General features: G+C 44.2%; 2 protein-coding genes across 4 annotated transcripts in view; both read left to right on the top strand.

Annotated features, from left to right (window-relative positions):
* The first annotated feature begins 7539 nt into the window (after positions 1-7539).
* On the top strand, positions 7540-36776 carry LOC133366167 (mucin-3A-like). 2 transcript variants are annotated; one of them, XM_061588957.1, is made up of 12 exons: positions 7540-7658; positions 12889-12993; positions 16860-16955; positions 20156-20286; positions 20425-20483; positions 21241-21398; positions 22713-22775; positions 23418-23580; positions 25700-25861; positions 26171-26298; positions 28436-28497; positions 35942-36776. In XM_061588957.1, exons 1-12 carry the CDS (start codon positions 7559-7561, stop codon positions 36005-36007), a joined length of 1293 nt encoding a protein of 430 aa, XP_061444941.1. In that variant the 5' UTR covers positions 7540-7558; the 3' UTR covers positions 36008-36776. The 2 variants fall into 2 exon arrangements, with proteins under 2 accessions (XP_061444941.1, XP_061444939.1); XM_061588955.1 differs by lacking the exons at positions 28436-28497; positions 35942-36776 and having other exon boundaries at positions 26171-26779.
* Positions 36777-52497: 15721 nt separating this feature from the next.
* The window catches only part of VPS25 (vacuolar protein sorting 25 homolog), an 11538-nt gene continuing 8437 nt past the window's right edge, over positions 52498-55598 (top strand). The window contains exon 1 of one of the 2 annotated variants that reach the window (XM_061589588.1): positions 52498-52759. In XM_061589588.1, coding sequence (XP_061445572.1) covers positions 52713-52759 — 47 coding nt within the window. In that variant the 5' untranslated portion in view covers positions 52498-52712. The remainder of the gene's footprint in view (positions 52760-55598) is intronic. The other variant, XM_061589590.1, reaches the window with a different exon arrangement.

The raw sequence follows: 55598 nt of genomic DNA, 5'->3' as shown, positions 1-55598 counted from the left end.
CTCCCCAACTCCAGGAGCCCCCACTAGCGCTTCCAGCACACCCGAAGCCACAACTACCACATCTACATTAGTTCCACCTACTCCTAGCATTCCTATAACACCACCAGACACGACGACACAATCCATTCCTGAAGTGTCTAGAACCACGAGCACCGCCAGGGCAACAACGGGAACCCAGATCACTACTATCATAACACCAGCATCAACCATCACTATACCCACATCAAGAGCCACCACCACAACTGCAGCCACCACCACCAGCCCCAGTACACCAGCTCTTATGACTACCAGTTCCACCACGTTAATTTCTACAACAACAAGCAGTCCCACAACAGCAGACACACCTCTAGTGACTACCATTGCAACAATCCCAGTGACTACTACACCACATTCTACTACAACAGCAGCCACGAGTAGCCTCTCAAGTACGCCAAGAACTACAAGCAGCGGTTCAGTCACCTCAGCAGCCACTAGTGGCACCTCCACCACAGCAACTGTCATAACTAGCAGCTCAACAACACATCTACCAACTTCTACCCCATATTCTACAGCTGCACCTACTCACAGAAGTTCACCCCAAACAGCAAGCACTGCCAACAGTTCCACCACCTCAGCAACGGCTACTATCAGCTCTACTATACCAACTATTTCTATTAGCAGCTCCTCAACTCCAGGAGCCCCCACTAGCACCTCCAGCACACCAGAAGCCACGACTACCACATCTACATTAGTGCAACCTACGACTAGCATTCCTATAACATCACCAGGCTTGACGACACAATCCACTCCTGTAGTATCTACAACCAGGAGCACTTCCACCACAACAGCAGGAACCCTGACCAGTTCCATCACAACACCAGCTTCCACAATCACTACACCCACATCAAGAGCCACCATCACACCTGCAGCCACCAGCAGCAGCCTCAGTACACCAGCTTCTATGATGGTGAGCTCCACCACATTAATTGCTACAACGTCAACAAGCACTACCGCAAGAACAGACACAACACCTCTAGTGACTACCATTGCAACAATCCCAGTGACTACTACATCACTTTCTACTACAACAGCAGCCACGAGTAGCCTCTCAAGTATGCCAAGAACTACAAGCAGCGGCTCAGTCACCTCAGCAGCCACTAGTGGCACCTCCATCACACCAATGGTCATTACTGGAAACTCCACAACACATCTGCCAACTTCTACCCCATATTCCACAGCCGTACCCACTCACAACAGTTCACCCACAACAGCAACTGCTGCCCACAGTTCTACCACCTCAGCAGCTGCTACTATCAGTTCTACTATACCAACTGTTTCAACTAGCAGCTCCCCAACTCCAGGAGCCCCCACTAGCACATCCAGCACACCAGAAGCCACGACTACCACATCTACATTAGTGCCAGCTACTACTAGCATTCCTATAACATCACCAGGCGTGACGACACAATCTACTCCTGTAGTATCTACAACCAGGAGCACTTCCACCACAACAGCAGGAACCCTGACCAGTTCCATCACAACACCAGCTTCCACAATCACTACACCCACATCAAGAGCCACCATCACACCTGCAGCCACCAGCAGCAGCCTCAGTACACCAGCTTCTATGATGGTGAGCTCCACCACATTAATTGCTACAACGTCAACAAGCACTACCGCAAGAACAGACACAACACCCCTAGTGACTACCATCACAACAATACCGCCAGCTACTACTCTGGGTTCCACCACAACAGAAGCCATGAGTAGACTCTCAAGTACACCGAGAACTACAAGCAGCGGCTCAATCACCTCAGCAGCCACTAGTGGCACCTCCATCACACCAATGGTCATTACTGGAAGCTCCACAACACATCTGCCAGCTTCTACCCCATATTCCACAGGTGTACCCACTCTCAACAGTTCACCCACAACAGCAACTGCTGCCCACAGTTCTACCACCTCAGCAGCTGCTACTATCAGTTCTACTATACCAACTGTTTCAACTAGCATCTCCCCAACTCCAGGAGCCCCCACTAGCGCTTCCAGCACACCAGAAGCCACAACTACCACATCTACATTAGTTCCACCTACTCCTAGCATTCCTATAACACCACCAGACACGACGACACAATCCATTCCTGAAGTGTCTAGAACCACGAGCACCGCCAGGGCAACAACGGGAACCCAGATCACTACTATCATAACACCAGCATCAACCATCACTATACCCACATCAAGAGCCACCACCACAACTGCAGCCACCACCACCAGCCCCAGTACACCAGCTCTTATGACTACCAGTTCCACCACGTTAATTTCTACAACAACAAGCACTCCCACAACAGCAGACACACCTCTAGTGACTACCATTGCAACAATCCCAGTGACTACTACACCACATTCTACTACAACAGTAGCCACGAGTAGCCTCTCAAGTACGCCAAGAACTACAAGCAGCGGTTCAGTCACCTCAGCAGCCACTAGTGGCACCTCCACCACAGCAACTGTCATAACTAGCAGCTCAACAACACATCTACCAACTTCTACCCCATATTCTACAGCTGCACCTACTCACAGAAGTTCACCCCAAACAGCAAGCACTGCCAACAGTTCCACCACCTCAGCAGCGGCTACTATCAGCTCTACTATACCAACTATTTCTATTAGCAGCTCCTCAACTCCAGGAGCCCCCACTAGCACCTCCAGCACACCAGAAGCCACGACTACCACATCTACATTAGTGCAACCTACGACTAGCATTCCTATAACATCACCAGGCTTGACGACACAATCCACTCCTGTAGTATCTACAACCAGGAGCACTTCCACTACAACAGCAGGAACCCTGACCAGTTCCATCACAACACCAGCTTCCACAATCACTACAGCCACATCAAGAGCCACCATCACACCTGCAGCCACCAGCAGCAGCCTCAGTACACCAGCTTCTATGATGGTGAGCTCCACCACATTAATTGCTACAACGTCAACAAGCACTACCGCAAGAACAGACACAACACCCCTAGTGACTACCATCACAACAATACCGCCAGCTACTACTCTGAGTTCCACCACAACAGAAGCCATGAGTAGACTCTCAAGTACACCGAGAACTACAAGCAGCGGCTCAATCACCTCAGCAGCCACTAGTGGCACCTCCATCACACCAATGGTCATTACTGGAAGCTCCACAACACATCTGCCAGCTTCTACCCCATATTCCACAGGTGTACCCACTCTCAACAGTTCACCCACAACAGCAACTGCTGCCCACAGTTCTACCACCTCAGCAGCTGCTACTATCAGTTCTACTATACCAACTGTTTCAACTAGCAGCTCCCCAACTCCAGGAGCCCCCACTAGCGCTTCCAGCACACCAGAAGCCACAACTACCACATCTACATTAGTTCCACCTACTCCTAGCATTCCTATAACACCACCAGACACGACGACACAATCCATTCCTGAAGTGTCTAGAACCACGAGCACCGCCAGGGCAACAACGGGAACCCAGATCACTACTATCATAACACCAGCATCAACCATCACTATACGCACATCAAGAGCCACCACCACAACTGCAGCCACCACCACCAGCCCCAGTACACCAGCTCTTATGACTACCAGTTCCACCACGTTAATTTCTACAACAACAAGCAGTCCCACAACAGCAGACACACCTCTAGTGACTACCATTGCAACAATCCCAGTGACTACTACACCACATTCTACTACAACAGCAGCCACGAGTAGCCTCTCAAGTACGCCAAGAACTACAAGCAGCGGTTCAGTCACCTCAGCAGCCACTAGTGGCACCTCCACCACAGCAACTGTCATAACTAGCAGCTCAACAACACATCTACCAACTCCTACCCCATATTCTACAGCTGCACCTACTCACAGAAGTTCACCCCAAACAGCAAGCACTGCCAACAGTTCCACCACCTCAGCAGCGGCTACTATCAGCTCTACTATACCAACTATTTCTATTAGCAGCTCCTCAACTCCAGGAGCCCCCACTAGCACCTCCAGCACACCAGAAGCCACGACTACCATATCTACATTAGTGCCACCTACTACTAGCATTCCTATAACATCACCAGGCTCGACGACACAATCCACTCCTGTAGTATCTACAACCAGGAGCATTTCCACCACAACAGCAGGAACCCTGACCAGTTCCATCACAACACCAGCTTCCACAATCACTACACCCACATCAAGAGCCACCATCACACCTGCAGCCACCAGCAGCAGCCTCAGTACACCAGCTTCTATGATGGTGAGCTCCACCACATTAATTGCTACAACGTCAACAAGCACTACCGCAAGAACAGACACAACACCTCTAGTGACTACCATTGCAACAATCCCAGTGACTACTACATCACATTCTACTACAACAGCAGCCACGAGTAGCCTCTCAAGTATGCCAAGAACTACAAGCAGCGGCTCAGTCACCTCAGCAGCCACTAGTGGCACCTCCATCACACCAATGGTCATTACTGGAAGCTCCACAACACATCTGCCAACTTCTACCCCATATTCCACAGCCGTACCCACTCACAACAGTTCACCCACAACAGCAACTGCTGCCCACAGTTCTACCACCTCAGCAGATGCTACTATCAGTTCTACTATACCAACTGTTTCAACTAGCAGCTCCCCAACTCCAGGAGCCCCCACTAGCACATCCAGCACACCAGAAGCCATGACTACCACATCTACATTAGTGCCAGCTACTACTAGCATTCCTATAACATCACCAGGCTTGACGACACAATCCACTCCTGTAGTATCTACAACCAGGAGCACTTCCACCACAACAGCAGGAACCCTGACCAGTTCCATCACAACACCAGCTTCCACAATCACTACACCCACATCAAGAGCCACCATCACACCTGCAGCCACCACCAGCAGCCTCAGTACACCAGCTTCTATGATGGCGAGCTCCACCACATTAATTGCTACGTCAACAAGCACTACCGCAAGAACAGGCACAACACCTCTAGTGACTACCATCACAACAATACCGCCAGCTACTACTCTGAGTTCCACCACAACAGAAGCCATGAGTAGACTCTCAAGTACACCGAGAACTACAAGCAGCGGCTCAGTCACCTCAGCAGCCACTAGTGGCACCTCCATCACACCAATGGTCATTACTGGAAGCTCCACAACACATCTGCCAACTTCTACCCCATATTCCACAGCTGTACCCACTCACAACAGTTCACCCATAACAGCAACTGCTGCCCACAGTTCTACCACCTCAGCAGCTGCTACTATCAGCTCTACTATACCAACTGTTTCAACTCGCAGCTCCCCAACTCCAGGAGCCCCCACTAGCACATCCAGCACACCAGAAGCCACGACTACCACATCTACATTAGTGCCAGCCACTACTAGGATTTCCATAACACCACCAGACGTGACAACACAATCCACTCCTGCAGTATCTACAACCAGGAGCACTTCCACCACAACAGCAGGAACCCTGATCAGTTCCATCACAACACCAGCTTCCACAATCACTACACCCACATCAAGAGCCACCATCACACCTGCAGCCACCAGCAGCAGCCTCAGTACACCAGCTTCTATGATGGCGAGCTCCACCACATTAATTGCTACGTCAACAAGCACTACCGCAAGAACAGGCACAACACCTCTAGTGACTACCATCACAACAATACCGCCAGCTACTACTCTGAGTTCCACCACAACAGAAGCCATGAGTAGACTCTCAAGTACACCGAGAACTACAAGCAGCGGCTCAGTCACCTCAGCAGCCACTAGTGGCACCTCCATCACACCAATGGTCATTACTGGAAGCTCCACAACACATCTGCCAACTTCTACCCCATATTCCACAGCTGTACCCACTCACAACAGTTCACCCATAACAGCAACTGCTGCCCACAGTTCTACCACCTCAGCAGCTGCTACTATCAGCTCTACTATACCAACTGTTTCAACTCGCAGCTCCCCAACTCCAGGAGCCCCCACTAGCACATCCAGCACACCAGAAGCCACGACTACCACATCTACATTAGTGCCAGCCACTACTAGCATTTCCATAACACCACCAGACGTGACAACACAATCCACTCCTGCAGTATCTACAACCAGGAGCACTTACACCACAACAGCAGGAACCCTGATCAGTTCCATCACAACACCAGCTTCCACAATCACTACACCCACTTCAAGAGCCACCATCACACCTGCAGCCACCACCACCAGCCTCAGTACACCAGCTCTTATGACGACGAGCTCCACCACATTAATTGCTACACCAATAAGCACTACCACAAGAACAGACACAACACCTCTAGTGACTACCATCACAACAATACCACCAGCTACTACTCTGAGTTCTGCTACAACAGCAGCCACGAGTAGCCTCTCAAGTACGCCAAGAACTACAAGCAGCGGCTCAGTCACCTCAGCAGCCACTAGTGGCACCTCCACCACAGCAACTGTCATAACTAGCAGCTCAACACATCTACCAACTTCTACCCCAGATTCTACAGCTGTACCCACTCACAACAGGTCACCCACAACAGCTACCACTGTCCATAGTTCCACTACCTCAGTAGCCATTACTATCAGCTCTACTATACCAACTGTTTCAACTCGCAGCTCCCCAACTCCAGGAGTCCCCACTAGCACTTCCAGCACACCTGAAGCCACGACTACCACATCTACATTAGTGCCAGCCACTACTAGCATTTCCATAACACCACCAGACGTTACAACACAATCCACTCCTGTAGTATCTACAACCAGGAGCACTTCCACCACAACAGCAGGAACCCTGATCAGTTCCATCACAACACCAGGTCCCACAATCACTACACCCACATCAAGAGCCACCATCCCACCTGCAGCCACCACCAGCAGCCTCAGTACACCAGCTCTTATGACTACCAGTTCCACCACGTTAATTTCTACAACAACAAGCACTCCCACAACAGCAGACACACCTCTAGTGACTACCATTGCAACAATCCCAGTGAGTACTACTCCAAGTTATATTACCACAGGAGCCATGAGCAGCCTCTCAGGTACACCAAGAACTACAAGCAGCAATTCAGTCACCTCAGCAGCTGCTACTATCAGCTCTACTATACCAACTGATTCAACTCGCAGCTCCCCAACTCCAGGAGCCCCCACTAGCACCTCCAGCACACCAGAAGTTTCCACAATCACTACACCCGCATCAAGTGCCACTACCAGAAAGACTGCCATTACCACACCTGCAGCCACCACCAGTAGCCCCAGGACACCAGCTCCTATGACTATCAGCTCTACCACATTAATTACAGCAGTACCAACCCCAACCACAACAGTAAACACCAGGACACCTTTGATTACTCGTACGTCAACAGTGCCAGCAACTATTTCTCATACATCTACCCCAACAACAGTTATGAGCAGCATCCTGACCACCCCAGCAGCCACAAGTAGCACAACCTCCATTGCCACTAGTCACACCTCCACCCAGTCAACTATGAAGACCAGCAGGTCTACAACACATGCAGCTATTACTGTTACTACCCCAACAACAATGGCACCAGCCACCAGTACTCATTTTCCTACAACATCAGCCACCTCCCACTGGACCACAGCATCAACAACAGCCACCACCATAAAAGCAACCACTCAAGGTAAGCATCTGGTTTCTTTTTTGCTGAATCCCTTTGTAAGGACTGTTGTGATTTAGTGCACTGAACTGGAAACGAGTCTTAGACTGAGCCCCTGAATTTCTGTGAACGGGTTCAGTCATGTAATGCCCAACCCAGTTTCCAGGAATCAGAATGGAGTAGCCTTTTAGTCTCAGATACTTTTGGAACCTCTGCCTTTAATGAGATGTTTTCTGGAGAATGAGAGTCCCTTGAGTTTTTTTTCACTTTCAGATTTGGGGCTCTTCTTGGCTCAGGGAACACTTTCTTCCTTCTCTCTTTGAAGTTTCTGTGAAGTTTCTGGTGGTTTGTATTTGCACCACCCAGGTATTCTCTTCCTGTCATGGCTTACAGGCTTGAAGAGAGTGTTTTGTATGGAGTGGTCGATACCAACGTAACATGAATATGGTATAACGGCCAACTTCCTAAGCAGTTACCTCTGTTCCCTTTTTCATGGTGGTCTATTTTCATTCACTCCCATTTCCTTCTCTCCCTTGCCTTGCTGCCATGGTGAGATGGCTCAATGGAAGGCAAGCGGAGCCTGGCACTTCAGTGGATAATGAAATTAAAAGGGAGCTTGCCTATATTGGTCTGAACATTCTAGACAGTGATCCTTGGCAATTTTCTGAAAAGGCATTGTCAACAATCACTAGCGAAAGTCAATTCTTGCCAAGTTCCAAAATTTACAGAAACAGGTCGCTGGTAATTTATGTACATCATGGCAGTATTGAGCAAGGTCTCACAGAGCTCTTTTCAAACCTATGGGTGACTGGGACAGAAGTACTGCATCATCAGCATATAGTAGGACTGATAGGCATCTGTTCGCTAGCCTAGGAGAATGGATGTCAGGATGGTCAAGGGCTATACCTAAAGAATTTATATAAAAATTAAACAACAGTGGAGCAACTATAAGTAAGTGTACTGCCTTCAAGTCCATTCCGACTTATGGCGACCCTATGAATAGGGTTTTCATGAGGCTGAGAGGCAGTGACTGGCCCAAGGTCACCCACTGAGCTTCATGGCTTTGTGGGGATTCAAACCCTGGTCTCCCAGGTTGTAGTCCAACACCTTAACCACTACACCACACTGGCTCTCGGAGCAACTATACAGCCTTGTTTTACTCTTGTAGATGTTGAAATGGTGCTAGAAAAGAAAGCCTTCAGATTGTATCTCATTTTTAAACTGGTACTTTCATGTAGCTTGTACATAAGGAGTAACACGCAGTGATCAGTCATAGAGTCCTATAATTTATGCCAAAGTTTATCACTAGAGAAGGAATCAAAGGCTGATTTGAGATCAATAAAGGCTGCAAATATAGACATTTTGGGTCTGCTGGTATATTTTTCTACCAGTTTGTCCATCAGCCAGAATATTTTCTTGTTCCATCCAAGCCTGAAGTTTCCAGAAGTGATGGCTAGAGTAAAGCTTGCTGATTATGGTGAACAGACTGATTGGGCATTAATTTGTTGGATTGTCCTTCCATTTTTGAAGATGGGAATGATAACAGCTGTGCCTCAATCAGGTAGAATATGAGCATTTTGATCTACATAAGTCGAGGTTTGCCACATTTGGTGCCCACCAGTTGATGTTTCTCTTTATTGACTCTGGAGGAATGTAATCACAACCTAGGGCCTTGCCAGCTTTTAGTTGATTTACCAGGTCTTCTACCTCAGAAGCTGAAACAAGGAGCCATTAAAGTAAGGATCCAGAAATACACTCCAGCCAAAAAGCAGGTATCTCCTCTTCAGAGCTTGGGAAAGTTACCTTTTTGAACTACAACTCCCATCAGCCCAATCCAGTGGCCATGCTGGCTGGGGCTGATGGGAGTTGTAGTTTTAAAAAAGTAACTTTTCTAAGTTCTGCCAGGAGGTATATGGCAATCCAGATGTGACGAGCCACAGCTAGAGGAGACTGCAGTGAGGACATGGCCTCTTTTTGGATCTAACTGTGTAGATTGAGCTGTTGCCATACTGCTCTTTGGACACTCTTCTTTTTCACTTTAAGCAGGGTTTTGTACCTTTTAAAAATATATATAAAGGAATTAGATTGCCCAATGGAACCGTTCAAGGGTTTTCCTTATATGATCTAAATTTGGCAGATAGATCTTTTTTTAGCAGCAGCAACATACTCACTGTCGAACCAGCCCTTAGATCTGAATTTGTTGGCCTGTAGTTTCCAAGGTTTGGGGGGGAATCCTTTAACTCTTTGATCAGTGTATTGTAGAGATCTAAAATTCCATGTTTTGGACCCACTGTAAGAATAGAAGAGCAAATCATGTAAAGGTGGTCAATATCTAGCAGCTCTGTGACGGACCTGTATCTAACCTCTCGGACCATCTGATCCTGGTGTTTCTAATAACCAGTAGCGTAGTGACAAATTCAGAAGTGCAGGGCCCCTTCGTAAAAGTCACAGCCACTCACTCTCATAGCCACACCCCCTTCTAAGATTATACAACCTTTTAATATTATAGAGTAATCTGGCCAAGCTTGGATACTGCTTTCTGCTTCTCTGTCACTGCCACCATTTGACTTTCCTTTCTCACTGTCAGTGATATTGCTTGAATTACTGTATTGAGTATCTACACATTTATCAACTGCTCCTATCAAACTGCTTGACAACATAGATGGGATGTTATTATCAGGATTCACTGCCTATTCTGCTGCAGTTGCAGAATTCCCACTTTCTACAGTTTGACTTGGTTTTTTGAAGAAGGAATAAAAGCTTGCTTGCAATTGATTCCACTGGGGCCTGCATAACTAACTCAGAAGGTCCTACAGCAATGAAGAAAAAAACTTTTAAAGAACCTGCTGTATACATCGGCTTCCCCCCTCTCACTCTCTTCTCAGGGTGGTTTTTTTTGCTGCTGGATTAAGACAAAGCCTGTTTTTCCTCAATGAAGGAATTCACACTCTCTAAGCAGGGCATGCACTAATTTTGCATAGGGATTTGTCACTGTTTGAATTTTGCCATCTTCTAGAAGGTAAGAAGGGATTTTTCCAACCCCTTCTCCTATCTCCCTGTGTCACCCTCTCCTCCTTCCACATAAACATAGAATGTAAGAAAAGGAAAGAGGTTTTAGCCCATTCAGACAGTTTTTCATCATCATTATTTTTATGCTGTAAGGTAAGGAATTTCCATTGCTGAGTTTCCCTTCTTGGATGCCATACTAAGACTCAGAGTAACTGCATTTGGGCAGAGCTTATGAGTTTCAGGAGGAAATTTAAGCATGGAAATTCCTCATCCTAATTTCTGGTGTTGGCTGCAGCACACACACACACACTTTCTCCCCCTCCCCCTTGAATGTGTTTTTTCTTTCTTTTCCTACTCCTCCCCTACTCCTGGATTTGGGCTGGAACAAAACCATACATCTTCCTTCCCTCCCCCACCCCTTTTCTTTTTGCTGCTGGGGTGAGAATGAAATCCTGGTTAATGCCTTCTCCTACAACACACTCTCCTGTCATGCTGATTGGCTAGTAGGATACTGAAGACATAGGGACCCTGCTAGGACCTGGCTCCCAAAAAACTAAGAGGTCTAAGACCTCCCAAGACCCTGAACAGCTACACACTTGCTAACAACAGCCTTGAGATTTGGCTAAAAAGCGTCATATGCATAGATATGCAGTTCTAGAGGTTTAAAGTCAGGACTAGAGGCTTAAAGTCTACCTCCAGTTCCATCACAGAATGTAGCAAATTGCAACTGGAGATGACAATCTATGACAGTCATCCTAACACCTAAATTCTCCTCAAGTGTCACCAGTTCGGTTGTCATTTATAATACATAAGTCCAATCGATGCTGCATTTAAGCCAGGCAGAACCCTACATAATTACATGTGTTGTCTTTAGAGTAGCAGGCATTTAACAAGGGGAAAGTAGGGCTTTCCGGAGGGCAGGTATTATGGTAAGCATAAAGGACAATGTCATTTGGCCCCAGTATGGTGTTGAAATTGCCTCCCATGATTATTTGTTTAACAGAGATGATTAATTGTAGGGCTACAATCTAAATTTCTAGACTTTGCCATATTTTATCTGGGAATGAAGAAGTTGGGGGAGGGTAAATAACACATTAGAGCGATAAAATTTAATAAGCACTACTATCACAAGATGATCAAGAGGAGATTAGTCAGTGACATGTGAAGCCTAGTGGAAACAAATATACTACCCCTAAACTACCACTTGGCCTGCCCTTCCTGTTGCTGCTGGGAGGCATATAGTTGATGAGCAGTAAAAGTATTTAATTCTATCTGATATAAGGCCCAGGTCTCTTGTAGCATCAAAATATCAAATTTAGGAAATCATCTCTGTTCTTTGAATTCCATCCAGCAATATTCCATGAAAGGATGGACAGTTTTGTTTTCAGAGTGTTAATCAAGGTTCTCTAAAGAGAGCTCTTTTGTGGACTCAATGCTCCAAGGGGTTGCTATAATATCATATTTGGCCAGAAGTAGTTCATTTGGCTCAGAGCTCCTCTGAGCGTGAATGCAAGTTTTTGCCTTCTGCAGATGTGAAGTTTGAGGGCAATACAAGACCAGATTTTCATCACTCTCCATCATCTGAACATGCAGGGGGTTCACTGGCAGGGTATCGCCAACATGTCATCTGCTGCTGAAAGAATTGCATTGAGTACCTGTTAGCTACCGGGCTAAGTTCAAGGTTCTAGTTTTGGTGTACAAAGCCCTAAACAGCTTAGGTCCGGGATACCTGAAAGACTGTCTTATCCCTTATATACCCAGCCAATCACTGTGGTCTGCAAGAGAGGGCCTCCTGCAGTTACCATCTTATCAGGAGGTCCATTCAGCACAACATAGGAAATGGATCTTTATTGTAATGGCACCTACCCTTTGGAATTCCCTCCCCTTAAATATTAGGCAGGCACCATCTCTGTTATCTTTTCAGCACCTACTGAAGACCTTCCTCTTTCAACAAGCCCTCTAAGTTGAGACCTTATCCCAGTCTTTCTTTGTGTTGGAATTACTTTTTAATATGTTTTTAAACCTTTTTAAAAAAAAATTTAAAGATGTTTTGTTTTAATATATTTTAAAAACCTGCTTTTATGGTGTTTTAAAGTATTTTTAGTATTTTTGTTTGCCGCCCTGGGCTCCTACTGGGAGGAGGGGCGGGATATAAATCTAATAAATAAATAAATAATTGTTGCTCTGCACAAAGACTGCTGCTAACCACATTTCATGGGGTGTTGTGGGGACTTCTGTCTTCTAGAAAAATGTGAAAATGGAGGAACACATGATGGCATTAAATGTTTGTGTCTGAGTTTATTCTATGGACCAAAGTGTGAATTCCCTGTAGAGATCCCTTCGGAATTGGGTAAGTGGAATTGTGAATATTTTAAAAAAGGACCATGGCCACAATATAACACATAATCAAAGCCATAACTTCACAAATGTAATATACAATCTTGATAAGGATGCTATTTTTTCCTCTTATTATTTCTTCTTGGAGTAGAGCCATTTACAATAGCTATACGAAATTATACGGAAATCTTTGAACTTTGGACCAAACTACACGTTGTGCGAAACAAGCTTTTAAAAAATGCTTAAGGTGGCCATTTTTATTTTGAAGGAAAAGCAGCATTCCCACCACTAATTCCCAATTTGCACTGCAAAATCTGGATTGGAGCCCAGCACCAATTTTCCACTCTAGCTGATCTTTGTCCCTGAAGGGAGTGTTTACTGCATCTTTGGGGGTAAATATCAGCCACGGAGTGGAGGCAATCCCTCCCTCTGAATCAGTGCTTATAGAATGGGGCAAGGCTTCTTCATTTGCAGGAAACTTTTCCTAGCAGGGGCAGCCAGGCACAGTTAGCCACCTAGACTGAGGGCACTTCCAGACAACCTGTTTGTTGAGCATTCATCCTGATTTGTTTGCAGGGAGGTTGGAGGACATTGGCTATTTAATGAGCATTCATTCTGATTTGTTTGCGGGACGTTAAATTAGCACCAAACCAAGATTTATCCCACACTTTCCAGTGCACTTCCCTATCATTTTCCGTATCCCAAAAAATCCAATATTTGTGAGAAGCCAGTTTGTTGTGCAACTATAGAATCATAGAATCATAGAGTTGGAAGGGGCCTTGTAGGCCATCGAGTCCAACCCCCTGCTCACAGCAGGAAATCCACAGCTAGAGCATCTCCCGCAGATAGCTGTCCAGCCTCTGCTTGAAGACATCCAGCGAAGGGGATCCCACCACCTTCCTAGGCAGTTGGTTCCATTGCCAAACTGCCCTTACTGTCAAGAAGTTCCTTCTAATGTCCAATCTGAATCTATGCTCTTGCAACTTAAAACCATTAGACCTAGTCCTACCCTCTGGGGCAGCAAAGAACAAATCTGTACCCTCCTCTATTGTGACAGCCCTTCAGGTACTTAAAGAGTGCAATCATGTCACCCCTCAGCCTTCTCATCACCAAACTGAACATGCCAGGTTCCTTCAACCTTTCCTCATAAGACTTGTTCTCCATACCAGCTATCATCCTCGTCGCCCTCTTCTGAACTTGCTCCAACTTGTCTATATCTTTCTTAAAATGAGGTGCCCAGAACTGAACGCAGTATTCCAGATGAGGCCTGACTAATGCAGAATATAGTGGGACTATTACTTCCCTCGACCTGGAAACTATAGCTCTGTTTATGCAGCCCAAAACCGCGTTTGCCTTTTTTGCTGCAGCATCACACTGCTGGGTCATGTTCAACTTGCGATCCACTACAATTCCAAGGTCCTTCTCACACGCACTACTGCTAAGCCGGGTATTTCCCATCCTGTACCTGTGCATTTTGTTTTTGTGGCCTAAATGCAGAATCTTGCATTTGTCTTTACTGAATTTCATTTTATTAATTTCAGCCCAATCTTCTAGTGTATCCAGATCCCTTTGGATTTTATTCCTGTCTTCCATTGTGTTAGCTATCCCTCCCAGTTTCATATCATCCGCAAACTTCATAAGGCTTCCCTCCACCCCGTCATCTAAGTCACTGATAAAAATGTTGAAGAGTATTGGCCCCAGGACAGAACCCTGTGGCACTCCACTCGAAACCTCCTTCCAGTCCGAAGCAGAGCCACAGACGACCACTCTTTGAGTACGGTTTTCCAACCAGTTGTGAATCCACCTGACAGTATTTCCATGTAGTCCGCATTTGACCAGTTTGCTAATCAAAAGGTTGTGTGTCTATGGCTGCAGACACACTAGTTGCTTCAAAAGCAGCCAGACTGTTTTCTCTGGCTGCGTTGTAAAACGGCTCTGCCCACGGCTGGACACATCTCCTTTCCCCACTGCTTACTAGGACCACCCACAGCAAAGCAGTGGGCCAATCACTTTGCTGCCTGAGTCCACAGCAAAGTGTTTTCATTGGACACCGCTTGGAGCAGCAATAGAGTTGATGACCAATCATTTCTGAAGTCTGTGTGAAGCTGACTTCTGAGGTTTCAGAGTAAAAGGGGGCAGAGATTGCCTGGCGTTTTATGACTTCGTGTTCAGAAAACAGAGGTGGAGACACAATGAAGCCAGCACAACCACAAGTGTGTCTCTACCCTTCTGCTTGGGCCCAGTTTTGATAGTATATATCTGTGTAACAAACATATATACATATAATTTGCAAAATGATTTCTATTGGACATGCTACACTTCAAATACTGGTATTTTTCATACTTTGGACACATGATTCACTAGAAAAGACAGTAATGCTAGGAAAAACAGAAGAGAGTAGAAAAAGAGGGCCAAACAAGAGATGGATTGATTCCATCAAGGAAGCCACAGACCTGAACTTACAAGATCTGAACAGGGTGGTTCATGACAGGCATTTAACAAGGGGAAAGTAGGGCTTTCCGGAGGGCAGGTATTATGGTAAGCATAAAGGACAATGTCATTTGGCCCCAGTATGGTGTTGAAATTGCCTCCCATGATTATTTGTTTAACAGAGATGATTAATTGTAGGGCTACAATCTAAATTTCTAGACTTTGCCATATTTTATCTGGGAATGAAGAAGTTGGGGGAGGGTAAATAACACATTAGAGCGATAAAATTTAATAAGCACTACTATCACAAGATGATCAAGAGGAGATTAGTCAGTGACATGTGAAGCCTAGTGGAAACAAATATACTACCCCTAAACTACCACTTGGCCTGCCCTTCTTGTTGCTAGGGGAGGCATATAGTTGATGAGCAGTAAAACTATTTAATTCTATTTGATATAAGGCCCAGGTCTCTTGTAGCATCAAAATATCAAGTTTAGGAAATCATCTCTGTTCTTTGAATTCCATCCAGCAATATTCCATGAAAGGATGGACAGTTTTCTTTTGAGAGTGTTAATCAGGGTTCTCTAAAGAGAGCTCTTTTGTGGACTCAATGCTCCAAGGGGTTGCTATAATATCATATTTTGCCAGAAGTAGTTCATTTGGCTCAGAGCTCCTCTGAGCATGAATGCAAGTTGTTGCCTTCTGCAGATGTGAAGTTTGAGGGCAATACAAGACCAGATTTTCATCACTCTCCATCATCTGAACATGCAGGGGGTTCACTGGCAGGGTATCGCCAACATATCATCTGCTGCTGAAAGAATTGCATTGACTACCTGTTAGCTACAGGGCTAAGTTCAAGGTTCTAGTTTTGGTGTACAAAGCCCTAAACAGCTTAGGTCCGGGATACCTGAAAGACTGCCTTATCCCTTACATACTCAGTCAATCACTGTGGTCTGCAAGAGAGGGCCTCCTGCAGTTACCATCTTATCAGGAGGTCCGTTTTGCACAACATAGGAAATGGATCTTTAGTGTGGCAGCATGTAACCTGTGGAATTCCCTCCCCCTAAATATTAGGCAGGCACCATCTCTGTTATCTTTTCAGCACCTACTGAAGACCTTCCTCTTTCAACAAGCCCTTTAAGTTGAGACCTTATCCCAGTCTTTCTTTGTGTTGGAATTACTTTTTAATATGTTTTTAAACCTTTTTTAAAAAAAGATTTTTAAAGCTTTTTAAAAAATTTTTTTTAATGATGTTTCTTTTTAATATATTTTAAAAACCCGCTTTTATGATGTTTTAAAGTATTTTTGTTTGCCGCCCTGGGCTCCTACTGGGAGGAGGGGCGGGATATAAATCTTATAAATAAATAAATAAATAAATAATTGTTGCTCTGTATGAAGACTGCTGCTAACCACATTTCATGGGGCGGGGTGGGGACTTCTTTCTTCTAGAAAAATGTGAAAATGGAGGAACACATGATGGCATTAAATGTTTGTGTCTGAGTTTATTCTATGGACCAAAGTGTGAATTCCCTGTAGAGGAATTGGGTAAGTGGAATTGTGAATATTTTAAAAAAGAACCATGGCCACAATATAATACATAATCAAAGCCATAACTTCACAAAAGTAATATACAATCTTGATAAGGATGCTATTTTTTCCTCTTATTATTTCTTCTTGGAGTAGAGCCATTAACAATAGCTATACGAAATTATACGGAAATCTTTCAACTTTGGGCCAAACTACACGTTGTGCGAAACAAGCTTTTAAAAAATGCTTAAGGTGGCCATTTTTATTTTGAAGGAAATGCAGCGTTTCCACCACTAATTCCCAAATTGCACTGAAGAATCTGGACTGGAACCCAGCACCAATTTTCCACTCTAGCTGATCTTTGTCCCTGAAGGGAGTATTTACTGCATCTTTGGGGGTAAATATCAGCCACGGAGTGGAGGCAATCCCTCCCTCTGAATCAGTGCTTATAGAATGGGGCAAGGCTTCTTCATTTGCAGGAAACTTTTCCTAGCAGGGGCAGCCAGGCACAGTTACCCACCTAGACTGAGGGCACTTCCAGATGACCTGTTTATTGAGCATTCATCCTGATTTGTTTGCAGGGAGGTTGGAGGACATTGGTTATTTAATGAGCATTCATTCTGATTTGTTTGCGGGACGATTAGGTTAGCACCTAACCAAGATTTTTCCCACACTTTCCAGTGCACTTCCCTATCATTTTCCGTATCCCAAAAAATCCAATATTTGTGAGAAGCCGGTTTGTTGCGCAACTATGGCTGCAGACACACTAGTTGCTTCAAAAGCAGCCAGACTGTTTTCTCTGGCTGCGTTGTAAAACGGCTCTGCCCACGGCTGGACACATCTCCTTTCCCCACTGCTTACTAGGACCACCCACAGCAAAGCAGTGGGCCAATCACTTTGCTGCCTGAGTCCACAGCAAAGTGTTTTCATTGGACACCGCTTGGAGCAGCAACAGAGTTGATGACCAATCATTTCTGAAGTCTGTGTGAAGCTGACTTCTGAGGTTTCAGAGTAAAAGGGGGCAGAGATTGCCTGGCGTTTTATGACTTCGTGTTCAGAAAACAGAGGTGGAGACACAATGAAGCCAGCACAACCACAAGTGTGTCTCTACCCTTCTGCTTGGGCCCAGTTTTGATAGTATATATCTGTGTAACAAACATATATACATATAATTTGCAAAATGATTTCTATTGGACATGCTACACTTCAAATACTGGTATTTTTCATACTTTGGACACATGATTCACTAGAAAAGACAGTAATGCTAGGAAAAACAGAAGAGAGTAGAAAAAGAGGAAGGCCAAACAAGAGATGGATTGATTCCATCAAGGAAGCCACAGACCTGAACTTACAAGATCTGAACAGGGTGGTTCATGACAGATGCTCTTGGAGGTTGCTGATTCATAGGGTCGCCATAAGTCGTAATCGACTTGAAGGCACATAACAACAACAGACTTGTCCAATCATAAACAGACTTTGGTAAGGAACTGTGGAAAGAATTAAAAATAGGTTATGAAATACTTAATACTGTACTGCTGTCATGGCCCCGTCAGAGGACTCCTCAGATGAGGATGACTCAGGAGTAACAGCAGCAGACCCAGGAGCAGCAGGAGACACGGAGGAGCCTCCTGAGAATCCAGATCCTTCTGTCCCTCAGCTGCAGAGCACCCCAGGGACAGCAGAGGCCCTGCAGCCAGACACAGTCAGTGAACAGGATACTCCCCCCTCACCTGCAGAACGTAGACAGCAGAAGGTCAGGCAGAAGAGAGGCAGGCCTGTCTCCTTAAGGCCCAAACGCTGAGGGCTCACACCTGCTGTCCATCCTGCTCTTTATAAGGCACACCTTGGCTGCAGCTTGTTGCTGACTGCAACGTCAGGCGTGGCTTTGTGTAGACCTAGTTTCCCTGCAGCATCTCTTTGACTGACCTCCTTGGCAATTGATCCCAGACCTCCACTGACCTTGCTTCTGGACTTCTGACTCGGCAAGTACGCTTCGGATAGGCCTGGCAGATTTACAACCCGACTGCTGGCTAAGGACTTTCCTTCCCTGCCAAAGACCCAGGAATTTCCAGCCCCCCCTGACACTGCTGATGCAGTGTAGAGCTGACAACTGCTAAGATATCTTTAAGGGGATATTTTGAAAGAAGATTTCAGAAGATCTTTGGAAGAAGATTTGCTTATTGATCTCTGCCAGGATCAGCACTGAAGCCTTCCCTAACCTGATGGTGCCTTCCAGAGTTTTACACTACAGTCAGTTCCCATCAGCCCCATCCTGGATGGCTGAGCTGGATGAAGCTGATAAGAGCTACAGTCTGGAGGGCACCCGGTTGGGGAAGACTGTTTTATTGCTTCATCGTGGAAATAATCATAATCACCACCTATGTGCGACTGCTATAACATAATTTGGACTAATGCAATTATGACAAGCTTACCTATTATAAATGTGCTAAAGAAAGAACATCGGTTGCTATGTTTGTACAAAGATGGATTTTATTTATATCACACTGGCACACAGTTCAGTGATAATGTTCACCTATATATTTCATTTTTCATTTACATGATATTTTTAGATGTAGATGTACTGCCCTCAAGTTGATTCTGACTTATGGCAACCCTATGAATAGGGTTTTCATGAGGCTGAGAGGCAGTGACTGGCCCAAGGTCACCCAGTGGCTTCATGGCTATGTGGGGATTCGAACCTTGGTCTCCCAGGTCATAGTCTAACACCTTAACCACTACACCACACTGGCTACATTTGCATTAAAACAACAAACAAAAGCCATGCTGAATCAGACCAATCATCCATTTAGACCAGCATTGTTTTACCAACAGGATCAGCCAGATATGAAGGACATCTCCTCTGAACCATGAGGTTCAATTTAAGTATCGTAACTAATAGGCATTACTAGATTGGCATTTTATACATTTGCCCAGTCCTATTTAAAAGCCATCAAAACCTGGAGCTATTAGCACATTTTGTGGTATTGGACTTCATTAGTTCATTATGTGTATGTGAAGAAGTGCTTTCTTTCATTGGCTGATGCTGAGTTCTAACAGCATGAGAGGATGAAAAATTTCTGTTTCGCCGCATTATACATTAAGCTTCTATCATGTCCTTCGTGGGCCTTTTTTTTTCTTAACTAAAATGCCACAAACGCTTTAGACTTCCCTCAGAGGGGGCATGGTGCAATCCCTTGATCATTGGTCTCTCTCTTTAGAACCTGTTTTAGAAACTGTGCCTGTGACAGTTGAAGTCCAGGTGAGGATCACCAGCAAGAAGTACAAGGAAGAGCTCCAAAACAAAAGCTCAGAAGAATATAAGACCTTGGAGAAGACCTTTACGGATGAGGTAACAATGAGTGATTGGATCACCAGCCAGCATTCCCCTCTTTGGTTATACAGAGTTTTCTGTCTGTCTACCCTCTCTCTCTAAATGGCTACAGCCTGGTTTATGAAGACATTCTGTGTGTTTTTTCCCACTATGTAGATGAACAGTGTTTATGAAAATGTCGCTGGATATCGTGGTGTGGTGATCCTGAACCTTCGGTGGGTATCTGAGACAGAGAACAGCTTGTAATGCCACATAATTCCCCAATGGCCTATTCATGTCTCAAAGATGGGGATAGTGATCCAGGCAGTGAATGAATCCTGGGGTAGAAACACACTTACTGTTTTGCCAGTTCTAGTGCATCTCTACCACTCTCTTCTGAAAACTGGGGCACATGACGCTACTCAAACCCCACCCCTTATCCTGTAAAACCTGGTGGGAGCCACTTGAGTGATTTCCCCCCCTGCTTCTAAGAGATTTTGTAACTGATTGGAAGATAAACCTGTTCCCCCTCCGTGTGTAGCTAATGAAAATGCTTTGATCTGGCAGCTAGTGTGTTTACAGCCCTGGTTCCCTATTGTAAGCTTACCAAAGCAAGCCCCAAAAGTCTGCGTCAGAGTGGTTGTGATTCTCATATTCTCCCTTGTTCTGGAGTCTAAAGTTCATCTATGGACTAAGGAATAGCCCATTTTCTGAAAGCATTTTTTGAAATAGATCAGTCCAGATTCCAGCTCAAGAATATTTCCATAAGTAGACAGAGCTTGTGCATTTTATACATTCATACTGACAAACCAGAACGGGCTTTCCAAGAGAACACAATTTAGCCTGCACTGATCTTGGTCATCTATAAGAAACACCTGTGTTCCCAGTTTCTGCTTTCTCCTTATCAACAACCTCCTCCCCGCCATGTGATTTTTAACAACAAAATGGTGGCTCAGCAACTGAGTTATTGTGCTGCCTTCATTGTTGTGTTAGGAATGGCAGCATCATTGTGGACCACGAAGTCATCATTGAAGCTATGATAAACAATAACGTGAACAACATTGAAGCAGTTGTCCAGAACTTGACAGAGACAGTGCGGGAGCAACTGGTTATCATGAATTCCACCATGAACAACTGTACAAACAGCTCAAGTAAGTTCTGGACAAAAGTGTGCCAGTTCACTGTTATAATTCAATGTTATCATGTCTTGTTTAGAGTAGGGTACACAAAAAGCCTTTTAAGTTGAGACCTATCCCAGTCTGCGTCTGTGTTAGAATTGCTTTTGATATGTCTTTTAATATCGTTAACCCTTTTTTTAAAAGATGTTTTTAAAGTTTTTTTAAAATGTTTTTAACGTTTTGTTTTAATGTATTCTAAGGTCTTCTAATTATGTTTTAAAGTGTTTTTAGTGTTTCTGTTTGCTTGCCCTGGGCTCCTGCTGGAAGGAAGGGCGGAGTATAAATAAAATAGTAAATAAAAATAAATAAATAAAAAAGTTCCACTGCTAAGAGTCTCTGCAGAAAACAGGAGCCAGTATCCAAAGGGGGGAGTCAAGTTGGTCTGTTGCAGCAAAAACATAAAAAGGCTTGTGGTTCTTTTAATAAATTTTATTATGGCATAAGCTTTCATGGACTAGCTTCTACTTCATCTAAAGCTTCAGGGAGCCGGTAGGATTTGTGTGCCTGATTACCTCTAACTCCATCTACAGATTTCTAACAAAAACTTCTTTCAGTGTGATCCACAATCTCTGCACTATCCTTAGAGAGATACTAGATGGAGAGTCAGAGGTCTTCCAGATGGGTGTTTTATAATTATTATGAGATGGAGATCATCACACATTCACATTTTTCACAGCATGCACACATCTTTGCCATCAAAATTCCCTTGCCCCCATTTAATCCAGATTTATCCCTTCCAGGAAAAAACTAATAAGTTAAAAAAAACTGTTACCAATGACCTGTTTGCAATATCTGAACATCTTGTGTGCATTATTGACTGTCCATCTGGAAGCACCCTCAATGAATTTCAGAGCTGTTTTAATCTATTGCAGCTGTTGCAACCATACATTTAAAGCAATACACATTTAAAGCACATGACGTCCCCCAAAGAATTCTGGGGACTGTGGGAACTGTGATTTTCCCTTCACAAAACTCCAAATTCCCAGCACCCTTAACAAACTACAGGTCCCATGACATACAACACAAAACAAATTTGTACTGAAATAAGACAATCATTAGTCTGTTCTAAAGTTCAGGATGACATTAAGCAATATGCTTTTTCACATTGAACTAATGTGAATGTTTGCAGTTCAAAATAGTACAGTATAATTAATATATCTTTTTAAAAAAACTTTTGGGGGGCCATCAGGACCGGTTAAATGCTGGCATTTTGAAGGGTGCAGAAAAATATATAAAAAGGGAAATATCAGTAAAATCATTCAATGCAACAACTCTTTCTTTTTCCAGCAATTTGCTTTTCAGCTCCAACTAACCCTATTCTGAACACAACCACACATTTTTCAGCTGAAGGTGAGTCCCAGACTTGGGTGGGAAGGGAGGGAGGGAGGGAGGGACTGTTCAGGGTGTAGCTGTTCAGGGGTTCAGGGGCTCTTAGACCCTTTATTTTTTTGGGAAACAGGTCCCAGCAGGGCCCCTATGTCTCCAGTGTCCTATGAGCCAATCAACATGAAAGGGGAGTGTGTTAGCCACTGAGAAGAGTCTTCTAAATCACTATTCAAACCTTGCCAAATTATAATGAGAGCAAAAACAGCCAGCCATTTACTGTCTGGAAATGTCCTGAATGGTGACTCAAGGGGAGTTGGTGGTCTGCCTGCCTCGGCTACGTCACGGTGTGCTCAACATAGCCAGCCCTCCTTGCTTCCCTTTCATGGTGGGATGGTTTGCCACACCATGTTTCTGGACCATGCAGAGTCCAAGCAGCCTGGGCACTGAGAGAGCTGTCACATGGAGCCCTTTTACATGGTGGCTGTATGATTAGTAGCCACCATCTGTGTTTAACTAAAATGTCTGGGCAGCTCTCAATTGGGGGACCAGATTACATTTTGGTGCTTCCAGTGAGGTGGTTGTTGAAGCCCATGGCTGGCTTCAGTTGGTTGTCCTGCATCTACTCGTCCACATTACACTGGATGGTCATTTCTTTTTCTTTCCCAGAATTTTGCAGAAAAATAATTCATCCTAAATATGTAGCCTACTATTACCCCGATACGACAACAGGCACCCTGCGCTGTATCTCCAACTGCACCAAGGACACCTTAAGCTCCATAAACTGCAACCATGGAGTGTGTCGCATCTCTGAAAGAGGTCCCCAGTGCAAGTAAGTGAACAAAGGGGGGAGGGTAGCAGCAGAAGAGTACCTAGGCTCCTTAATGCATCCCTCACTTAAAGCTTGAAACTACCATTTCAATTGTATTATTTGTTTGTTTAAAACATTTGGATGATGCCTTTCTGTGCCAAATGCAGTACCCAACATAGCTTGTGTCTGAGCAATCAATAACACAATAAAACAACCACTTAAGGCATTAAATAGGAAAGCAAACAAGAGACACCAGATAATATGCAAAGAAGCAGCAGGGAGTCAGGCAAAGAACAGATCTAAATCTTTTGACAAAGTGCCCCATGATATTCTGATTAGCAAGCTAGCTGAATGTGGGCTGGATGGAACAACTATCAAGTGGATCCACAGTTGACTACAAAATTGTACTCAAAGAGTACTTATCAATGGTTCCTTCTCAAGCTTGGGGGAGGTAATGAATGGGGTACCACAGGGCTCAGTCCTGGCCCAGTGCTCTTCAACATTTTTATTAATGACTTGGATAAGGAGGTGCAGGGAATGCTTATCAAATTTGCAGATGATACAAAATTGGGAGGAGAAGCTAATATCTTGGAAGACAGAAAAAAAATTCAAAGGGATCTTGATAGGCCGGAGCATTGGACTGAAAACAACAGAATGAAATTTAACAGGGATAAGTGCAATGTTCTACACCTAGAAAAAAGAAACCAAATGCACAGTTATAAGATGGGGAATAATTGGCTCAGCAATACTACATGCACGAAGGATCTTGGGATTGTTGTTGAACACAAGCTGAATATGAGCCAACAGTGTGATGTGGCTGTAAAAAAGGCAAATGTTATTTTAGGCTGCATTAATAGAAGTATTGTTTCCAAATAGTGTGAAGAATTGGTTCCCCTCTATTTGGCACTGGTTAGGCCTCATCTAGAGTATTTCTGAAAACGGGGACACACAATTCTAGTTAAACTCCACCCCTTTTTACTGTAAAACCTGGTGGGAACAGCTTAAGTGTGTTTGGGTTTTTTTAAAGTCACTTCAAAGAAATTTTGCAACTGATTGGCAGATCAACCCATTTCCCCTCCAGGTGTGGCCAATGGAAATGTTTTGCTGTAGGCAACTGGTGTGCTCACAGCCTAAAGCTGTGTACATATTATCATTTACTCTGGTTCCAATGTGGTCCCACAGCTGGTTTCTTAATCCTTGTACATGTTACCAAGGAGTCAAAGCTATCCTGTAGTTTTCTTGTGAAATACTATGGTTTAATGCATTTTCCTCTAAGTTAGCTTTGATCAGATTTGAAAACTAGCATTATTTAATTTCAAGTGAAACCCAGGTATGTACCTTTCGGCTGTGTGTGGCTTAAAACTCGGAGGTGGTCTTTTTTCCTCCTGTATTTCAATTTGAATTTGCACAGAGTTGCCTCATTGGGGGAGGGGGGAGGGGGGAACCAACCAGGCAATAATTTGCATTGGGTGAAGACATCCCAGACCCCTCTCAGCCCCTGGTGTGGACAGACAGTGGGCAGAGTGAAGGTACAGCAAAGTGTAGTGATGTGTACAATGCCGTCCAAGTTTGAATTGAAACGAGGGCTGTGGGCGTACTATTTGCCTACAGCAAAGCTTTTCCATTGGCCACACCTGGGGGGCAATGGGTTGGTCTGCCAATCATTTGCAAAATCTGACTGAAGCTGAATTTTTATTTTAAAAAAATGCACTCAACCGGATCCTGCCATGTTTGATAGTAAAAAGGGGCGGAGTCTGACTAGTGTTGTGTGGTCCCATTTTCAGAAAAGAGAGGTAGAGATGCACTGGAACTGGCACAACAGTAAGTGCATCTCTACCCTAGAAATGTGAAAGTACGGGGGGGAAATTGGAAGAATTAGGAAAAATGTTTTCCCCACACACACACATTTTTCAGGAGAAAAAGAGAGATTTCCCCAAAAAGATTTTCTGGGTTTTTTCCCCAGGCCTTCACATCTCTAATTGAAATGCAGCTAAAAAAAACCCTTACCTCGCTGCGTCCTAAGCCAGTAATGTGTACAAAGCCTAAAGTGCAAAGAAGTTCGTGGCTGCATGAGGGGTGTATGGCATGGTGTTGGAAGGGGGAGTGCTCTCCTAAACGACTACTACATTATTTCCCGTAGCTGCGATGATATAGAGACATTTTGGTACGTGGACAATCACTGCCAGACACGCTTCCAGAAGGGCTATGTTGGCTTTGGTCTTGCGCTGGCTGTCCTCTTGGTGGCCAGTGCCATCCTGGCCATCTTCCTCATCAGGGCCAAACGGAGGAAGTCTGGAGCTAGGTAAGAAGCACTGTAAGTCCAAGGGTAAGATGGAAGCTGGAGGATAACCTAAATTTCTTAACCTTTGGGACTAACCTAATGAGATAGTGATTTCCTGGGTTCTTTTAGAGGGACATGTGTGTATAGGGTGATAAGAGGGCTGTTTTCAACATTCCTTAAGAGATGAGGAGAGGCTTGTGGTTCTCACAGAATCAAAGAATTGGTCTCCTGAGACGTGGCAAAGAGGGGCAGCCCATACTGGGGAACGGAGGAATCCCTCTGTTGGACTTTTTGGGTCCTGGTAATGACCCTTGTGTGTTGTTCTTGCAGCTGGTCTGATGATGCTGAGCTCTGGTATGGGGAGGATGAGGAAGAGTGGCATCCCTCAAAGGGTCTGAGCTTCAAGAATGAAGGAACAGCCTCCAGGGACAGTAAGGACACATTACATCATAAACAAGGTAGGATGCGTGCATGGGGCACATGGCATGGCAGCAGGAAACCTTGCCGACCATGGACCAGGGCTCGCAGCTCTTCAGATCTTAGGTACCTCTTTATAGTGCCCGGCTTCAGCACTGGGATATCATTATAAAAGGGCAGTGAATCTAGAACCTGTGCAGAATGCCTCTGCTTCTCACAGAGTAACCGCAACAAGCCTCAGCCCCGGCAGACCAGAACCATGCAACAAACGGTGTGTGTTACTTTCTATGGAATACCTCAGTGGTAGGGTCAAGGACCAAGCTGGAAAGTTTTGCATAGTGATCAGCCTGAACATTCTTGCTCCATCATCCTCTCCTATTGGAACATTTAAGTGGTCTCTGCTGCCCATTGCCCTGTTCAGCTCCTAATTCTGCTCTTTCTTCAGGATTTGTAAATTGATGTGCCCTCAGCCAATGAAAAACAAGGCTGCTCTCTACAGTACTTATTCTCTCTCTTTCTCTGTGTGTGTGTTTGTAGTTTCTCCCATCCATCCCATCCTTGCTCTTAGCAACGGTCCTGCGTTTTCTTTGTTGACAAGCTGCTCTTGAAGTACAAGGGAGTCTCAGTACTCTGCTGCAATGAAAGGAGCTGCTTTTCAGAAGGAGGAAGCCCCCGTGCCTGTGTGTGCCCCTAAGCGAGGCTTTGCACTGGACAAAATGGGCTCTCTGTTTAGGGATGGTGTTCGCTGCATGGTGCTAATCCTCATGCATTTTGGTAGTCCGTTGTTTCTTTACCGGTCCGTCCTTATTTTGTTTCCGCTTTCTCTGGTGCTTGCCGATTTGATCTCCTGTGCATGTTTTTGGGTGATTCGATCCACAGGTTTGTTTTCTTTCCAGGTTGCAAAAATTACGTAATTGTTTTCGTAGATACTTACGTAAATAACAGCATTCCATGTAGGTTCTTGGAGGTGGAGAAAAACATTGAGTAATTTTTAGGTCACTTAGGTGAATGATCTCAGCGTTCCACGTGGTTTTTTGGCGGTGGGAAAACATTGTGTAATTTTTAGGTAGCTGCCATGAATGAATGATCAGATCATAGTGTTCCACGTGGTTTTTTGCATTTTTTCAGTCACATAGTGACACACACACACACATTAAGCACAGAGGGAGTGAGAGACAGCCATTGGTTAGCTCAGGACAGCAGGAACGAAACAGGGGTGGGGCAGGGCGAGGTGGGTAGCATGGGTCAGTCTCATGATCATAATGTTTCCCACTAAAGAGATTCAGAATGCTCTGTTAGAGTAAACAAATATTGCATGGTCACTTTAAGGGATATTTGGGGAATATCCCATGTACCTGTTTACCATAATGTAACTTCCTAATGGGTGGGGTTTAGTTACCTGACTTCCTTCTCCTTTGTCCTGGGGGATTTTTGAATATCCTCCATTCACTGGTTTTCTTCCTACCTTTGAGAGAGGCCGCATGGCATGATGCTGTCTCTAAGAGCATCCATTACCAACACCAAGATGAACTGAGACCTATATTTTCTTTCTTCCAAGCTAAAGCCTATGTTCTTCTAAACATATGAAAGGTTGTAAGTAAACATTCTTTTTCTTTTACCTAAAGGATTGTGTCTGTTATCATTTATATAGAGAAAGGTGGGCTGGTTTACATTCTCATTCCGCTGCTTGTATTTTTACAACTCTGCTAAGAAATAGGAAAAACCAAATTAGTTCCTATTTCTGTGTGTGTATTTTTATAATACCGAACATGCTCTGACATATCTTGTTTGAAAAACATGACATTGCAGGTTGATTTCACAATTAACATTGAAGACATATATAGCCAAATTTTTTGCATTGTAATAATAATGAATGTAATGGACAAATGGAAATCCTGTGGTTGACACAACATCTTAATTACAAAAAAAATATGTAAAATAGGATGAGGATTTCAAAAAAAACAATTCTTGCCGATTGCAGTCACGGCCGCAAAATCCGTGCCAATTACAGCCGCAGCTTGCTGCAAGAGATCAGTGCCGCTCTGAAGGGATAGCGAACTAGCTAATTCAGTCAGGATCCAGTACCAGGTTCAATTTTGTCGGATATTCTCCCCCATCCCTATCTCTGTTGTGGCCAAAAATTCATTCTGACTCTTTTGGGGTCTCTTTCTTTCTCAGGAAGCCAAGACAGAAGCAAGACTTTCCAGCTTTCCCTTGACTCAGTTGACACCTCATTACAGGTATGTACGGCCAGCTCCAATGCAGAGCTTCTTGCTTATCCTCTGGGATCAGCAGCTGATGCTGATCTGGTAAACTAGGGAAGAGGGTGTACAGAGATCTGTGAGGAAACACATGGGAGGAGCTTATCTGGTGCTGGAGCTATCAGCATGAGCTTCCCAGCTTCATGAGATGTTCAGAGGTTTTTGTTGCTGTTGTTGTTATGTGCCTCCAAGTCAACTATGATCTCCAACAGCATCTATCGTGAACCACCCTGTTCATATCTTGTAAGTTCAGGCCTGTGGCTTCCTTTATGGAATCAATCCATCTCTTGTTTGGCCTTCCTCTTTTTCTACTCTCGTTGTCTTTTTATTTGCCTTTTTCGCAGTCCATGGTATGCGCAAAACTCTCCTCCAACACTACATTTCAAATGAGTTGATTTTTCTCTTATCCGCTTTTTTCACTGTCCAACTTTCACATCCATACATAGAGATCGGGAATACCATGGTCTGAATGATCCTGACTTTAGTGTTCAGTGATACATCTTTGCATTTGAGTACCTTTTTTAGTTCTCTCACAGCTGCCCTACCCAGTCCTAGCCTTCTTCTGATTTCTTGACTATTGTCTCCATTTTGGTTAATGACTGTGCCAAGGTATTAATAATCCTTGACAAGTTCAATGTCCTCACTGTCAACTTTAAAGTTACATAAATCTTCAGTTGTCACCACTTTAGTCTTCTTGACATTCAACTGTAGTCCTGCTTTTGTGCTTTCCTCTTTAACTTTCATCAGCATTCATTTCAAATTATTACTGGTTTCTGCTAGTAGTATGGTATCATCTGCATATCTTAAATTATTGATATTTCTCCCTCCAATTTTCACACCTCCTTTATCTTCGTCCAATCCCACTTTCCATATGATATGTTCTGCATATAGATTAAATAAATAGGGTGATAAAATACACCCGTCTCACACCCTTTCCAATGGGAAACCAGTCGGTTTCTCCATATTCTGTCCTTACATTAGCCTCTTGTTCAGAGTATAGGTTGCGCATCAGGACAATCAGATGCTGTGGCACCCCCATTTCTTTTAAAGCATTCCATAGTTTTTCATGATCTACACAGTCAAAGGCTTTGCTGTAATCTATAAAGCACAGGGTGATTTCCTTCTGAAATTCCTTGGTCTGTTCCATTATCCAACGTATGTTTGCGATTTGATCTCTGGTGCCTCTTCCCTTTCTAAATCCAGCTTGGACATCTGGCATTTCTCGCTCCATATATGGTAAGAGCCTTTGTTGTAGAATCTTGAGCATTACTTTACTGGCATTGGATATTAAGGCAATAGTTTGATAATTAGTGCATTCCCTGGGATCCCCTTTCTTTGGAATTGGGATGTATATTGAACACTTCCAGTCTGTGGGCCATTGTTTAGTTTTCCACATTTGTTGACAAATTTTTGTCAAACTTTGGACAGATTCAGTCTCAGTAGCTTGTAGCAACTCTATTGGTATGCCATTTGTTCCTGGTGATTTGTTTCTTCCAAGTATTTTAAGAGCAGCTTTCACCTCACATTCTAAAATTTCTGGTTCTTCATCATACAGTTCCTCCATGAACGAATCTGTCATCCTGGCATCTCTTTTATAGAGTTCTTCAGTGTGTTGCTTCCATCTTCCTTTTATTTCATCTTGGTTAGTCAGTGTGTTCCTCTGTTAATTATTCAATATCCCTACTCTTAGTTTAAATTTCCCTTTCATTTCTCTCATCTGTTGGAATAGGGCTCTTGTACTACCCTTTTTGTTGTCCTCTTCTATTTCTGTACAATAACTATTGTAATAGTTCTTTCTCCCTACGTACTAGTTGCTGTATTGTTGTATTTAGGGTTCTAAGCATGTTTCTGTCTCCTCTTGCTTTTGGTTTCCTTCTCTCTTTAACCCTTTTAAGAGTTTCTTCAGTTATCCATTGAGGTCTTTCTCTCTCTTTAACTAGAGTCTCTGACTTCACTCCATAGTTCTTCTGGTTCTCTGTCAACTAAGTTTAAAGCCTCAAGCCTGTTCCTTATTTGATCTTTATATTCTTCTGGGATGTCATTTAAATTGTATTTTGGCATTATGATTGCTTTGTTGTTGTTCTTTAGCTTTACTCTGATTTTTGATACGACCAGTTCATGATCTGTACCGCAGTCTGCTCCTGGTTTTGTTTTCGCAGAAAGTATGGAACTTCTCCATTTTCTGCTACCAATTATATAATCAATTTGATTCCTATATTGACCATTTGGTGATGTCCACATGTACAGTCATCTTTTCGTTTGCTCGAAAAATGTGTTTGCAAGAAACAAATTATTGGCTTCACAAAATTCAATAAGTCTTTCTCCTGCTTCATTTCTGTCTCCTAAGCCCCATTTCCCCACAATTCCTAGTTCTTCTCAGTTCCCTGCTTTTGCATTCCAGTCTCCCATGATTATCAGCACACCTTGTTTTGCTGTATGATCAATTTCTTCCTGTACTTCTGCTTATAATATCTCCCCAATTCCTCTTCTTCTGTGTTTGCAGTTGGAGCATAGACTTGATTATGGTTATGTTAATAGGTTTCCCGTTTTATCTCATTGATATCACTCGCTCAGACCTTGCATTGTAGCTCCTAATTGGTTTTGCTACATCACTTCTCACTATCAAAGCAACCCCATGTCTTCTTAACTTCTCATTTCCTACATAAAATATTTTGTAGTTGCTCGATTGAAAATGTCCCATTCCTGTCCATTTTAATTCGCTCACGGCAAGTATTATAATGTTGATACATTCCGTTTCTTGCTTGACAATTTCTAACTTTTTATTTATTTATTTATTATTTCAATTTATATACCGCCCTTAGCAGAATAGCTCTCAGGGCAGTGAACAAACAAGATAAAATACAATATATCATAGTAAAAAATCACAAAAACATGTACAAACAAACAACAGAAAGCACAACAAAAACGAAATACAACACAAATTAAGAAGGATACATATTAAAAGTAGAAAGATTAAGAAAATTAAATGATTAAAATGCCTGGGAGCATAAAAAGGTCTTTACCTGGCGCCGGAAAGATAGAAGTGCAGGCGCCAGGCGTACCTCTTCGGGGAGGCTATTCCACAACTCAGGGGCCAACTTTCCCTGGTTAATGCTTCTCACATTCCATGTTCCTATTGTGCGCTTCGTACAACTCCGGACTCTCCTTTCACATCTGTGCACATCAGCCTCTGGGCTTCCTTTCGGCTTTGGCCCAGCTGCAACATTAGTCACAGCGCTACTCGTACTTGTCCTTTGTTCTTCCCCAGTAGCTCAATGAGTGCCTTCTGACCTGGGGGTCTCGTCTTCCAGCACTATCTCATGTTGCATTTTGGATACTCTGTTCATAGGGTTTTCGTGGTAAGAGATATTCAGAGGTGGTTTACTATTGCCTTCCCCTGAGTTTGGATGCATCTTAGTCTGGTGTCTCAGCTTTGACCATTCTGCCTTGGGTGCCCCTGCTAGGAGTCTAGCCTCTTGGTCTAGACTCCTGCTCTCACCTTCTTACATCTATTCCTTTGTCATGGACAGATCATCGCCTCTTGAGATTTAGACTCACATCGTCTTCTCCCCTCTGCAAGGGTGGAGGACCAATTAAGATGGTCCGTCCCCGGAGACTAATGAATCCTGAAGGATTTCAGAGGGCTCTGGGGGATTTTCCGGCTGATAAAACTGACGATCCTGTCGAAACCCTGGTCACTCTGTGGAATACGGAAATGACCCGGGCAGTTGACACAATCGCCCCAGTGCGCCCTCTCCATTGCAGAGCTCAATTGGCCCCTTGGTTTACCGAGGAGCTAAGAGTGATGAAGCAAGAAAGGAGACGGTTGGAGGGTAAATGGAGACGAACTCCCGACGGCTGTAATTATGCACTTGTGAAGGCGGTGAGGATGGCAAAGAAGCAATACTTCGCTACCTCCATTCAGTCATCTTGTAACCGCCCAGCGGAACTTTATAAGGTTGTCCGGAGACTTTTACACTCTGGTTCTCCGGACGCAATATTACCATCAATGGCCCGCTGTAATGAGTTTGCGAGGCACTTCCAAGACAAGATCATAAACATCCGTCGGGACCTTGACTCCAATATTGTAACAGTTGAATCTAATGAGGTGTCCAGAACACAGTCTTGTCCTGTTTTATTGGATGAGTTTCAGTTGGTACAGCTCGAGGATGTGGACAAGGTGCTTGGACAGATATGGGCGACTACTTCCGCTCTGGACCCTTGCCTCTCGTGGCTAATAAAAGCTAGCAGAAATGGAACAGCCGGCTGGGCCAAGGAGGTGATTAATGCCTCGTTACGAGAGGGAGTGGTCCCACCTTGCCTGAAACAGACGGTAGTGCGACCGCTCCTAAAAAAGCCCACCTTGGACCCTGATAACTTTAACAACTATAGGCTGGTAGCAAATGTTCCATTTCTGGGCAAGGTTCTAGAGCGCGTGGTCGCTCACCAACTCCAGGCCCTCTTGGATGAAACTGATTATCTGGATCCATTTCAATCCGGCTTTCGGCCGGGGTTTGGTACAGAAACAGCCTTGGTCGCCCTGTATGATGACCTCTGTCGGGAGAAAGACAGAGGGAGTGTAACTCTGTTGGTTCTCCTTGATCTCTCGGCGGCTTTTGATACCATCGACCATGGTATCCTTCTGGGGCGACTCGCGGATTTAGGAGTTGGAGGCACTGCTTGGCGGTGGCTGTGCTCCTATCTTGGGAATCGTCTCCAGAAGGTGATGCTTGGGGAACACTACTCGAGTCCCTGGGTGCTCCAGTATGGGGTCCCGCAGGGCTCAGTTCTGTCCTCCATGCTTTTTAATATCTATATGAAGCCGCTGGGTGAGGTCATCAGGAGTTATGGAGTGCGTTTCCAGCAATTTGCTGATGATACGCAGCTCTATTTCTCCTTTTCATCTTCTTCAGGTGAGGCTGTTGCTGTACTGAACCGCTGCCTGGCCGCGATAATGGACTGGATGAGAGCAAACAAACTGAAACTCAATCCTGACAAGACTGAGATGCTGCTAGTTGGGGGGCCCTCTGCTCAGATGGTTGATGTCAGACCTGCCCTAGATGGGGTTACACTCCCCCTAAAGGAACAGGTCCGTAGTTTGGGGATCTTATTAGATCCGCTTCTGTCACTTGAGGCCCAGGTAGCCTCGATGGCACGAAATGCGTTCTACCAGCTTCGGCTGGTAGCCCAACTACGACCCTATCTGGACAGGGAGAACCTAGCCTCAGTTATTCACGCTCTGGTAACCTCTAGATTGGATTACTGTAATGCTCTCTACATAGGGTTACCTTTGAAAACGATTCGGAAACTTCAGCTAGTGCAGAATGCTGCGGCCAGAGTTCTTACTGGGACGAAGAAATTCGACCACATAACACCTATTCTGGCCCAACTGCACTGGCTTCCAGTATGTTTCTGGGCCAGATTCAAAGTATTGGTCCTTACCTATAAAGCCCTTAACGGCACTGGACCGCAATATCTGATGGAACGCCTCTCCCGCTATGTTCCTACCCGTTCACTCCGCTCGACATCTAAGGCCCTTCTCCGGGTCCCAACCCATACAGAGGCCCGGAGAACAGTAACAAGATCTAGGGCCTTTTCGGTGGTGGCCCCTGAATTATGGAATGCCCTCCCAGATGAGATACGCCTGGCGCCTTCTCTGTCATCTTTCCGGCGCCAGGTAAAAACCCACCTCTTCACCCAGGCATTTTAAAGTATTTTAAGCTTTTAATCTTATTTTTTTAGTTTTCTTTTACTTTGTTTATATAATGTTTATATTGTCTGCGCAATACACACTTGCTGTATTTTAAATATTGTGGTTTTATCATGTTGCACACAGCCCTGGGAGCTGCTAGCTATAGGGCGGTTTAGAAATGCAACTAAATAAATAAATTCTTCAGCACTCTCAGACGCCCTCACTACGTTAAGGTGTGCATCCTAGTGGTGTTCAGAGGTAAAATCAGCAAAGGTTTTGGCAGCCTCAGGCTGCTGGGAACCAGCTCTGAGCATTCTGTCTCTGCACACATTTCCCTGTCCTCCTTTTTTTTGAAGAGCACAACGCACACCAGGTTTTTTTAGCCTAAGCATGAGCATTATTATTTTTATTTTTTAATGCTTGATCTTAGAAAATTTCCTGAGAATCAGCCTTGGGCACTAGTCTTCCAAAGCCCCTGAAGGGTGTTCCTTCCTCTTGATTAAGATACTGCATTCAGAAAGATTTCCCCAAACAAAACAGAAGAAGCTAAGCAGAGGAAAATATAACTGAAACAGCTCCAGCAATATAAACTGGATAGAGACAAGTGGGAGTTGCAGCAAAATGTTGCCGTGTGTTATCACTCCCTAACAGGAGTGTGCCTATGTAGGATTCCAGCCATGCCTTCCTCCAGATAGCATAGTTGGCCAGTGGGGTGCCCTCCACGTGTTGTGGGACTTCAGCTCCCATCATCCCTGACCATTGACCATGCAAACTCGGGCTGATGGGAGTCTACCAACATCTGGAGAGCCCCACATTGGCTACATATAAGCGGAAAGGGGATCAAGCAGACCAGTTACCTCCCACCTTCCGTTTTCTTGTCCAACTGACATTCAACATTTTGAGGCTCCTAGAGGCCACTGAGCATGTTCTGTCCTCTTTGGGTTGTTGTTTTATTGGGGGGGTTCCCCCTTTTGGTGTTTGATTTAAATTATCTTTCTGCAAAAATTAGGGTTCATCCAAGCCTGCTGATTTCTTTCTCTTGTTCTCAGTTGCTCCATTTTGGATCCAGTCATGTTGGCACTCATCCAGCTGAGTTTGCTATTGGAGGGGGAAAGTGGGATCTGCAACAAAATGTTGTAGTGCAGCCTCACCTCATAGAAGAAGTGTACCTATTCAGGGTTCCAACCAGTCAGCCATGCCCTCCCCCAGGATATTATAAGCTGTGAGGGTGGGGTGGGGTGTTCAACAGGTCGTTCCACTCTTCCTTCTCTTGCTTTCTGTTTTTCTTTTCCAAATGACATCCAGCATTCTGTGTCTGCTAAGCCTGCTCAATCCTCAACAGGTTTGGTTGTTTGGGGGAGGGGAGTTGCCTTTTTGTTTCTCACTGGCCTTATTTGGACTGCAATGCTGTCACTCACTCCACCTGAGTTTTCTATCAGACAGAGTGATGCCACTGTAGAACTTAGGTCCAAACAGTTCACCACTTCCTTATTTAACCAGCTGCATAAAAGATGATTAATCAACTATTTATTTATAAAAGTAGTTATATACCACCCTTTCACAAAACATTTAAAACTATAAAAAGAACCCGTTGATACATTACTTTAATAAGGCTCTATAACATTCCACCCAGATCCAAAGTGTAAAATTGGAATTGCTGGTTTCTTCTGGTTTCAAATGTACCCTGATTTTTTGTGGACCTCAGAGAGTATCTCACCCTTCTCTTTGCAGTTGCAATTCCAGAAACCAACTACAGTTGATCCCAGTCCGGAAACCATCCTGAAAACGTCCTCCTGATGGCAGAAGGACATAAGGACCCTGATGTCAGGCTGAAAATCCACCAACAGGCAGGCTGGGCCATTGGATGATGGTGGTAGCGTTCATCTCAGCAATCTTATTAGATTCTTCAGGATCTGTTTCTTGGAGGAAGCTTACTATTGGTCTCTTCACAAGAAAAATGGATTGTCAGCATGGGAACCAAATCAATAGCATTCAGGATTACCTACATGTAACTAGAGATAGGTGAATCTGTCCATTTCAATTTCTCACAATCTCCCATTTTTTCAATCTTAAATTCAGTCCTCCACATTTCCACATCAGTTTGCAATTTTAAAAAAAGTTTTCATGAAAATTCATCAGCGAATTTCTCCTACTATACACGTTTGTATGCAATTTTGCCTAATATTCACACTTTTCCAAAGCAGCTTTCCGTAATATAATGTCTTTTATGTGAACACACACACTTATATATACACACTTTAGTGTATGCATTTTTGTACACATCACTTGGCTGGAGAACTGCATTGCAAAATTCAGAAAAGTGCAAATTTTGAAGGATGGCTGTGTTATGGTCCATGTTATGTTTTGGAAAGTGCAAAGTAGGTAGGTTCACCTTTAAATGCAAACTGAATCAAATTTCTGCCCCATCCCCTACATGCAGCATACATATGTTGCCTCTTTTGCACTCTTTTCAACCTCCCCTCCTCAACCTTCTCAACTCCTTTTCTCAGCTCTCTTTCCTCCTAGTCTTGTGCAACATGTATGGCACAAGTCCTGCACACTTTTTGACCTTATTCAACTTAGGTTTATGTTTTGCTCTTTTTCACTCTAGCATTCTTCACTGCCTGTCTGCTGTTATTTCTCCCACTGTGCAGAAATCTCCTCTTCAATCTGATCTTCTTCCGGATCTGTACCTCTTTCCTTTTCTCATACTTTGGCCAATGTTTTTATTTCTCTTCTTTCAAGTTTAGAAACTTGGGTTGCTTCCAGATGGCCTGTTTATTGAACATTCATCTTGATTTGATTGTGCAGAGATTGTACAACTTCCCATCAATCGATTGTCATCCCACATTTCTAGTGCATTCCCCATCACTTTCCTTCCTGCAAAAAAATCCAGTTTTAAGTGGGTTTGTTGTATTAAGAGCACTTTAATCCACCTTAGTTGTGCAAACCTCTTCTCCCAGGCATTTTAGTATGTGTTAAAAATTGTTTTTTAACTTTTTAAGAATTTAAAAATTTTAAAGTTTTAAATTGTCTAAATTATGTGGTTTATTGTATTGATGTATGACTGTTGTGAACCGCCCAGAGAGCTTCGGCTATGGGGCGGTATATAAATTTAATAAAATAAAATAAATAAATAAACCTAGATTTGCCAGTATGCAACTGAATCCCTCCTGCAAAATAGCGACAGTCTGGAAGCCACCTTGATGTTCTCTTTGACTCCTCTCTTTCTCTTCTGTTTCTTCAAGCTATTGCAAAAACAGGCAATTTCAAACTTTGAAAGGTTGCTGAAGTTTGTTCCTATTTGTCTGCTTCCACTGATAAAACACTGCTGTATTCTCATAATCTCTCTGCTTTACGTGTGTAACTCTGTTCTTTCTGGTTTGCTTCTCAGGGCTCATCCAAACAGAGCGGGATAATCCACATTTTCCATATCCGTTTTGTCATCTGACAGTCCTCACTTTGCCTGTTTGTTTGCTCTTTCCCAATTAAAAAAAAAACGCTTTTTTTGCTCCCACACACGCAGCAAGAGGACCTGTACTTCTTCTCACTTTTTCCCAGCTCCACCCATACCAGAGCTTGGGAGTTGTAGTTTAAAAAAGTAACTTTTCCATCAGCCCCAGCCAGCATGGCCACTGGATTGGGCTGATGGGAGTTGTAGTTCAAAAAAGTAACTTTTCCAAGCTCTGCCCATAACACTCCCCCATCAGCCAATTGGTCCGCAAAAATATGACGTATGCTCCTCTCCCCCTTTGCAACAAAGTACAACAAGGCACATGCACTTGAACATATGAGCGCGAAAGTTTGAATTTCCTGATGGTTTGGTAGTAGTGGCTGTAATGGAGTTCCTCGTCGCTCACCACTCTGGAGCAGCACCGGCCGGAGGTGTGTGTCTCCAGGTGCCCCTGACCATCCAGGGGGATTGTGGGCAGTGCAAGGGATCAGTGCTTGTAATCACCGGGTGAATCCCTCCATAACCCTTTGGCTCATTCACTGCAGGGTTCAGCCCCAGACCGTTATGCGGCTTGACGGCAGGAATGCTGCCCCTGAGGGAAGCAAACAGCCCCCCACACACAGGTGGCCGCTCTTGGCTCAGGCAGGGAATGCGGGCAAACAGCCCCGCGTGCTGCTGTGTCAATCTGTGCTGAAGCGACCAGCACAGGCTTTGCGGTGTTCCCTCTGATAAAAGAAACATGCAAACCACTTATATGTCTATAATTCCTGTATTTTTGTTTGTTTGTATTTGCAATATTTCGCAAAACCGACTGTATGCTTTTCTACCTTTAACGTTTCTGGAGATACACATGATTGCAATTCCACTTATTTCTCCAGAACAGCAAGTAACGATGTGTTATGTCTAGGAAGGTAGACCACCAGTCTCTATGGTTGCGGGTGGCTGAGACTCTCTAGCAAACCACTTATATGCCAATAATTCCTGTGGTTTTTTTGCTTGTATTTGCTATATTTCGCAAAAGCTACTGTATGCTTTTCAGCTCTGCTGGGCTGTGGAGAACCTGCAGGCTGTGGTTGAAATTGACAAGACTCAAAGAGAGTAGCCTTGCAGGCAGGAAAGCGAAATTGACTAAGGGTGGGAGTGTCTGTAATCCAAGAGGAAAGCCTCTATTTCTCTTCTCCCCCCCTCTCCTTCGACTCTGGATGCCTGGAAGCAAAGACCAATACGTTCAAGAAGGGCATTTGATGTGAGGGGTGGGAGGTGGAGGTTAGGCAAAGATAAATATTTTCTCCCTTGAAAATTTTTCTAAACAACTACAATTGCAGATCTCGCCCTGAGCGGCTGCCCAGTTTGCAGGCTGGCTAAAAATTAACCGCTGTTGCTGCTTCTGCACAAATGTGCTTTTTTGCATCTGCACAGTAGAAGTTGCGGGGGGGGGCCCAACACCACACTATTCCTCTGATAGGTTCCTTTCTCCCGGGCTTTCCCCAGACATTCACACACATGTGCAACAGTGGAAATACGTGATTGGCTGAGAATGAGGGAAGGGATATGGGGAACCGCCCATCAAATGCCCACAGCTGTAAAGTCCGCGGTATTGCATCCAAGCGCCTGAAGGTACAGCAGATGATTCCCAGTTTAAAAAAGGAAATCGCATGATTTGCGGTATTGCAGTAGCGGATTTAACTGCGCGAAAATGCGTAAAAGCGTGCGGCGTCATATGGACGACCAAAAAATAATGAAAACACAAAGCGATCATGTCACACATTTTACAGTTGTCTGGATGAGCCCTCACTCAGCTTCATCTTCTCTCTTCCCTTTTTATCTCTGCTCCCCTTAGCATTTGCGTGTTTGTTTCTCTGCATCTCATTTTGCCCGCATTTCCTTTGTTTTGTCACACACACTCTTCTCTCATTTCCTTACTGGATCCAGTTTAAGTTTTGTTTTGTTTTTAAATCTCTTTACTCTTTGGTAGGGATAGACAAATCTGTCAATTTTGGTTACTCTCAGTTTCTATTTTGTGCTGGTGTTTTTTTAATTGTTCTGGTAGCACTCTTCAAGTACATGAAAGGTTGCCACATAGAGGAGGGCCGGGATCTCTTCTCGATCATCCCAGAGTGCAGGACACCGAATAATGAGCTCAAATTACAGGAAGCCAGATTTCGACAGAACATCAGGAAAAACTTCCTAACTGTTAGAGCAGTATGACGATGGAAACAATGACCTAGAGAGGTAGTGGGCTCACCAATACCAGAGGCATTCAAGAGATACCTGGACAGCCACCTGTCGAGTATGCTTTAAGTTGGATTCCTGCACTGAGCAGGGGGTTGGACTCAATGGCCTTACAGGCCCCTTCCAACTCTACTGTTCTGTGATTTGATTACATCTTCAGGGCTGAGTGCAACAGCAAACCTTGGAGCCACTGACCTCCCCTCAGAGCACTAAGCAAGGAGCCCCAAACAATAAGAAGGATTTTTAAAAAACAGTACTTGTGCAATTATGATAGAGGAAAACAGCACATTATTATCATTATTATTAAAAAGAACAAGCAAAAGGTACTAAAATACTCTAGGCGTTTTCAGTGCTATTTAAAATAAATAGGCATCTTCACTGTTGGGCTTGAAGGAAACAAGTAGATCAGTTAGCAGTTAATTCAGGAGCTGCCACTGCAGAGAGTCTAAAGGCAGGAGTTGCTTTAGATCACATTCATATGCATTTTTCTTGAAGAACAAGCAAATTATTTACAGCTATTAACAAAGTCAAAGGTTCTCCTGTAATTCTGAAGCTGCTTCCTCCTCCTTCCCCTCAGCACCATATTTTGTGTATGTGCTCTTTACAGGGTTTGATGAAAGCAAGGATTAAAGGAGGCAAAAGGCAAAACCCTTCAGAAGGACCTCTGTTGCAGGACACAAAATGACTTTGTAGTTCTGCACTTCTACATGTCAGTGTATTGTGCTCATCTATGCAGGTTTTTCAGTGTCCACATCCCATATTTTCCCCCACACCAATTTAATATGAATTTATCATTTATGCAGGTGGTTTTACTTACCGGATTTTCAACGAAACCAGTAAATCCAGATTAAATAGGAAAATAATATGGTACGGCATTTAGCTAAGGATGATGCTATGTGGACACTGCACAAAATGTGCATGCATGAGCAGCTCTGAGTCCACAACAAGCTACTGTGTGGACGCGCTCATCATTCCACTTCCCTGGGAGCAACTCTGTCCTCTGTGCTTCAGTTGCACACATCCAAACCTATAGAGACGTTATACTACTGCTCCACTCTTTCCCCCCAAAATCAAATTTTCTGCAGGAGAACCAACCTTACAGGTTTTTCTTCAGTTTGTTTCAGGGGCAGATCCCATTCACAGGCTAAAGCGGGTGGCAAGAAATATAGTAAGTGAAACCAGCCAAAGGGAGGTAGGTCAAAAACAGAAAGGAACCATGGATTGTGTAGTACACACCAGAGTGTTAATGTGCAATTTTTCCGTCTGTGCTTTTGTGCACCTTGGTCCATTCCTGACCACTTTCAGTTGAATTCTACTTCAGTGTTCCTAGTCCTCACCAGTGGGTGGTTCTTGATGTGTGTTGTTGTCTCCTCCCCTCGTTTAGTAATTCCCCATCCTCCCTGAGGCCTGGAAACTTGAGGTCCATTGTGGGCATGCACACAGGTATTTGTTTACATGTGTGCATGCCAATTTTAAAAATTGAAATATGTTTTCTGATATGCCAGATTTGCACAAAACAGCAGGTTAACAATAAAAAAGTGTGTGTCATGCCTGGCTCCAACAGTAGCCCACCGTCTCTGAGTTCTGGAAACCTGAGGTCCATTGTGGGCATGTTCACATGGAATGCGTCAAATCCACTTTACACTGCCATGTGTACACAGCCCCAGTATACAGGTTCTCCATCCCTGGTCAGCACCTTCTGTTTTGTTTTGTGGCACCTTTTCTCTACTCACCAAGTTCATACAATCCCTTTTTGCACCACCCTTCCCAGTAAGGCATTAAAAAATGTTTGCTCCCCTTTACTGGTTCCCTTCAGAGAGATACAATTCCCTTGGAAAAGGGACTCATTGTTAACCCACTTTGGCAATTGTAGCTCTGTACGGGGAATAGGGGTCTCCTAACAACTCTCAGCACCATTCACAAATGACACTTCCAGGATTCTTCAGGGGAAGTCATGACTGTTTAAATTGGAATGATGCTGCAGACAGAACATGAGCTTCTAGCTAGGAAGGCTCCCACTCTGAGCACCAGTGTTCAGAATCTGACATTGCACAGTCCTCTCCTGGGACTGTGCTGCCTGAGAATGCATGTTTATAAGCACTCCTACACAGAAATCTTCCTGTCTGGCCCTGCGTTTGCTTTTTGTCATTGTGGCAAGTGGAGATATCAGACTAAAAGAAGACATGGTATCCCCTTTAATGTGCAGAAGAAATGCAAAGCAGCAGCCACCCCCTGTAAACTACAGCAAAGACACTGTAGAGTTCTGCTTGCAGAAATTGCAATATGTAGGTAGGGTTTGGGGAATCAGGAGTCTGAAGCAAGTCCCCTGTTGCTCTACATCATTTAATGTGACCCATCCCTTCCTAATGTGCAAGTATGAAAGCATACATATTATCATTATTATACCTTAAAAACAAGGCACTGTGCATATATTACATATAAAGTATGTATATATTGTACATATCATATGTGTGCTCACCAACCCTGCCTACCTCCCACCAACTCTCCTTGCCACCTACCCCCTTCCTTTACCCTTGCCAAAGCTTCCCACCCCCTCCCTTTACTCCTGCCTGCCTGCCTGCGTCCTTCTGTATTTCCTCCACTAAAGCTTCCCACCCGTCCCTTGTCATGCCAGTTTGCAGCAGCAGCCCCACCTGTCAGCAGCCTTGCAGACTGCAGCTGTGTGACAACTTTATAATCAGGGGCGTCACTAAGCAGGTGCGGAGGGTGCGGACCACACCTGGGTGACACCGAGAGGGGGGTGACACCCAGAGCCACCCCTACCTTAATCTCCGGACTCTCAGCTTCAATTTAAAAAAAACCCCTAAGTTTCTAGATCATCTGGTTCCCGAGATATACACCAAAACGTCAGGCCCCCTGCGACTGTTTAATCTGTTTTTTAACCGATCTGTACAGCAGCTTTTAGCCAGAGCTTGGAAAAGTTACTTTTTTAAACTACAGCTCCCATCAGCCCCAGCCAGCATAGCCACTGGATTGGGCTGATGGGAGTTATAATTCAAAAAATACGGGCTCCACTTGAACCAGAATGGAACCAGACTGCTGGCACTTAAAATTAAAAAGGTGGCAGAGCAGCTTTTAAACTGACTGAGGGGGGAAACCCGACAGCAGCTGAGAAAGGTCCGGTTCGGAATAAACCTCCCCCCTGGGATAAAAACCAAAGAAATGATGAAATTTTAAAAGGGGTAGGCCTAGAAGTAGGCATTGTGAGAGCAGGGGCACAGGATATAAATTCAGAAGAGCAAAATTACCACAGGCCTAACCACAAGTGCCAAAGACACTTGAAGAGAGACACTGCTTACAAGTGCCTGTACGCTAATGCTAGGAGCCTGTGAACCAAGATGGGAGAACTGGAGTGCTTGGTCTTAGAGGACAGCATTGATATAGTGAGCATAACAGAGACCTGGTGGAATGGAGAAAACCAGTGGGATACGGTTATCCCTGGATATAAACTATATCGGAAGGACAGGGCAGGACGTATTGGTGGCGGAGTCGCTCTATACGTGAAAGAAGGCATTGAATCCAGCAAGCTCGAAACCCCAAAAGAGGCGGACTCCTCCACAGAATCGTTGTGGGTGGTGATACCATGCCCCAGGAGGGACTTAATACTGGGAACGATCTATCATCCCCCTGATCAAAATGCTCAGGGAGACCTTGAGATGAGATATGAAATTGAGGAAGCATCCAAACTAGGAAATGTGGTAGGACTTCCGGGAAGGGTGACTTAGCCTGTGCCTGCTTTTGAGACGGGCTCCTGCCTCAAAAGAAGCTTATTCAGATATATCAGTCAGTTTTTTCTTTTTTTTTTGACTGATTAAACTTCTCCCGGGTAGGGAGAAACGAAGAGATTAACCTCAAAGCCTATTTTTGTTGGGACGACCAGATCTCATTAATTTATGGGACGAGGTCCAGCCGACGAAGGTGGGACGGATTTTCAACAGCAAGCTCTATCTGTTAAAGCGAACGTTCATCTTATCTTCTAAGAGAGAACGCACTAACAGGCAAGCACCCTTCTTTCTATATTTTTCTTTTACTTGACTTAAATTGTTGCTGTTTAAAAGAGATTTGCCAGATTGATCAGTTTTTGACATCTCACTGGGGAGCCATAACTTCTCTCTGCTACGCACTAATTAATAGCTTATCTCTGTTTTTGTTGCAAAAAGCTGTCCTGGATTTGCATTCTAAAGATATACACAGAAGAGGGATTTCTATTCCAGATTTTTATTTTGAAAAATATTATACTGTTTTGAGACTACTCTCTTTTTGGTCTATTTTATTTTGACGAATCTGTTTCTTGACGATTGCCATTAATTGTTTCGATCCTGGGAACTGCATTTTGTTTACTTAACTATTGGAGAGATAAGGCTGTCTGCTCTGTTTATACTGTGATGTCACCAAGTTTGGAGTATTAACCCAATTGTTGCTGAAATAAGAAGTGGTTTTCCTATATTTTTCTTTTAAAATGGCAATTAAGAAAGTGGCTGAAAATCTGGAAATAACTATGTTTCAGAAAATAATGGATGAGATTGAGATAACGAAAATTGAATTGAGTAAAATGAAGCAGGAGATTAAAGATATAAGGGTCCCTGTGAGAGAGGTGACCCTGGAAGGGGTCCCTGTGAGAGAGGAGACCCCGGAGATTGGAACAGGGGTCCCTGTGAGAGAGGAGACCCTGGAGACTGGAATAGGGGTCCCTGTGAGAGAGGAGATCCCGGAGATTGGAACCAACGTGGAACAGGAACAAGATTTGGAGTCTATGGACTTTAGAAATAAAATCTATTGTTTGGAACTCAATGTTATCTCTGAAGAAATGAATGAAGATTCTAGAGATAAAGTTATCAATGGCATGGATAATCTTCTGGACTGGAATGATGTGATGGAGCCCAATATAGAGAAAATCTATGGAATTAACTGCAGCCATGTGACAATGGAAAAACTTTTAAGAGATGACCCAGTGTATTTTGAAAAAAAGAACAGAGATATGATTTTACAGCAGTATTTCAGCAACCTATTCAGAATGGATGGCAAGAAAATATTTGGGATAGAGGTAATTCCCATCAGACTCTTACTATATGACTATGGCTTTGACAGCAAGATTATTATGGAATACTGATAATGGAAGATTGGATATTGAAATTACTGGACTTAACAAGACTACTGAAGATGGAAGATGGAAAATGGAACTAATAGAGATAATAGAACAATGGCTACTGAAATTATTGAACCTAACAGATTCTGATGTGATGGATTAATTGAAATGTTTATTTTGACTATGGTTATGACAATAAGATTATCATAATTAGTAATGAGATGGATTAATCGATATGCTTATCTGGAAAAAAAAATTGATAGATATATTTCTTAAAGAATTGAAACCTCTCTTTGACTTTTTGTGGAAAGAATAAAGTAATGTTTATGAGATTTGATGATTAAGTAAGATAACTACTGGAGGAAAGTGATTTTATAATATGACTTAAGAGACAGGATTGTTATATATTATAGACTTATAACTGATTTGATCTTTGACAAATGGGAAGTCAATATTTTACTCTTTATTTTTTATTTTTGTTTTTTTTTTTTTCTTTTTTTCTTTTTGTTTAACTATTTTTGATTTTGTTTTTTGTCTTTGAATGTTTTATGATTTTGTCTTGTATGTTTTATGAAAATCTGAATAAAAATTATTGAAAAAAAAAACAAACAAACTAGGAAATGTGGTAGTAATGGGTGACTTCAACTACCCGGACATAGACTGGCTGCATATGTGTTCCAGTCATGACAAAGAAGCAAAGTTTCTAGATATTCTAAATGACTATGCCCTAGACCAGTTGGTCATGGAACCGACCAGAGGGACGGCAACCCTGGACTTAATCCTCAGTGGGGACCGGGACCTGGTGCGAGATGTAAGTGTTGTTGAACCGATTGGGAGCAGTGACCACAAGTGCTATTAATTAAACATACATGTAACTGGCCAATTGCCAAGAAAATCCAACACGGTCACATTTGACTTCAAAAGAGGAAACTTCACAAAAATGAGGGGATTGGTAAAAAGAAAGCTGAAAAACAAAGTCCAGAGGGTCACATCACTCGAAAATGCTTGGAAGTTGTTTAAAAACACTATATTAGAAGCTCAACTGGAGTGCATACCGCAGATCAGAAAAGGTACCACCAGGGCCAAGAAGATGCCAGCATGGTTAACGAGCAAAGTCAAGGAAGCTCTTAGAGGCAAAAAGTCTTCCTTCAAAAAATGGAAGTCTTGTCCAAATGAAGAAAATAAAAAAGAACACAAACTCTGGCAAAAGAAATGCAAGAAGACAATAAGGGATGCTAAAAAAGAATTTGAGGAGCACATTACTAAGAACATAAAAACCAACAACAAAAAATTCTATAAATACATTCAAAGCAGGAGACCATCTAGGGAGACAATTGGACCCTTGGATGATAAGGGAGTCAAAGGTGTACTAAGGAACGATAAGGAGATTGCAGAGAAGCTAAATGAATTCTTTGCATCTGTCTTCACAGTGGAAGATATAGGGCAGATCCCTGAACCTGAACTAACATTTGCAGGAAGGGATTCTGAGGAACTGAGACAAATAGTGGTAACGAGAGAGGAAGTTCTAAGCTTAATGGACAATATAAAAACTGACAAATCACCAGGCCCGGATGGCATCCACCCGAGAGTTCTCAAAGAACTCAAAGGTGAAATTGCTGATCTGCTAACTAAAATATGTAACTTGTCCCTCGGGTCCTCCTCCGTGCCTGAGGACTGGAAAATGGCAAATGTAACGCCAATCTTCAAAAAGGGATCCAGAGGGGATCCCGGAAATTACAGGCCAGTTAGCTTAACTTCTGTCCCTGGAAAACTGGTAGAAAGTATTATTAAAGCTAGATTAACTAAGCACATAGAAGAACAAGCCTTGCTGAAGCAGAGCCAGCATGGCTTCTGCAAGGGAAAGTCCTGTCTCAGTAACCTATTAGAATTCTTTGAGAGTGTCAACAAGCATATAGATAGAGGTGATCCAGTGGACATAGTGTACTTAGACTTTCAAAAAGCGTTTGACAAGGTACCTCACCAAAGGCTTCTGAGGAAGCTTAGCAGTCATGGAATAAGAGGAGAGGTCCTCTTGTGGATAAGAAATTGGTTAAGAAGCAGAAAGCAGAGAGTAGGAATAAACGGACAGTTCTCCCAATGGAGGGCTGTAGAAAGTGGAGTCCCTCAAGGATCGGTATTGGGACCTGTACTTTTCAACTTGTTCATTAATGACCTAGAATTAGGAGTGAGCAGTGAAGTGACCAAGTTTGCTGATGATACGAAATTGTTCAGGGTTGTTAAAACAAAAAGGGATTGCGAAGAGCTCCAAAAAGACCTCTCCAAACTGAGTGAATGGGCAGAAAAATGGCAAATGCAATTCAATATAAACAAGTGTAAAATTATGCATATTGGAGCAAAAAATCTTAATTTCACATATACGCTCATGGGGTCTGAACTAGCGGTGACCGACCAGGAGAGAGACCTTGGGGTTGTAGTGGACAGCACGATGAAATGTCGACCCAGTGTGCGGCAGCTGTGAAAAAGGCAAATTCCATGCTAGCGATAATTAGGAAAGGTATTGAAAATAAAACAGCCGATATCATAATGCCATTGTATAAATCTATGGTGCGGCCGCATTTGGAATACTGTGTACAGTTCTGGTCGCCTCATCTCAAAAAGGATATTATAGAGTTGGAAAAGGTTCAGAAGAGGGCAACCAGAATGATCAAGGGGATGGAGCGACTCCCTTACGAGGAAAGGTTGCAGCATTTGGGGCTTTTTAGTTTAGAGAAAAGGCGGGTCAGAGGAGACATGATAGAAGTGTATAAAATTATGCATGGCATTGAGAAAGTGGATAGAGAAAAGTTCTTCTCCCTCTCTCATAATACTAGAACTTGTGGACATTCAAAGAAGCTGAATGTTGGAAGATTCAGGACAGACAAAAGGAAGTACTTCTTTACTCAGCGCATAGTTAAACTATGGAATTTGCTCCCACAAGATGCAGTAATGGCCACCAGCTTGGACGGCTTTAAAAGAAGATTAGACAAATTCATGGAGGACATGGCTATCAATGGCTACTAGCCATGATGGCTGTGCTGTGCCACCCTAGTCAGAGGCAGCATGCTTCTGAAAACCAGTTGCCGGAAGCCTCAGGAGGGGAGAGTGTTCTTGCACTCAGGTCCTGCTTGCGGGCTTCCCCCAGGCACCTGGTTGGCCACTGTGAGAACAGGATGCTGGACTAGATGGGCCACTGGCCTGATCCAGCAGGCTCTTCTTATGTTCTTATGTTCTTAAATAACTTTTACAGGCTCTGGCCTCTAATCCCGCCCTTTCAGGATTGTAGCCAATAAAGGGAGCTAGGCTTGTGATTTGTTGACCCAGGCAGTGTTTAGGCTTCATTACAACATCAAACTGGTGGTTTGGAGGTCTTCAATTTGAGTAAGTAAGAATATGGGTTAAAGTTTTTTTTTCTCTTGTGTGTAACACGCAGTCAGACCCTGGGCTGTTGGAGAGGGCAGTGCTTTGAAAACCAGTTATAAATCTGTTTGATTTTTACATTTCATTTTGTCACTAGAGTGGCCAGATCCAAAATAAAGGGCAGGGTTATGTCACCTTTAAAAGTTGTGTAACAGAAGGAATTTCAGCAGGTTGTAGCTTCAAGCCAGAGCAGCAGGAGGGAAAGAAGTAAGACCAGCCGCCTGAACTGAGAGACTTGTTATTTGCTTGCTACCTCTTTGTGGCATCTTCTTCCTCTTGAGTAGACTTACTGAACTGGTCAGAGGGCTTCTGTTGGAGGGGACTACAAGTGAATCAGCAGTTTCCAGCAGCCCTCTATATTGGGCCATTGCTGGAGGCAGGGCTGTAAAAGAGACACGGGGGGGGGCTTGCTGTTGGCTATGAGGGCCTGTACATGACACTGGGGCAATGAGACAGACTGGGGATGCTGTTGGTGTACTGCCCACCCTAACTGAGCAGACAGAGATGGTCTCAAGCTTGAGAACTCCATTACATTTGTTTTGAGGGACTTCAGTATCCACTAGGGTTGCCAGGTTCATGGCCTGAGACTGATCCTGTATCTTTAGGAGAAGAGAAAGTCAGCCAAGTGCAAGTGTTCTTCCAAGGCTGTAATGGAAAAAACCACAAGGTGGAATTCTCCCTTCCCCCTGCACAACTTTTAAAGATACAGAAGACCCCTTGGAGGCCGGGCCTGGCAACCAAAAGGTCTTCTGTATCTTTAAAACGTTGTGCAGGGAGCAGGGAGAATTTCACCTTATGGTTTTTCCCATTACAGAGTTGCAAGAACACCTGCACTTGGCTGACTTTCTCTTCTCCTAAAGATACAGGATCAGTCTCAGGCCATGGACCTGGCAACCCTAGTATCCACACTGAAGCTGCATTGGAATTTCATGGCCTGCAACCATGGGGCTGTCTGTCCGGGCCAAAGTGTAAGGAAGGGAATACCTTTGTTTTGGTCTTTGCCTCAGTGTGTGAACAGGGCAATCTGGACATTGAGGGGGGCTTAACTCACCCCATTGTTACTGTAAGACCACTCTCTGGTAAAGCTTGGACTTATAGTACTAGTCACCTTCGGTAGAATTGGGGGACCTATTAAGATGGTCTGCCCTTGGAGACTTATGGAATCCAAAACCAAAGTCAGTGGTGATCCTGCTGAGGTCTTTGTGTCACTATGGAATGCAGATGGGGGTGGGCGCTTGACATGATTGCTCCCAGTTGTTCTGTCCTGCACTGTAGAGCCCAGATTGCTTCCTGGTTTTCTGCGGTATACCAGGACAACGAAAACTAAAGTGCAAGTGGTGTAAGATTCAAAGTGAAGCCAACTGGACATGTGCTAGAGTGCATAATTGCACCTACTGCATGGCAGTGAAGGCTGCAGAGAAGCTTGTTTTGCTGCTTCCATCACAGCCTTGAGTAGCCATCCAGCATTGCTTTTCCGAGTGGTGCGGTGATTATTCTCATATACCCCAGCAAATTGAATGCTTGCACTCTTGAGTTATGCTGTGACAAATTTTAAAACACTATGAAGATAAAACCTATGCCAACTTGAATTGATACTATTGATACAGTATCAGATAGATGTCCAATGGAGTCTTACCTAGTTTTATGGGATCTGTTTCAGTTTTTGAGACTTGAGAGCACGGACAAGATGTTTGTTGTAATCCAGTCATGCACATGTTACGCCTGTGCTGAAAGCACTGCACTGGCTGCCTATTAGCTATTGAACCATTTTAAAAGTTTTGTTGCTGATGTATGAAGCCCTAAAGAACTTGGGACTTGGATACCTAGAAGAGCACCTTATACAGACCTGCTAAGACATAAAGGTCATCAGAAGAGGCCTTGTTAGGGTCATCCCACTTTATGATGTGTTGCTTGTTGATGATATAGAAACAAGCCTTCTCTGCAGTGGCACTCATTCTTTGAAATGCTCTTTCCCCCACTCCTATAGGGGAGGCATCCACAGTAGAGTGCTTCTGAAAAAGTATGTGAGCTCAGTTGGCTGAAAGAGAGCCACTGCTAGGTAAAAAGAGCAGGGTTAGTATGTAAGAATTATTAATATGTATCAGATTATGGGTGGGAAGATGAGTGAGGATAGGGTTGCCAGGTCCATGGCCTGAGACTGATCCTGTATCTTTAGGAGAAGAGAAAGTCAGCCAAGTGCAGGTGTTCTTGCAACTCTGTAATGGGAAAAACCACAAGGTGAAATTCCCCCTGCTCCCTGCACAACTTTTTAAAGATACAGAAGACCTTTTGGTTGCCAGGCCCGGCCTCCAAGGGGTCTTCTGTATCTTTAAAAGTTGTGCAGGGGGAAGGGAGAATTCCACCTTGTGGTTTTTTCCATTACAGCCTTGGAAGAACACTTGCACTTGGCTGACTTTCTCTTCTCCTAAAGATACAGGATCAGGCCATGAACCTGGCAACCCCAGAGTGGGAGCCACTCTCCTAGCAACACCCCCCACTACTGCCAGCACAAGCTGGCTGCACCCCTCCTGCATCTCTGCATCAGTGCATGCATGCTTGCCATCACCCAAGATGGCGGTGGGGACGTCAACATGCCCTCACCGCTCTCTTGGGTGATGGTGGGTGTGCACACTAGTGCAGGGACGCAGCCGAGTCTAAGTCTCCGATGGCGCCAACAGTGGTGGTGCTGCCCCGCCACCACTTTGGAGGGTCCACTGCAGTCTGGTGCTGGACCTGTTGCTGTTGTTGCTGCTGCTGCTTGTTTTGTTTTGTTTTGTCTGACTGGAAGGTGAAGAGTAAGGAAGAAAACACTGATGAAAGATGCACAAGAATTGAGTCCTGGATCTGTGTTGAGTGACAGGGATCGCCCCTACAGCATATGTACTAATAATAAAGCAGAAGGTGCCCCTGAGCATATGCAGAGAGCCATTCCTTTACTCCTTGTCTGAGAAATGAAGCACTGAATAAATGAATGGATGACATTTAATCCGGAGAGATTTTGATGGAAACTAGTTACTGGAATATTGTAAAGTGACCAGGGACTCTTTGTGTGTTACGCACTTCTCCCCCTGCTGCTGAAACAACCAGTTCCGTGTTCAAAGAAAAGTCTATTGGGCCATAGCTCCAGGGCAAGGTACACTCAGAGTGAAGGTAGCCAGGCTTGAGAAATAAACCGTGCCCCTTGGTGGAGGATGTTCCTTCTTTTACAGCTTAACAGACAGATGCGATTCATGATTTGGTGGTGGTTGGGGGGGGCGGTATCCTGCTTTAAAAAAGCATGCGAATTCCGGAGTATCCATTTTTTATTGACTGGATCCAACTTTTATTTTCTCCAAGGGTCTGGCCCTTCAGATGTTGTTGGTCTCCACCTCCCATCAGCCCCAGCCAGCATAGCCGCTGATCAGGGACGATGGAAGTTGTACTCCAGCAGGATCCGGAGATCCACAGTTCCCCCTGCCCCATTGTTCTGCCAGTGAAAATGTAAATACAGTAAATGTAAGTGTAAATACAGAGGACTGCGTAGGTAGTGTTCAAGCGTCCCGCCACATGGATCAAGGGGGGGGGATTTGTTGTTATGTGCCTTCAAATCGATCACGACTTACGGCGACCCTATGAATCAGCGACCTCCAATAGCATCTGTCGTGAACCACTGTTCAGATCTTGTAAATTCAGGTCTGTGGCTTCCTTTATGGAATTAATCCATCTCTTGTTTATCCAGTCTCCTTTAATATAACGTGCGTTTTCTTTTTCCTTTTCCTTCTCACAGCGCCAGTACCATCAATTTTGCAAGCAATTTTGCAGAACTTTACTTAATTAAAAACAAACGAAGGAACCACGAGTAACTTCAGTCTCAGGTTGTTAAAGAGTGGTTTTTGTGGAAGTTCTTAACATAAACAGGCACACTTTGCATGTTTGGATTTCGGGGTGGGGAATCCATATAAAAAAACACAGCTCAGGTCGCAGCAAATGATCACCTAACGATTCAATATAAACCTCATCCTCCCAGCCCAAATTCAGCGGTCAGTGGTATCAGTACAGCCTTGTGCTCCACAGACTTACAAATTGCTTTTGCCGCAGGTAACGGGCAAATATTAGCGGCGGCGGCGGCAGCACAACACCCGGAAACAGAAGAAGATGCGTGAATCTTGAAATTGTATAGGTCTTTGGGCACGCAACGGATTGGATTTTTCTCGGAACCTTCCGATAGGCCTTGCGGGGAGTGGAAACTTTTGCAAGACGGACCAGAAGTTGGTGCTTGAAGACGGAAGCTCCGTTCTGCCCTGGAGGGGATAATGAGTTTCGAGTGGCCCTGGCAGTACAGTTTCCCTCCTTTCTTCACGTGAGTCCAGATTTTACCCGACCCCAAATCTCCCTCGGCCCTGAGCTTAAGCCGCTAGCCCCATCTCCGAGGCATGGAGTAGGCACTCACTCTAAAGCAGCCCCCCGGAACCCCTTGTTTCAGCAAGAAGGACCTAGGAAGTTGGGCACGGGTGCCTTTGCTTTCCCAGCTTCTGGTGCTTTTCAACCTAGTCACGCGTTCCACGATTGCTTCCGCTGCTCAGGATATCCCGTTTAGTATCTAACTGCTTGCCTCCAGCTTTCCTGCGATACAAAAGTTACTGGCTTCCTTGTTTGTGAAGGCAAACAGCCCCTCAGCCAGTAGTCACAGTTACAGTATTGTAACTGAACCGCCGGAAACGTTTGAACCAAAACGTTTCTCTGGAGATGACCGCATTTCTCTTTGCCATTAAATGTGTGAACATGAACAAGAACAACAACGCCGGCCTGGCTTGCAGTATCCACGTTCTTTCTTGTATGGGCCAGTCTTGAAACTCATTGCAGACAGTTTTGCATGCAGAATTGTAATAGGGGACCCAGTCTGTCTGCCCAAGTGTATGGTTTCATAAGCAAAAAAACAAGTCCCTGCTCCCAAAAGGAATTACATAGAAAATGGTACAACAATGGAAGGAAGGGAGATAGAGATGACCATAGCAAAGGATGAATGTGGGGAAATGGAGTTCCATGTACTTAAAATATGGCTACGGTTGGGAATAAGTTTTTATAGAAAACTTTTTATGCTATATTAGAGTATTTTTAGTGTTTTTATTTGTGGTGCTGGGCTCCTACTGGGAGGAAGGGTGGGTTATAAATTAAATAAATAAATAGAATATGTGGGTTGTAAAGAGGAATTTGGCAAAAAAGAAGGGTAGCAACAAAGGCCATTTTTAGGGAGATGATTCCAGACATAGGGGACAGTAAGGAAGAATGGTGGAGTTGTGATGGAGACCAAGAGACCTGGCAGTTGACAGAGATAAAATTGGAGGAGCGGATATCATAGTAAGGGATATAACGGGGGCTTTAAAGTGGGCCAAGATTATGGTGAGTTTTAAAGGTAAGGGCAAAGAGTCTGAAAGTGCATCCGCTGGAAGCCAATCAAGGACTTTGAGGAGGGGCATCACATGGTCTTAGTGCAGGAGAGATGACTTATTTGGGCAACAGAGGTTTAAATGCAGCTGTGAGGACTCAGGAATGATCAGTGAGGATCAGAAAGAAGAAAGTTGCCAGTGGGAGATGGAGATGATCTGACCGAGAATCAGAGTTTTAGTTGAGAGGAATGGGTGGATTTTTGCAGGGTTCTACAGGAAGAAAGGAGAAGGATAAGAATGCAGTAGTGATGGTGGGGGGGAAATGACAGGAGGTGGTAACTAGGAGGTGGGATGGATTAGTATCAGTGGGGCTTGTGGAGAGGTTAGATGAAAACAGCAGAAGGGGAGGGAGATACACTGCAGTGAATATCATTCTTATCACTAAACAAGGATGTAAGGTCATAAGTGGAAAGTGAGACATGTGGAAGCAGAGTGGTAAGGCTGTTTAGAGAATCAAAAGTAGTCCAGGAATTGTCGAATAGGTGTGGGGCAGATAAATGACAGAGGAAGAACGAATGGGTTTAAAGGGAGCAAAATCAACCAAGTCTTTTTGAGAGGCATTTGGCAGCCTGAGGGCATGCATAGAGATAATGGAGAAAGTAAGACTGGATTAATGGGGCAAGCAACTTGATGGGTCAGAAGGACAAATGATTCAGAACTGAGGCAAAGGAGGAGCTGAATGTCCAAAGGGTAGAGTGATGGAGAAGATGAGGTGCTTCTGAGAAAGCTGCTGTGTTGACAAGATTGTTGATGGAAGGAATGAGAGGCGCAATGAGGTAAGGCAGAGAGTGCACGGTGTTGAAAGGGACACAGTGATGGTTGGAGAAGGCGAATTCAACTTTGGCAGGGTCTGACACAGAGCAGATAACAAGTATGTTGTCAGAGAGAAGGAAAGCAAGCTAACCATGAAAATTGAAGTGGGTCAGGGTGGGTAACATAATATAAGAACAGAGAGATGGAAGGAGAAGTAGAGAATGAACTTCAGAGCTTGAAAGAGTAGAGTGATCTAGGACTGCAGCTGTCAAGAGGAAGGCCAGCTCCATCACTGAAGCTGTCAGGGTGGGGTATGCAGGAGAAGACAAGATTTCCCAAAGAGAAGGCACCAGGAATATTGCTGGGGGAGGGGGGATGAGAAGGGTAACATCTGGGGTAGGAGCAATGAGATGGAGGGAATGTTGTACAGTGAGTCACATGCAGTGAGATTTCTGGGTTGAGAGATCAGGAGAAGGGAATGAAGGCAATCGGTGAAGGATGTGGTAAATGGGAATGAGATTAGGAGAGAGGTTGAGTGAGTGCCCCAGTCCTGGAAACAAACACACAAAGGATAAGGATATGAGTAGGTGGATTGGTGAAGAACAAGAGCGGGCTCTGAACAAAAGAGGGAAAAAGAATGTGGCGGAAGGGCAGATGTCATAAAATGCAGCTTACTAAGTGGAGCAGTCAAGTCTCACATAGGCACAAAGAGCACCAAACTGCATTTTGGCACAATTCTTTAACAACTACCCAAGGTAGTTCCTTTGGCAGGCAGTGGAGCTGGACCAAAAGCAGTACATGAAGCATTGCTTTTCGCTCAGTTAGTTCTCTTGCCTCTCTTCATTGACAAATGAAATATCCCTATTTTTCATGTGAAGGGCATCTGTCGGCCAGTTCAGGGAAGAAGCACTGGTGGCTTCAGCCCAGAGGCTCTGGACTGTCCACAGCCAAGCTGCTGGATCCAGAACCATCATCACCAGGGTGAGCACTTGTCCAAGT

Source organism: Rhineura floridana, chromosome 11 (genome assembly GCF_030035675.1).
Source record: "Rhineura floridana isolate rRhiFlo1 chromosome 11, rRhiFlo1.hap2, whole genome shotgun sequence".
NCBI classification, from domain to species: Eukaryota; Metazoa; Chordata; class Lepidosauria; order Squamata; family Rhineuridae; genus Rhineura; species Rhineura floridana.
The sequence above is the reverse complement of the archived record's forward strand: the minus strand, read 5'-3'. Positions and strand labels throughout refer to the sequence as shown.

Excerpts from the sequence above, each read along its gene's own strand:
- LOC133366167 (XM_061588955.1), top strand. The coding sequence starts at position 7,559 with ATGGCACCAGCCACCAGTACTCATTTTCCTACAACATCAGCCACCTCC. Across the intron at positions 7,659-12,888 it reads CATAAAAGCAACCACTCAAG|AAAAATGTGAAAATGGAGGA; the intron begins GTAAGCATCTGG and ends TCTGTCTTCTAG. Across the intron at positions 25,862-26,170 it reads CGGAGGAAGTCTGGAGCTAG|CTGGTCTGATGATGCTGAGC; the intron begins GTAAGAAGCACT and ends TTGTTCTTGCAG.